Source organism: Somniosus microcephalus, chromosome 6 (assembly GCF_052327205.1).
Source record: "Somniosus microcephalus isolate GS21.2 chromosome 6, FLI_Smic_1.0, whole genome shotgun sequence".
Lineage (NCBI taxonomy): Eukaryota > Metazoa > Chordata > Chondrichthyes > Squaliformes > Somniosidae > Somniosus > Somniosus microcephalus.
Genome location: NC_140992.1, coordinates 126,976,858 through 127,048,946, shown reverse-complemented (window position 1 = coordinate 127,048,946; position 72,089 = coordinate 126,976,858).

Genomic DNA, 72,089 nt, shown 5'->3' with positions numbered 1-72,089 from the left:
GAGAGACTTCTGGAGAGATTCAACGCTGTGTGAAGGAGTTTTGAGTACTGAGCAGCACTTTGCAGGTTCATTTTGATTTGCCCTTCCTTGCTTCGCCAGCGCTCTGAGGTATCGCCTCGCTCCGCGGCCTTTGCGCCTTAAGACAGGTGTGAAGCGCCTGATTTAGCGCTCCAATCACCTCCAGGGGCGATAAAAGCCAAGTTTGCCGTCGGAGGCGATAATTAGCGCCAGGTGCTAAATTTTGCGCACGGCCGATAATGGCGCCCCAAACGGGGCGATACTGAATTTTTCCCCCCATCAAACAAAATTAGGGCTCATAGGATTGGGGGTAATATACTAGCATGGATTGAGGATTAGTTAATGGACAGAAAACAGAGAGTAGGAAACATAGAAACATAGAAACAAAGAAGAAAGGAGCAGGAGTAGGCCATTCGGCCCCTCGAGCCTGTTCCGCCATTTAATGAGATCATGGCTGGTCATCCAAATTCAGTACCCTGTCCCTGCTTTCTCCCCAATGGACGGGTCATTTTCCGATTGGCAGGGTGTAACTAGTGGGGTACCGCAAGGATCAGTGCTTGGGCCTCAGCTATTCACAATCTGTATCAATGATTTGGATGAGGGGACCAAAGGTAATATATCCAAGTTTGCTGATGATACAAAGCAAGGTTGGAATGTGAGTTGTAAGGAGGATGCAAAGAGGCTTCAAGGGGATATCGACAGGCTAAGTGAGTGGGCACGAACATGGCAAATTGAATATAATGTGGAGAAATATGAAGTTATCCACTTTGGTAGGAAAAATAGAAAAGCAGAGTATTTTTTAAATGTTGAGAGATTGGGAAATGTTGGTGTTCAGAGGGATCTGGGTGTCCTTGTACACAAATCACTGAAAGTTAACATACAGGTACTGCAAGCAATTAGGAAAGCAAATGGCATGTTGGCCATTAATACAAAAGGATTTGAGTATAAGAGTAAAGACGTCTTACTGCAATTATATAGGGCCATGCTGAGACCACACCTGGAGTATTGTGTACAGTTTTGGTCTCCTTACCTAAGGAAGGGTATACTTGCCACAGAGGGAGTGCAACAAAGGTTCACCAGACTAATTCCTGGGATGAGGGGATTGTCCTATGAGGAGAGATTGAGTAGACTAGGCCTATATTCTCTAGAGTTTAGAAGAATGAGGGGTGATCGCATTGAAACATACAAAAATCTTAGTGGGCTTAACAGGGTGGATGCAGGAAGGATGTTTCCCCTGGTTGGGGAGTCTAGAACCAGGGGTCACAGTCTCAGAATAAGGGGTCAGCCATTTAGGACTGAGATGAGGAAAAATTTCTTCACTCAGAGGGTGGTGAATCTTTGGAATTCTCTACCCCAGAGGGTTATGGAGGCTCAGTCATTGAGTATATTCAAGACAGAGATTGATAAATTTTTAGTTATTAAGGGAATCAAGGAATGTGGGGATAGTGCAGGAAAGTGGAGTTGAGGTAGAAGATCAGCCATGATCTTATTGAATGGCAGAGTAGGCTCGAGGGGCCAAATGGCCTACTCCTGCTCCTATTTCTTATGTTCTTATATATTCAACCAGGACAAAGCAGCCTGCTTGATTAGCACCCTATCCATCTTAAACATGCATTCCCTCCGCCAGTGGCGCACCATGGCTGCAGTGTGTACCATCTACAAGATGCACTGCAGCAACTCGCCAAGGCATTTTTGATAGCACCTCCCAAACCCACAACCTCTATCACCTAGAAGGACAAGGGCAGCAGGCACATGGGGACACCATCACCTCCAAGTTCACCTCCAAGTCACACATCATCCTGACTTGGAAATATATCACTGGGTCAAAATCCTGGAACTCCCGCACTAACAGTACTGTAAGGGGTTTTCCTTGAGAGATGTCTCTGAGGTTTCTCTCTCTAGAGGCCTCTCTCTCTTGCACAGTAAAACCTTGAGTGGTTTGACCCACTCGCCCCTTAGATTCTGTACTCTGGACTTTGGGGCAGGAACTACAATGTAGAGAAAACTCTTGTTGACCAAGTTTGAGTAAACAAAATGAAACTTTATTGCATAAGGAAAAATATCAAATCAAATGCAAGCAGATAAGAGAGTACATGGGAGGGAAAAACACAAACAAATCATAACGACACAGTACTAACTAAGGCAAATACAGGCATCTTATACTCTACAAAGATCATCATGAAATAAGGAGACACACGGAATATCGAGGGACAACAACTCATGTTAATTGTACCCTTAAATCCACCCCCTTATTAAACCTATCTAGATCTGATTGTGAAGGGCCAGAAACATGCTCACCAATCCCACTAGGAAGTGCAAGGTTTTGAAATCAAGTCTGTGTTTTGATCCCTTCAGGCACTCCGTCTCCTCGTGGATCATGGAACCCCTGCCAGCTGCGCCACACCTCTCTCCTGAGGTGGGGGTCGGGGCGGCTGGACACCGGCGGGCCTGGATGTCGGCGGGGTCGAGGATCGTCGGCTCGACCCCGGTCAGAGGAGTCTTGGGCTGGCTCCCATAGATTTCCTTGGTTCGTTATTGTCTCTTTTCGAGCCGGAGTGGCTGGAAGGATTCTTCTCTTGGGGTTTCTGTTTTTTTGTTTCTTCTCCCAAGTTGGGTCGATGGCCTCTCATTTCGGCAACGGCCCAGGGATGGTCGATGATCTCCCGATGTGTTTCCCTGGGGCGGGACGCCGGCTTTGAAACGGCCTTCTTGATGTTGGCTTGATTCTTCTTCCTCCTCCGATGGTGGAGAGGAGTTTGCTGATCTTCTCCCGAAGCGACTCCTCTTCACCCATTGCTGTCTCCGCAACTACAACTCCGGTGCCTCCTTCAGAGTTTCCCGAGTCTGCGTGAGTGTCTGTACAACTCCAACTCCTCCAGTTATACTTTTCCCCCAGAAGCTTCCACTTCCCGCCCAAAATCAGGTTAGCCTTTGTTTAACTTTTGGCGGGCTGGGAGCACAGCGGGGTAGTTATTATATTTTTTAATGTTTTCGATGGCCGGTAAAGGCCCATCTCTGGTCTGGAATGACCTTCATTGTTTTTAATGCCCTGCTGATCTCGTTATCTAGTCCTTGGTGCTGTTCTCATGAATATGAAATTGTCCCCTTTTGTCTGGGTCAACATTTAGATGGCCTCTGTCTCCAGGCCGATCTTGGCTGGATTTGCATCGAATCCATATGTATATGTGTGGGTCTGGTTTCGTTCTCTCAGAAATGGCTTCCAGAACTTGCTGTGGGTTGAATCCACAAAACTGTCTGAGGATTCGCAGGAACCATTTTAAAGTGTCCCAATAAGCCGGTCACATGGTCTGGTGGCCATTTTGTATGCCCCATTTTCTGGGCTTCTTTTAAAACAGTCTTTAAAATCATGGCCTCTTCTGCCATTTGACCCTTATTAATACAAAGTCCAGTTTTGCAAATCCTACAGTACTATGGTAGAACCTTCACCACAGGACTGCAGCGGTTCAAGAAGGTGGCTCACCACTACTTTCCCAAGGGCAATTAGGGATGGGCAATAAATGCTGGCCTTGCTAACGATGCCCACATCCCAGAAAGGAATTAAAAAAAAGTAACTTCTGTAGTGTATGTACCTTTAAGAGAGAACTACTTTTACAGCTCCTGTATACTGTCGTACCAGCAGTGACCACACCTGTATATAAGCCCTGAGCAGGGATCTGTACTGTTAGTTTTTAGACTACCCTCATCCAGTAAACACCTGTTGATTGTTGATCTGCAGTCTCTGTCTATTTATTGAAGAACACCATACCTTAAGATTCACGGATTTAACAGTGGCGACGAGGTCAATTTGAACCTACCTGCAACTCTGCATTTCCTCCCAGGGATTCGCTCCTGGAGGACAGTGGAAGAGAGTCGAGGCCAGAAGCACGGGCGTCGACCACGAGCATCCGCTCAGTCATCCGGCAGAGAGTGAGCATCGCAGGGGAGGCTGTTGAGAGCTGGGCTTGGTTCTCCAGCCACGACGATCCAGCAACAGGCTGGCAACAAGTACAGCGCAGACCCTTCCCGGACAGCGGCGGCTGGAGCTGACCGATGGCACAGAAAAGGCCGAGCAGCGTCGACGGGGTAAGAGAGAGGGTAAAGCGCACAGGGCACAGCCGGGGGTTGAAGACCAAGCGGCATTGACGGAAACAAAAAGAGAGAGAGGGTAAAGCACAGCCGGGGTTCAGGACCGAGCGGCGGCAACGAGAGAGGCGCACAGGAGAACGCGCAGAGCGCAGCCAGGGCTCAAGGGCTGAGCAGCATCCGCGGGGGAAGAAAGGAAGCGCGGGAGATGCCATTTGAGCCGCGGAGAAGAAGGGAGAGCGCAGGAGATGCCATTTTTGAAGCCGCAGCGGAGAAGAAGGGCGAGCGCGGGAAGAAAGGGAAAGGCGGGAGACGCCATTTTGAGCCAGCGGAGAAGAAGGAAGAGCGCGGGAGACGCCATTTTAGCCAGTCTAACCACACCCAGGGATGCCGAAGAGTGGCAGTGTCACAGCGTTTGACAATGAAGTCGAAGACTGGGCGACACATGTGGAACGCATTGAGGTGTACTGCAAGGCGAATGAAGTGCCAGATGCCAGGAAAGCACTGGTTTTGTTGAATTCCAAGGGTGCAAAAACGTATGGTTACTGCGAAACCTAATAACCCCAGAGAAGCCAGTGGATAAGGATTTCGAAAGCATAGTGGAAATCCTACAGGACCACTTAAATCCCACACCGCTGCTGATAGCAGAAAGATTTAAGTTTCACAAAAGGAACCAGCATAAAGACGAAAGTAATGCTGAGTATTTAACGGAACTGCACAAGCTATCGAAACACTGCCAGTTTGAAATGGGACTAGCAGATACGTTAAGGGACAAGTTTGTGTGTGGGCTTCAAAGTGAAGGAACCCAGAAACGGCTTCTATCAGAAAAGGATCTTACGCTGGACAAGGCTTTCAGCATGGCAGTATCACACGAAGCAGCCGCACGGGGTGCGGCAGAGATACAACGGAGACCGCAAGATTATGGCACCAATGAAATGTCATATGGAGCAGGGACGTGTTATCGCTGCGGCAGAACAACACACGACCAGAAGTATTGTTGGTTCAAGGACCAAGTGTGCAGACAGTGTGGAAAAGCAGGACACATAGCAAGAGTCTGCAGATCGGGAAAGAAAACCAGCAGCAAGAAATCTCCACAGGAGAAGTACAAAAAGGTACATAAGGTGACGGAGAGTAGTTCAGACGAACAGAAAAGTGATACAGACTCCGGAAGCAAGGAGCTGGGTTGTCTGAAACTACATAATGTAATCAAAATGGAGGATCACCAGACTACCTGGGTCATGCTCAAGATAGACGGAGTCCAAGTGAAAATGGAATTGGACACAGGATCAGCCCTAACAGTCATAAACCGAAGGGACTACAAGCGGCTATTCTCACATATACCCTTGAGAGATACAGAGATTGTCTTGAAGACGTACACGGGGCAAAAAGTCTACCCCAAAGGAAAAATAAGGGTGAACGTGATATACAACGGCCAGGAAACACCAAAAATGGACCTATATGTATTGCCAGATGGAGGACCACCACTACTAGGACGTGAATGGATCCGGAAGATACAGTAAGATTGGCATTCCATACAGGCACTGACGGTAGAGGTCAAAAAGGATGATGAAGTCACACCTGGATGACTGTCAAAAATGCTAACTGACGCACAAGAAGTGTTCCAGGAAGGACTCGGAACACTAAAAGGCATAACAGCGACGATTAAAATAGAGGAAAATGAAAGCCCAAAGTTTTTTAAGGCCAGACCGGTGCCTTATGCGATCCGCAGGCTGTCGAAGCAGAGCTGGAAGGTTTGGAACGTTCAGGAGTACTGTCCAAAGTGGACTGGAGCGAGTGGGTTACACCCATCGTTCCTGTAATGAAGAGGTCGTTGAGTAATACGCCTGGGGAACCAAAGAAAGTTCGCATCTGTGGGGACTTTAAGGTAACAGTGAACCCAGTCCTTCACACGGTACAATATCCGCTTCCGTGGATTGAAGATATTTTCACCTCGCTATCTGGAGGAAAACGCTTCACTAAGATTGATCTGGCCCAGGCATACCTGCAAATGGAGGTAGAAGAAGCCTCGAAACAATACCTCACGATCAACACTCACAAAGGTCTCTACCAATACAACCGGCTGGTGTTCGGGGTAGCATCAGCTCCGGCTATTTGGCAAAGGGCAATGGATCAAGTCCTGCAAGGGATTCCAGGGACCCAGTGTTATTTGGACGACATCCTGGTCACGGGCGAAAATGACAGTGATCACCTCGCCAACCTGGAGCAGGTGCTCACTAGATTGAAGGAATATGGGCTACGAGCTAATCGCCACAAATGCGAGTTTTTCCAGAAGCAGATCTCGTATTGTGGCCACGTTATTGATGAAGAGGGGTTACATAAGTCCCCTGAAAAGATTGAGGCAGTAGTCAATGCTCCAGCACCGGAAAATGTGTCACAACTGAGGTCGTTCCTCGGGCTGGTGAACTACTACCATAAGTTCTTACCAAATTTGTCTACAGTATTACACCCACTGAACACCCTACTGCAAACAGGGGTACCATGGAAGTGGAATGACGAATGTAAATGAGCTTTCCAGAAGTGCAAAGAATTGATCACATCAAAAGAGGTGTTGGCTCATTTCAACCCAGCACTACCAATTCGGCTGGCGTGTGATGCATCACCCTATGGTATTGGAGCGGTGCTGTCGCACAAATTCCCAGACGGGTTGGAGAGGCCAGTAGCCTTTGCGTCTCGGTCACTAACCTCAGCCGAGTGCAACTACTCCCAGATTGACAGGGAGGCCCTCAGCCTAGTATGGGGAGTGAAAAAGTTCAACCACTATCTGCACGGCCAGAAGTTCACCTTGCTGACTGACCACCAACCACTTGTCTCCATCTTTAATCCAAAGAAGGGCGTTCCGGTGATGACTGCGCAACGGCTACAAAGATGGTCCCTATTTCTAGGGGCGAACCAATATGAAATAGAGTATAAGGGCACGAAACAGCATGGAAACGCTGATGGGCTATCATGCCTGCCACTGCCTACTGCGGAGGAAGAACCAGCAGTGGACCCTGTCGAAATATTTTATTCGCCTATAATTGAACGCTTGCCAGTAACTAACGCGGATATAGAGAAGGAGAGCCGAAGTGACCCGACACTGTCTCGGGTATATGATTTGACGGTGAAGGGATGGCCAACACATGGCGACTCACTGTTGCCAGCATTCTCATCCAGAAGAGAACAGCTGTCAGTATGCCAGGGGACCTTGATGTGTGGATCCTGAGTGGTAATTCCACCCAAGCTAAGGGAGAGAGTGCTCAATGAGCTTCACGAAGGCCATCTGGGAGGGGTGAAAATGAAATGCCTCGCTCGGGCTTATCTGTGGTGGCTGGGAATCAATCAACAAATCGAGGACCTAACCAAGAGCTGCTCAAGATGCCAGAAGGTCCAAAATGCACCACCACATGCCCCTCTACACACATGGGAGTGGCCCTCCTCTCCATGGCAACGGGTGCATATTGATTTTGCTGGTCCATTCATGGACTCAATGTTCTTAATAGCAGTGGATGCGCACTCGAAATGGCCTCCAGCACTACGGAGAAAACGATTGCAGTCCTACGGACCATATTTGCCAGGAACGGCTTGCCAGAGCAAATTTGCTTTGATAACGGACCACAGTTTGTGTCCGAAGAGTTTCAGAAATTTATGAGAAGGAATGGGGTAAGGCATTACACATCCGCCCCGTATCACCCAGCCACAAATGGATTGGCTGAGAGGTTCGTACAAACCTTTAAAAAGGCAGTAAGGGCCATGTGCGATGACGACATTCCACTGCAGCATAAGGCGGACAATTTCCTGTTAGCCTACAGAAATGCGACACATGCAGTCACCAACCAGACCCCGGCCATGATGTTCTTTAACCGAAGGTTGAGATCTCGTCTGGATTTGCTCCGACCAAATGTATGAAGAGATGTTGAGAATAAGCAATTCCAGCACATCAATGAGAAGCCGACAAGGAGCTTCAATGTAGGACAACCAGTCTTGGCCCGCGACTACCGAACAGAGAAATGGCAACCTGGGACGATATGCACAGGACAGGGGCCACTAATTTACACAGTGGATGTTGGGGAGAACATTATGAGATGCCATGTTGACCAGATTCTAGCATCACAGGAACGAGTCAACCCCATGCCTAGCGTACCTGGTGATGAACCCAACATACCGGTAGCATCTACCCCAGAAACAGTAGCATCGGAAACTGATGAACTAACCGACGACAGGGGGCCAGAATCGCCTCCGCACCAAGAACAAGACACTCAGGAAAGGCGCTATCCAGAAAGGATCAGGAAGCCGCCCCAAAGACTGAATCTATAAATGGACTATTTCAGTTTATGTGCATGTTAAAAGTGTTAACTGTTATTTGAATGTTATGGTACTGTTAATCTAAAAGGGGAGGAATTGTAGTGTATGTACCTTTAAGAGAGAACTACTTTTACAGCTCCTGTATACTGTAGTACCGGCAGTGACCACACCTGTATATAAGCCCTGAGCAGGGATCTGTACTGTTAGTTTTTAGACTACCCTCATCCAGTAAACACCTGTTGATTGTTGATCTGCAGTCTCCGTCTATTTATTGAAGAACACCATACCTTAAGATTCACGGATTTAACAACTTCTAGCCTACGTTTGAACTTGTCAAATAAGTTTATTTTCTTATAACAAACTTAAAAATCACTACGCACTGCCACCATTAATCTGGATAGGTGGGGGAGGAAAATTTGACCCCCACCACATGCCCCCACTTCTGGAATTTTCCACCAGAAGTGACCGAGCAGGAGTAGACCATTCGGCCTCTCGAGCCTGCCCCGCCATTCAATAAGATCATGGCTGATCTGATCTTGGCCTCAACTCCACTTTCCCGCCCACTCCCCATAACCCTTGATTCCCCTGCAGCTTATATATATGTCTATCTCTGCCTTAAATATATTCAATGAGTCCACCTCCACAGCTGTTTGGGGTAGAGAATTCCAAAGATTCACAACCCTCTGAGAGAAGAAATTTGTCCTCATCTCTGTTTTAAATGGGTGACCCCCTTATCCTGAAACTATGCCCCCTAGTTCTAGATTCTCCCATGAGGGGAAACATCTTCCCTGCATCTATCCTGTCAAACCCCCTCAGAATCTTATATGTTTCAATAAGATCACCTCTCATTCTTCTAAACTTCAATGAGTATAGACCCAACCTGCTCAACCTTTCTTCAAAAGAAAACCCTTTAATCTCAGGAATTAACCTAGTGAACCTTCTCTGAACTTTGTCCAATGCAAGTATATCCCTCCTTAAATAAGGAAACCAAAACTTCACGCAATACTCCAGGTGTGGTCTCACCAGTGCCCTGTACAGTTGTAGCAAGACTTCCCTACTTTTATACTCCATCACCCTTGCAATAAAGGCCAACATTCCATTTGCCTTTCTAATTACTTGCTGTACCTGCATGCTAACTTTTTGTGTTTCATGTACGAGGACCCCCAGATCCCTCTGTACTGCAGCATTTTGAAGTCTCTCTCCATTTAAATAATAATTTGCTTTTTTATTTTTCCTACCACAGTGGATAACCTCACATTTTTCCACATTATACTCCATCTGCCAAATTTTTGCCCACTCACTTAACCTATCTATATCCCTTTGCAGATTCTTTGTACCCTCCTCACAATTTGCTTTCCCACCTATCTTATATCATCAGCAAATTTAGCTACAGTGCACATGGTCACTTCATCCAAGTCATTAATATAGATTGTAAATAGTTGAGGCCCCAGCACTGATCCCTGTGGCACCCCACTAGTTTGCCAACCTGGAAATGACCCATTTATCTCGACTCTTTGTTTCCTGTTAGTTAGCCAATCCTCTATCCATGCTAATATGTTACCCCCAACCACGTGAGCTCTTATCTTGTGCAGTAACCTTTTATGTGGCACCATGTCGAATGCCTTCTGGAAATCCAAATACACTACATCTGCTGGTTCCCCTTTATCCACCCTGCTCGTTACATCCTCAAAGAACTCTAGCAAATTTGTCAAACAGGATTTCCTTTTCATAAAACCATGTTGACTCTGCTTGATTGTATTATGATTTTCTAAATGTCCTGCTATTACTTCCTTAATAATGGATTCCAGCATTTTCCCAGTGACAGATATTAGGCTAACTGGTCTATAGTTGCCTGCTTTCTGCCTCCCTCCTTTCTTGAACAGGGGCGTTACATTTGCGGTTTTCCAATCCGCTCTCTCCAGAACCCAGGGAATTTTAGTAAATTACATCCAACGCATCTACTACCTCTGCTGCCACTTCCTTTAAGACCCTAGGATACAGGGCATCATGTCCAGGGGACTTGTTCACCTTTTGTCCCATTAGTTTGCCTAGCACTTTTTCTCTAGTGATACTCATTGTTTTAAGTTCCTCCCTCCCTATAGCCCCTTGATTATAATTAATATTGGAATGCTTTTAGTGTCTTCTACCATGAAGAAAGATACAAAATATTTGTTCAAAGTCTCTGCCATTTCCCTGTTTCTCATCATTAATTCCCCAGTTTCATCCTCTAAGGGACCAACATTTACTTTAGCTTCTCTCTTCCTTTTTATATATTATAATAGGATAATAAGAAAGAAAGTACTTGCATTAATATTGCGTCTTTCACAGACTCAGAATGTCTCAATGGACTTCATAGACAATAAAGTACTTTTGAAGCGTAGTTATTGTTATAATGTAGGAAAACAAGGAAGCTATTTTGCACACAGCAAGGTACCACAAACAGCAACATGATAATGACCAGATAATCTGTTGGCTGAGGGATAAACATTGGCGAGGACACCAGGAGAACTTTCCTGCTCTTCTTCCAAATAGTGCCGTGAGATCTTTTAAATTCACCTGAGAGGGCAGACGGGGCCTCAGTTTAACATCTCAACAACAGCAACAACTTGTATTTATATAGCACCTTTAACGTAGTAAAACGTCCCAAGGTGCTGCACAGGAGTATTTTAAGACAACAAATTTGACACCGATCCATATAAGGATAAATTAGGGCAGCTGACCTAAAGCTTGGTCAAAGAGGTAGGTTTTAAGGTGCGTCTTAAAGGAGGAAAGAAAGGTAGAGAGGCAGAGAGGTTCGGAGCTCAGGGCCTAGGCAACAGAAGGCATGGCCACCAATGGTTGAGCGATTATAATCAGGGATGCTCAAGAGGGTAAAATTAGAGGAGCGCAGATATCTCGGGGGGTTGTGGGGCTGAAGGAGATTACAGAGATAGGAAGGGGTGAGGCCATGGAGGGATTTGAAAACAAGGATGATAATTTTGAAATCGAGGTGCTGCTTAACTAGGAGCCAATGTAGGTCAGCGAGCACAGGGGTGATGGGTGAATGGGACTTGGAGCGAGTTAGGGCAGCCGAGTTTTGGATGACCTCAAGTTTACGTAGGATGGAATGTGGGAGGCCAGTCAGGAGTGCATTGGAATAGTCAAGGCTAGAGGTAACAAAGGTATGGATGAGGGTTTCAGCAGTGGATGAGCTGAGGCAGGAGCGGAGATGGGCGATGTTACGGAGGTGGTAGTAGGCAACCAAAAGATGCCACTCCCGACAGTGCTGCACTCCCTTGGTGCTGCACTGAAATGTCAGCCTGAATTATGCGCACAACTCTCTGGAGTGGGTCTTGACCTACAACCTTCTGACTCAACCTTCTGACTCTCGCTCAACCATTGGATTCAAAACTGGCTCGGAGGCAGGAAGCAGAGGGTAATGGTTTATGGGTGGTTTTGTGACTGGAGGGCTATTTCCACTGGGGATGTGCAGGGGTCAGTACTAGGTCCCTTGCCTTTTGTGGTATATGTCAATGATCTAGACTTGAATATAGGGGGTATTATTAAGAAGTTTGCAGATGATACTAAAATCAGCTGTGTGGTTGATACTGAAGAAGGAAGCTGTAGACTGCAGGAAGATGTCAATAAATTTGTCAGGTGGGCAGAACAGTGGAAAATCGAATTCAATCTGGAGAAGTGTGAGGTAATGCATTTGGGGAGGGCTAACAAGGAAAGGGAATACATATTAAATGGTAGGACACTGAGTAGTGTAGAGGAACAAAGGGACCTTGGAGTGCATGTCCACAGATCCCTGAAGGTCGCAGGCCAGTTAAGAAGGCATACGGAATGCTTGCCTTTATTAGACGTGGCATAGAATACAAGAGCAGGGGGATTATGCTTCAACTGTATAAAACACGAGTTAGGCCTCAGCTAGAGTATTGCATGCAGAGCCAGGGGTCACAGTCTAAGTGTTGTGTATGTACCTTTAAGAGAAGAACTGATTCTATACTACAGTACCGGCAGTGACCACCCCTGTATATAAAGCCATAGCAGGCTTCTGTATTTCAGCCTTGAGTTCCCCTCTGTTCAGTACCTCATTCACAGCATTGCTGGCTGTGCAGCAGCAAGCAGAAGGAGAAGGAGCAGCCAGACTAGGAGAGTGGAGAGTGGACTAAAGTGGTGGTCCCCTGACCAGGAAGAGGAGGAGAACGATGGACCACCACCACCACCAACTCCACCATCATCATAACATCAACTGAGGTGCCTGGAGAGAGAGGACAGAGGAGGAGAAGGAGAAAGGAGGCCAGCAACAACACCAACCAGGGGAGAGGCCTTTCCCATTACTGCCTCCCCAAATTGGCCTCCATTCCAGGAGAGAGGGGAGAGAAACAACCAACAACCACCAACTGTTTGGAAGGAGGGAAGAACAACATCATCTTTCAGGTGGGGGTTATTTGGTGCACTCTCCCAAAGACTTTGTATTTTAGGTGGGGGGAGAAAAGAAGAAAAAAGGACCGGATCATCAAGGGGTGTGTGTGTGTGTGTGTGTGGCTCTTGTAAAACACTAGGCCACACACACCACTAAAAAGCACCCCTTCCTATTGCTTGACCTGGGATAGCTGGAGCTGCCTAGGTGAACAGCCCAATTAATACATCATTAAGACCTGGTGTGGGACTGAGCTTGGGGCATCTCCAGCTTTCCCAGGTGAAGACATCTTCTCCCCCTGCTAGAAGACCACCTTCAAAGACTTTAATTTTTCATCGGAGAGTGCACCCCTGCCGACACCCACCCACCCACCATCCTGAGTGGTGTAGGATTCGCAAAATCCAGGAAAATACAGCCTACATTTTAAAACCCCTGAAATGGCCACATTTTTAAGAGCACAAGATGGAGTCGGCAGATCACATGACTCATTTCAGAAGGACATACCACTGCAATACCTTAAAGAAACCTGAGTCACCACCGATTGGAAAATTCCAGACTGACTGCAATTGATATGGTAATAAAGGTAGCAGCAGTAACGAAGTCAAAAACAAAGGACGTGCACTTGAAAAGGTCATGTTAATCGCCAGATAAACGTAAACCCATCACTGAAATCACAGAGCACAGACAAGACCCATTATCTGCATCAAACTCAGCGGGACACGGGACATAACCCATCAGTTTGGTTTCGGCCACGATTAAAGTCGTTAAACTAAAGTACCAGCTTTTGTCAAAGTAGCCAGCCCAAAACTTTGACAAAAGAAAACCCCTGATTTGGCGCCAAAGATAAGGGCAAGGAAACGGTATAACTGTTGGGGGAAAATCGACAGGCAGAAGGTACGATCGGAGGCAGAGAACAACGGTTAAGGTTAAGTTGAACGGTTCGAGTGGAGAGGTCTGATTAGGAGGTTCGATTACGGTTCGAGGAGCACGGAGGTTCTACAAGTTTGAGCAGGAGAGCAGGTTCAGGAGCCCGTCTCAGAAGGAAGATCAATCGGGAATCCCGGAAGCTACAGGAGCACCAAGGTCGAGGACAGTTTTAAAACCCTGGTGAGCATAGAGGCCCAACTCCACCTAGCTGACCTAGTAGAGGGATACTTTAGAGACGGGAGGGTTTTAATATTAAGGGCTTTGTAATCGGGAGTGTTATTTATCCTTCGTTGTACCGCGCGCTTTCCCCACCCCCGTTTTATTATACCGCAGCTAATGAATTGATGTATTTTAAGATAGTCAAAGTAATTCTTGTGTGTTAAATTTTAGTTCCCATTGGGAGGCGTGTTAATGATTTTGTCCGTGTTGTTCCTTTGTTCCCTGTGTTTTTATTCTCCTTATAAATAAAGAAACCATTAATTTTAAAACTTACCTTGTCTCACCTGATCCATTTGTCTTCCGAGTCACAAGTTGGGCCAACACATGAAGGTAGTCTGGCAATAAGTCCAGTGTCTAGAATCAGTGAGGGGGGAGCGCTTCGAAACCGCTCACGAGCAGTGTGAAATCAAGAATCGATCTCGCACACCACAAGCTCGTTAAAAAGACCCCTTACAGAATGGCGACCGCGGCAGGACACTGGCTACAGACCCCTTGTGTGTGATGCGCTATCAATTACTCATAAAAGACTGAGAGTTAAGAGAGTAACTAAAGGCTTTTATTAACAAAAGAATGAAGGTCTGCCTCGAGTGGTCGACCGGTCCAGAATACCAAGGGGCTGGGGAGCAGTCTCCTTTATACTAGGACTTGTGGGAGGAGTCAGCCGAGGCATGTCCAGGCATGTACACAGTGGAATACAAACAGTGGTTTACCACATTCACCCCTTGTTTAAAATTGAGTCCGGCGGGGTGAAGTGTATTAAAAGTTAGTGTATTGGAGTCTCTCCAGAGGTCTTGTCTGCAGCTGTGATCGGCGTGGCGACGGCAGGGGTAGTGGAGCTTCCGGTGTCAAGTCCCGCAAAGGCTGTGGCACAGGCGTGTCGTCCTCGTAGATGTCGAGCGGGTCGCTGGGCCCAGGCCTGCCGTCTGCTGGGGCTGGATATCGGATCGTGGGGGGCGGTGGTAGTGAGTAGTGGGTTACTGCGGCCCCCGAGGGTGCAAGGTCTCTTATGGAGACTGTGTCCTCCCGCCCGTCCGGGTATGCAATGTAAGCATACTGGGGGTTGGCGTGGAGGAGGTCGACCCTCTCGACCAGGGGGTCCATTTTATGGGTCCTCACGTGCCTTCTCAGTAGGACCGGCCCTGGGGACGTCAGCCATGGCGGTAGCAATGTCCCCGATGTGGACTTCCTTGGGAAGACAAACATTTTCTCATGAGGGGTGGCGTTAGTGGCAGGGCAGAGCAGTGACCGAATAGAGTGGAGCGCATCGGGGAGCACATCCTGCCAGCGGGAGGTTGGAAGGCCCCTAGACTTTAAGGCTAGCAGGGCGGCCTTCCAAACTGTCGCATTTTCTCTTTCCACCTGTCCGTTCCCCCGGGGGTTGTAACTGGTGGTCCTGCTTGTGGCAATACCCCTAGTTAGCAGGTACTGACGGAGTTTGTCGCTCATAAACGATGAGCCCCGGTCGCTATGGATATAGCTGGGGAAACCGAACAGGGTGAAGAGGTCGTTCAGACATTTAATGACCGTGGCACTGGTCATGTCCGGGCAGGGGATGGCGAACGGGAAACGGGAGTACTCATCAATAATATTGAGGAAGTACACATTGCGGTCGGAGGAGGGGAGAGGCCCTTTAAAATCAACGCTCAGGCGCTCGAAGGGGCGAGTGGCTTTTATCAGGTGGGCCCTGTCTGGTCTATAAAAGTGCGGTTTGCACTCAGCGCAGACTTGGCAGTTCCTGGTCATGGTCCTGACTTCCTCAATAGAGTAAGGCAGGTTGCGGGCCTTGATGAAGTGGAAGAACCTGGTGACCCCCGGGTGGCAGAGGTCATTGTGGAGGGCCCGCAGTCTATCGATTTGTGCGCTGGCGCAGGTGCCACGCGATAGCGCATCCGGGGGTTCATTGAGCTTCCCGGGCCGGTACAAGATCTCGTAATTTTAGGTGGAAAGTTCGATTCTCCACCTCAAGATCTTGTCATTTTTGATTTTGCCCCTCTGCTTGTTGTTAAACATGAAAGCAACTGAACGTTGGTCAGTGAGCAGGGTAAATCATTTTCCGGCCAGGTAGTGCCTCCAATGACGCACAGCCTCCACAATCGCCTGGGCCTCCTTCTCAACAGCGGAGTGTCTGGTCTCCGGGCCTTGGAGGGTTCGTGAAAAGAAGGCCACGGGTCTCCCCACCTGATTGAGGGTAGCGGCCAGGGCAAAGTCGGACGCGTCGCTTTCCACCTGGAAGGGGATGGATTCGTCCACTGCATGCATGGTGGCTTTGGCAATGTCTTCCTTGATACGGTGGAAGGCTAAGCGGGCCTCTGCCGTCAAGGGAAAAGAGGTGGACTTGATCAGCGGATGGGCCTTGTCCGCATAGTAGGGGATCCACTGGGCATAATAGGAGAAAAACCCTAGGCACCTCTTCAGGGCCTTGAGGCAGTGAGGCAGTGGGAGTTCCATAAGGGGACGCATCCGGTCGGGGTCGGGGCCGATGACTCCGTGTTCCACAACACAGCCAAGGATGGCGAGGCGGTTTGTGCGGAATATGCACTTCTCCTTGTTATATGTCAGGTTCAGGAGTTGGGCGGTGCGGAGGAATTTTTCGAGGTTTGCGTCATGGTCCTGCAAGTCACGGCCGCAGATGGTCACATTGTCCAGATATGGGAAAGTGGCCTGCAACGCATTTTGATCTACCATCCGGTCCATCTCCCTTTGGAAGACGGAGACCCCGTTGGTGACGCCAAAGGGAACCCTAAGGAAGTGGTAGAGGCGGCCGTTTGCCTCAAAGGCAGTATACTGGCGGTCCTCAGGGCGGATAGGGAGCTGGTGGTACGCTGATTTCAGGTCAATGGTCGAGAAGACGCGGTACTGCGCGATCTGGTTGACCATATCAGCTATGCGGGGGAGTGGGTAGGCGTCCAGCAGGGTGTAGCGATTTATTGTCTGGCTGTAGTCGATGACCAGGCGCTGCTTCTCGCCGGTTTTAACAACCACAACCTGGGCTCGCCAGGGGCTGGTGCTGCCCTCAATAATCCCTTCCTTCAGGAGCCGCTCCACTTCGGTTTTAATGAAAACCCTGTCCCCGGCACTGTATCGCCTGCTCTTTGTGGCGATGGGCTTACAGTCGGGGGTGAGGTTAGCAAACAGTGGGGGGGGGGGTGACTCTGAGTGTGGAGAGGTTGCACCTGGTGCGCAGCGGGCAATTTGGAAGCTGCTGGCTGCGGACTGTGAGTGGGGATAGGGGTCCACCGTACGCCATCGTAACACTTTTAAGGTGGCACTGAAAATCTAACCCCAGCAGGACGGCAGCGCAGAGGTCGGGCAGGACCAGAAGTTTAAAATGATCATACACGGTCCCGTCTACTACGAGTGTCACTACGCAGTAGCCGCCGATGTCCGCCGACTGGGACTCGGAGGCCATAGAAATCCGCTGGTGCGCAGGCAGGACTGGGAGAGAGCAACGCCGCACCGTGTCGGGGTGGATGAAGCTCTCCGTGCTCCCAGAGTCAAAAAGGCAGATTGTATCATGGCCATTTACCTTAATGTCCATTGTGGAACTGGCCAGCTGGTGCGGTCTTGCTTGGTCCAGTGTAACGGATGCCAGCGTAGGGGTCGGTGTGTCGCTGCGGGTATCAGATGAGGCGGTGTTGGGGGCCTGCTGCGTTCCGGCTGTCGTCCAAGATGGCGGCGTCCATGATCCCCATGTGGCTGGAGGCGTCCAAAATGGCTGCTGTACCGGTGGTTCGCACATGGCCGGGGAGGCCCAAGATGGCGGCCCGCATGGCCCACACGCGGCGCTGCTGGGGTTCGGGGTGGCTTTGGCCCTGCAGATGTTAGCGTAGTGTCCCTTCTTCCCGCAGCCCGAGCAGATCGCATTTTTCGCCGGGCAGCGCGCTCTGGGGTGCTTTGCCTGGCCACAGAAGTAGCATTTCTGGCCTTGGGGCACTGCTGTCTGGCCTTGGGGCACTGCTGCGGTAGTTGGGCCGTTGCTGGGGTGTGGCTGGGGTGGCACGGCGCTATGAGGCGGTCCTACCGTGTCCCAGGCTGTCATTCCCCGCGGCGTCCACGGTGCAGAGGAGTAGGCCTCCATGCCCCGGTAGGCTGCATCCAATGATAGTGCGAGTTCAGAGGCCTTGTTGAGGTCGAGGTCACTCTGCTCCAACAGTCGCTGTCGGGTGTAATTGGATCTGTGGCCCACTACAAAAGCGTCCCGGATAAGTTCCTCTGTGTACACGGCGGCCTTTACATCCTTACAACCACAGGCCCGGCCAAGCACAGACAGTGCCTGAAGGTATTCCACGGTCGATTCCCCAGGTTGTTGTTTACGACTCCCCAGAAGGTGCCTGGCGTACACTTTGTTCACTGGGCGCGTGTACTGGTCCTTGAGGAGCTTGATAGCGTCCGCGTACGAGGTCGCGTCTTGGATGACTGAGTACACTCGGTGGTTCACTTTGGAGGTCAGGACATCCAGTTTGTCCTCGTCCGATTTGATTGCTGCGGAGGCGGTCAGGAATTTTTCGAAACAGTTAAGCCAGTGAGTAAACTTGGTGGATGAGTCTGCCTCCCGATGATCTAAGTCCAGGCATGCTGGTGTGAGGATCTTCTCCATTATAATAATTTTGTTAATAAAATTGATGCGCTATCAATTACTCATAAAAGACTGAGAGTTAAGAGAGTAACTAAAGGCTTTTATTAACAAAAGAATGAAGGTCTGCCTCGAGTGGTCGACCGGTCCAGAATACCAAGGGGCTGGGGAGCAGTCACCTTTATACTAGGACTTGTGGGAGGAGTCAGCCGAGGCATGTCCAGGCATGTACACAGTGGAATACAAACAGTGGTTTACCACAGTGTGGTGGACAAAGACTCGGGTGAGACAGATGTGATGGGGGACAGGTTATCCTCCTACGTGTGTGGTAAAGTAAACGTTGCAAAAAAATGGGTATGCGACCTGTTAGGGGCCGAGCGTCCCCTAGAGGCAGCCGCCCAGTGGACGGCTAGTAAAGAGCGCTGCAAGGGCATTGAAAAAGCGGTATGGCTTATGTGTTATAAAAAGCAGGTTCTGATACTGGACCAAGCAGTGGCCAGTAAGGAAACTAAAATAAGGCATTTGTCCCGGGAGCTGCAGGAAAAGGTTGCAGTGGAAGGGAAGGTGCTGGTGGCCCTGGAGGCTGTAAGCCAGGAGAGGGCAGCGATGGTCCGGGACCATCGGGGGAAGGTAGAGCACATGGAAAGCCAGGCCGCTGAAGTGCAGCGTGAGCACCAGGCCAGGGTAGAAAGGCTGGAGGGCAAGATAGCTGAGCTGGAGGGGAGCACTAGGTTCAGGGCAGAACAAGTAGAATATCAGGCAAGAGAATCCAGGGAGAAAGAGAGGAGATTAAAGACGGAGATTAGCCGCCTCACGGGGGAACTGAAGGCACAGGAGGAAAAGGTAGGCGAAGTAAAAGCAGCCTATAAGCTGGCCTGCGCTCGGGGGTTTGAGGAGGCAGACCACGGCCCCTGTCGGCAGGAAATAGAAAGCCTGAATATGGCGTTGGCCAGGGCAAAGGGGATGATATGCCTCATTAGCCCCAAGGTCGGCCAGGCTGAGTTCAACGGCAACCCAAGCAGGGAAGTCCCGCAGGCAGCCCCCAGAGCTACACGGGTTAGGGAACCAGAGGTTTCACAGCTACCACCCATAGCCCCTAGTTTTCCAGAGGTCTGGGATAAGGAGGGGGTGGAGGATGAAGACTTCAAGGTAGACCAGGATAGCCTGAGAGAGAATCAGGGACTGGGACCGGTGTACCGCGTGACACAACGAAGGTACGGACCACCCGGTGAGGACGGGGAACCTGGGGACCTCCAGAACCAATTCCTGGTGCCACACAGTGCACAACAATTGCGCTCCATGGTGAGCTACATCCCCAAGCTCACCATGAAGGGGGACCCTTCTCTTCACTTTAGGGAGATAGAACAGGCGGCCTGTGTTAACGACTGCGACGAGGCAGAGCAGGCCAAGATGCTGTTGTTCTCCCTGGGTAGCGATCTCCTCCAGACGCTACCCGATGGGTGTAAGAGGGGTCAGGAAAATTATGAGGGGCTGAGGGACGAGATCCTGGAGGCCATGGGGATGAACGAGGGGAGTCCGTTCACCCGGCTGGAGAAAACAGTCCAGCTCCCCGGGGAATCCCCGCAGGCGTTCGCGGACAGGCTGTGGCCAGTCTACCGGGGTGCGTGCCCAGGAATGTCGGTGCGAGAGCACTTGAACAGGGACCAGTTAGTCCACTGGCTCAGGTGCCTGATGAATAACTCCCTGCCCCGCGTTCGAACGCAGGCAATGGCCTGGTTCGACCCCCGAAACCCTCAGACCACGGAGGGGACGGTGATCCGCCAACTCACCATCACCTTTAGAAACGGGAGGGATAGTGAGACACCCCAGCAAAAAGGGAAGGCTTGTGAGGTCAGGCCTGGTGACCAGCCCCGTAAAGAGTGGCGCCAGGAAGGGAGCCGTCCCAACCAAGGCAGACAAACGTGCTACGGTTGCGGGAAGGAGGGGCATTGGCGCAGGGACTGTAAGAATCCCTGGAAGGACACAAGGGGAAAGGTCCCCACAGCCCCAGCCCAAGCCCAGGCCATACCCCCGACCCCAGCCCCAGAGAGAGAGACGGAGTCAACTGTTCCTCCAGAGCTGCTGGAGGCGCTGCTGGCTTCGGTGAGATCGTTTGTCCTCACCAAGGGAAAAGTAGCAGCTACCACCGGTCCGGAGGGTCCCCCAACCCCTTCCCAAAGTGGCCAGCAATGACTGGAGCCTGCGCAGCCCGTCTACCTATGTGCGCTTCGGTACGATGGATGGAAGAGAAAAACTGCAGGGGGGCTGCAGCCGCAGGTCACACAGGCAGGACGAGCAGCCTGCGTGAGGGGAGGAGTTGTCCCGTCCACACGGGAGACTCCCCCATTGTTCTGGGACCCAGAAGGGGAGGAGCCGGAGGTCCTATGTCCTGTCCCTGGTCACAGGAGAGGGGAGGAGCCGGAGGTCCTAGGTCCTGTCCCTGGTCACAGGAGAGGGGAGGAGCCAGAGGTCCTAGGTCCTGTCCCTGGTCACAGGAGAGGGGAGGAGCCGGAAGTCCTAGGTCCTGTCCCTGGTCACAGGAGAGGGGAGGAGCCGGAGGTCCTAGGTCCTGTCCCTGGTCACGGGAGAGGGGGGGAGCCAGCAAGGTTAGGTCCCGCCCCGGTTTTTAGGAAGGAAGCAGAGTCGGAGGACGAAGGTCGCGCCCCCGACTGCGGTGAAGGGGAGGAGCCGGAGGTCTTAGGTCTTGCCCCTGAGTACAGCATCAGAGAGGTGGCGTCTGGGGGCGGTGACTCTCGACCTGGAGTCCCAGGTAGCGGAGAGGTGCCTGCCGCTGACCCAGAGCCTAGGGAGGCGGAGCCTGCGGGAGGAAGCCCACAGCCGGCAGTCGTGGGGAAGCCACGGGCTGCAGCCAGGGCCAAAGCTCCAGCCAAGTGTCCGACCCACAAGGAAGCCTCACATGTGGTGACCCTCAGGCGGTCAAATAGGAAACCGCAACCGAGGAAGGTTTGGTCGCCGGCTTCCACAAAAGGGACCCCCCGGAAGAAAGCTGCGGGAAGTTTAAACGGTCCACAGCCAGCAGCCACGGGCGGCCAGGGACCAGCAGCTGAGACCGATGTGGGAACGCAGCAGGGGGAGGTCTGCGACGGTCCCCACAGGTTATAAGCTGGCCGTTCGGAGACGGGCAGCAGATGTATATATATATATAGTTTTGGGGTAATAAGGTTAGTTTAATTGTAATTTTGGTAAATAAGTAAGTGGTCTTCTGAAAGTATGGTAGCACTTTGGAGCGATAGAATGTGGCAAGTTTTAGGTGAGCTAGGGTCGCGGGACCCACTCACCCCGCACCCAAGCCGAGGAGCCCAGGGAGCCCGGCTCGAAACCTTTTTTTTATCTCTCCGCCAGATAGTAACAAGATGATGCCAGTAGGAGGCATCATCCTCGCGGCCCTGGTGGGCCTCAACGTCGCCTGGAGGGGAGAGACGGAGGATCACCGTATCTTTGGCTGCTCCGGGGAAACTGCGCCACTGGCCCACGATGGGCAGGGACTGCGCGAAGCAGAGGAAGTCGCTGGGTACACCCACGAGGGCAACTGGCCCGGATGGCTGGGGTCGAACTCCACGAAATATTCGAGCGAGACCGGCTTCACCTACGGAGAGGTCTCTCTGTTGTGTCCTCGGATCAAGATCCAGGCCACGCGGATTAGTGTGAACATGGGGAAGCGTATTTGCCTAACCTGCAGGGGGAACGTCCCCCTGGATAGGTGGTGGTGGCTCAGGAAACTGAGCAGGGACATGGGGAACCCCAGAGTAAAGTGGGAAAGGTTAGGGAACAACACTCACCGGACTATCACAGGGACCCAGGGAGGGTTGATAGTGTGCTGGGATAAATGGTGGGAACCCGATCAGGGGATTTACGTGTGTATGTGGGGTTCGGAGAAAGTCTGCCCCACAGGTGTTTCCATCATTTTCCACAGCCAGTGGCAAGATAACGGGAGGGGGATAGACTGGGAATTGCACTTGGACGCATGCGCGGTCCCCTACCCCCCAATCGTGGTTAATGCCACTGAGCTAGTGACCCGCCCCCGACAGCCCCTGCCCACGACCCAGACACCACGGACGGTAGCAGAGGGATGCCCCACCACCACCAAGGGACCAGGGAATGAGTTAGTATTAGTTCCCACTGACCAAATGGCCTATCAGGGGGTCCATTACGAGGTGGCCTTGGTCATCCTCAACCTGACCGAGGTGCACCTGCCGGAATGGTGCCCCATAGATATGGCAAGGCTGTATCAGGCCCTGCTGAAAGAGACCCTGCAGAAGTTTTACGAGTTTGACTTTGCGGGGGTCAATAGAACCGAACTCTACACCGAGGGCCACAAGGAATGGGAGCAAGTGGGGAGACAAAGAAGGGGCGCCGTGAATGACTGGTTCACAGGGTTCAACACTGGGTCATCCATCATAAATAGTATGGACGACATCGAATTACAACGGCAGGTTAACGGGTTAAAGAGCCAGTTGAAGGGGATCCTCACAGACGAAAACCGGGTGGTGGGTTCGGAGCTCCATGAGGATCAGGCTATGACTCTCCATTTAAAGGAGATCATAGCAGAGCTGGAGAAGTAGGCTCAGATGGTCAACACTCTCATTAGGGAGGACAGGAACGCCTCAGATCAGGCTGCCCAGAATGAGGTGTGCGTACTGTACGGGGCATGGTTGCTGCGCGAGGGCCGCAGCAATCTGGAGGACTTAAAACAGGGTTTGGTCCCCTCCTGGATCAGCAACAAGCACCTCGCAGCCCTCCACCCCTTTGAGAATGCGTTGAGTCCGTGCCAGCTCCGGCTCACTTCTGAGGCCTACCCAGTCCCTGTGGACTGTGGTCGCTCCAACCACACCATCATGGGGGTCATCGTGCGGATCCCAGTAATGAGTAGGGCGGGCCGACCTGCGCCGGTGTATAGGGTGGTGAACATTGGAGTCATTCAGGGGGGAGCACACGTCCATTTCGCAGCGGTCCCACCCTACGTCATTAAGTGGGAGCATGCTATGACGGGTACTGACCTCTCGGGGTGCTGTAGCCGGGGAGCACACATAATCCTGTGTCCCCAGCACTTGAATGCCTATTCAATACCACAGTGCGGGTTCAGTTCTGCTGATGCTAACCCTATCAATTGCACCATGGAAGCCATGGCACAGGGCCATGTTCCCCCACAGGTGGCATACATAGGAGGTGGGACATATTGTGTCGCCACCGCAGCGTCCCACTACCGGCACGGACAGCACGGCTGGTGCGCGGTCAGTGAAAGCAGCTTCTGTTTCAAACCCAAGGCAGTATTTCAAGTGGCACAGCTGCGGATTATCCCGATCCCTGAGCCATCCACTGTTCACTTCACTGTCAAGGAGAACTTCATCGATCTCCAGAAGTACGTGGCCCACTTTGGTTTCATAATTCCCCCTCTCCCAGAACATCTAACCGAACTGCTGAAAGCAGTTACTGTCTCCCAAAAGCACTTCTATACTTTAGAGCAGAAGACCATCGACATAGGGGCAAAAATCCTAGATATAGTGGTTCCACCATGGTGGGACCTCTTTGATAATATAGAGATCCCATCATGGGTCAGACTGGCTTCCCACATTTTAGTGGAGTGCCAGATAGGGATCGTTCTGTACCTGGTCTGTGTCCAGTGCAGGAGGAAGGGACACGACACGGAGTTCCCTAGTCAGCAGACTTGGCGGGACCACTATGTCTGCATAAACGGGGACTCGCCCGTGTAACTACCTTATTTTCCCATCTGTTTTTTTGTGTATTATAATAAAGATTGTGTTGCGTCAGGTTATGACTCTAATGCGAGTCTGCACGTAATATAAATGTTTCTCCGGTGGGGGATATCTACTCAACTCCGTTTTCGGGATGAGGAAAGTGCGTGTGCAAGGTACACTCCATAGTCAGGTAAACTACGGGGAAGGTCAGCTGGGGAGGGAATGGATTTATGCTCACCGTAAAACATTCATGATACAAAAAGACGATTTGAGATGCCCATTGTATCATAGGGGGGACTGTAGGATTCGCAAAATCCAGGAAAATACAGCCGACATTTTAAAACCCCTGAAATGGCCACATTTTTAAGATCACAAGATGGAGTCGGCAGATCACATGACTCATTTAAGAAGGACATACCACTGCAATACCTTAAAGAAACCTGAGTCACCACCGATTGGAAAATTCCAGACTGACTGCAATTGATATGGTAATAAAGGTAGCAGCAGTAACGAAGTCAAAAACAAAGGACTTGCACTTGAAAAGGTCATGTTAATCGCCAGATAAACGTAAACCCATCACTGAAATCACAGAACACAGACAAGACCCATTATCTGCATCAAACTCAGCGGGACACGGGACATAACCCATCAGTTTGGTTTCGGCCACGATTAAAGTCGTTAAACTAAAGTACCAGCTTTTGTCAAAGTAGCCAGCCCAAAACTTTGACAAAAGAAAACCCCTGATTTGGCGCCAAAGATAAGGGCAAGGAAACGGTATAACTGTTGGGGGAAAATTGACGGGCAGAAGGTATGATCGGAGGGAGAGAACAACGAAAGGTTAAGGTTAAGTTGAACGGTTCGAGTGGAGAGGTCCGATTAGGAGGTTCGATTACGGTTCGAGGAGCACGGAGGTTCTACAAGTTCGAGCAGGAGAGCAGGCTCAGGAGCCCATCCCAGAAGGAAGATCAATCGGGAATCCCGGAAGCTACAGGAGCACCAAGGTCGAGGACAGTTTTAAAACCCTGGTGAGCATAGAGGCCCAACTCCACCTAGCTGACCTAGTAGAGGGATACTTTAGAGACGGGAGGGTTTTAATATTAAGGGCTTTGTAATCGGGAGTGTTATTTATCCTTCGTTGTACCGTGCGCTTTCCCCACCCCCATTTTATTATACCGCAGCTAATGAATTGATGTATTTTAAGATAGTCAAAGTAATTCTTGTGTGTTAAATTTTAGTTCCCATTGGGAGGCGTGTTAATGATTTTGTCCGTGTTGTTCCTTTGTTCCCTGTGTTTTTATTCTCCTTATAAATAAAGAAACCATTAATTTTAAAACTTACCTTGTCTCACCTGATCCATTTGTCTTCCGAGTCACAAGTTGGGCCAACACATCAAGGTAGTCTGGCAATAAGTCCAGTGTCTAGAATCAGTGAGGGGGTGCGCTTCGAAACCGCTCACGAGCAGTGTGAAATCAAGAATCGATCTCGCACACCACAAGCTCGTTAAAAAGGCCCCTTACAGTGGTGACCCTGCACTTGCGGCCTCCCTCCTTCCCACCCCCCCCTCTCTCTCTCTCTCTTTGTCTTTCTCTGCCTCTTTCTCTGAGGCACCTCATTTCATCTTTATTTATTAATTGCCTATTGAGCAGAGGGGAGAAGGCCCCTCTCCCAATTTCAATCAATAAGGGGAGAGGTGTGCCTTCAATTTAAACAGCTTCCTCTGCTCAATTGAGGACCAAAAAATACCTGAGGCCACAATTAACACCTTCAGGCCTGTGACTTGGGGTGAGTGTAGCCCTTTTTAGAAAACACCCCAGAATGGCGACTGCATCTTCGCCAGTGGCGGGGCCAGCCAGGACTTATGCGGGAGTGGCAGCCACAGCCACAGCTGCTCCCGCTGCTTCTGCTGCCCCGTCACCTTTCAGATTGATAGCAAAAAAGCTTGGGTTGAAGAGCTACACTCACCCCACTATGACCATTGAGGCCTGCGTTAAAGCCATGGCTGGGGTTGTCGGCCCCTCAGCCATCGTCGCGGCCTCAAAAATGTATGGGAAGGCTGTGTTCTTCCTGGGGTCGGAGCGGGCGGTGTCCCTGGCCGTCACCAAGGGGCTCACCATGGGCAGGACCTTCCTGCCGGTGGATCCTCTCGAGGCCACCGCGCAGAGGATCGTCATTTCTAACGTCTCGCCCTATGTTCCTCCTTCCCCATTTATGCCAACTTGGGGAGGGGAGGTCGGGGATCACACCCATCCCGCTCGGATTCCGGGAGGCCAGCCTTCGCCACGTCTTCTCCTTCCGGCGCCAGCTGTTTATCTAGCTGGCGCGGGAGGAGGACACCGACGGGGCATTCGTCGTCCTCCACGAGGGGACCGCCTATCGCGTCTTCTGGACATCGGACGGTGTGCGGTGCCACGCCTGCAAGGCGGTGGGGCCCATTCGGAAAAACTGCCCTGCCTCCAAGGCCGCCAGATCATCTAGTGCGGCCGAGGCTGGCGCCGCCGCCGCTTCTCCCCCCGGATCTGCCCGCGCGTCGGGAACCGCTGATGCGCGGTCGACGTCGGAGGCCGATGCCACCAAGGCCTCCGGCAGGGGGGAAGGAGCGCGTCCGGCCGGAAAGAAGGCGCGGAAAAAATCAAAACACCTTGGGGCGGGTCCCCCCGTGGAGGGCCAGCCGTTGTCCCTTAAGCCCCTTACACCCGCGCTCCTTGTGGAGTTAATCGGGGCATATGTGAGTGGGAGGGGCCTCGTGCCCGAGCCTGTGGCCGCAACCGCTGTAGCGGAAACACCAATGCCTGCGGCCGGGCTCGGGCCCGAGGAAGCCGACAAACCTGCTCCGCCGGAGGGAGCTGAGGAGGAGGCCTCTGCAGACATGGAGGTCTCCCTTGCTCCCTCCGTGCTAAAAAGAAGGCGCGACCCCCTGGAAGAGGAGGAGGACCGGGAGGAGGAAGGTCCCTCCGAGCAGGGGGAGTCGTCGCCCGCCGCGGGTACTCCCCCCCCCCCCGCTGTCATCACCACCGGCGATTGGCGGGGGTCGCCTGTCCCTCGGGAGGCTGAGGCAGATGTGTCCGTCCGGCACGTGCCTCCCGGGGATGGGGACGAGACCCTGCCCGTGGGGGTGGGCGCGGGACAACCCGCGGCAGACATTGATATTTTATCTGTACCGTTACCCCTCGCTGGGTTGGGCAGTCTGGGGTCTGGGTCGGGCGAGCTCGAGGAAAATGAGCTCACCCAATGCGACCCAGGGGCTGCTCGACCTGGTAGAGGTTTTAATTCAAAGCACCCCATCCGCTGGGTCGGATGTAGGTGGCGGGGAGGAGGATGGCTGCCTTGCTGCGTCTCTGGTGCCGGACGTAATGGAGGAGCTGGGAATTGTTCTCTCCCTGGTTTCTCCGGTTGTTCCAGTGTCTGGGGCGGAGGGGAGCTCTGAACCACCGCCGTCTTCTGGCCCAGCACCCCTAGAAGAGCCCAGGGAGGAATCCTCTGCCGTCAATCCTGGGGGTGGGATCCGGGCGGAGGCGGGGCTGGCTGGTGCGGCCGAGCCGTTCGCTGCGCACTGTGCGGCAGACGGGTCGGCCGCTGGTGACGACCCCCTGGAGGAGGATGGGGACTCGGTGATGGGCACGGAGGGCGATTCGGACTCCAGCGCCGACAAGGCGATGGATGACCTCGTGCCCCTTGCCGAGTCTCCCCTCATTCCCGTAAGGGAACTCCGAGATTTTATGGCCACGTGCCTGGGTCGGCGCAATAAGGTCCGGCTGGCCCTTGACAGGTGGTCGGAGCTGGCGCTGCTCATCGTGTCCGTCCGCGCCGCCGTTAAGATCATGTGCGCGGAAGAGGGCGTGAACCTGCTCGAGCTGCGTCGGCTCAGAACGTTTCTCACGGGGCTGCTGAGGAGGTGGCGGCTGACCAGCGGCTGCGCTTCCTCCCCCATTAGGTGTAGGTAGAGGTTGCACTGTGCTTCTGACATGAAGATAACCATAGCCAGCCTCAACATCAACGGCAGCAGGGAGGCGCGCCGCAGATTCAATAACTTCTCGGTCCTTTGGGACGGGAAGTATGCGGTGTGCTTCCTGCAAGAAACCCACACCGTTCTGGGAGACGAAGCCACGTGGCTCCTGGAGTGGCAAGGAGGGATCAGCATGAGTCACCTCTCCAACAATTCCAGCGGGGTGGCTATCTTGCTGGCCCCGCATTTTCAGCCGGAGATCTTGGGGGTCAAGGAGCACATGCCGGGCCGCTTGCTCCAGGTCACTGTTCACCTCGGGGGCGTGCTGTTCCATCTAGTGAACGTGTACGCCCCTCAGGCCGGTGCGCAGCAAGTGCGCTTCTTTGAAGAAGTGTCCGCTCTTCTGGGCTCCGTCGACGTGGGCGAGTGCGTCATCCTCAGGTCCCGAGGCGCATACATGAGGTCGCGGATCCAGCTCCTGCGGGACCTGGACCGCGGCTCCCCCTTCTCCTACTCGCTGGAAGAAAGACGGGGGGTCCGTAAGCAGCTCTTGGGGCTGCTGGCCGACGACGGATCTCTGGTCTCGGATCCGGAGGGAATCAGCGCAGAGACCCGCGCCTACTACGGGGCTCTGTCCTCTCCGGATCCGTCCAGCAAGGATGCGCGCAGAGTTTTGTGGGAGGACCAGCCGAAGGTCAGCCCGGAGGGCGCCGAAAAATTGGACGCTCCGCTAAGCCTGGCAGAGCTGACCGGCGCCCTCCGCCAGCTCTCTAGGGGAAAGTCCCCGGGGCTGGACGGGCTGACCGCGGAGTTCCACAGGGCGTTCTGGGACGTCTTGGGGGGTGACTATGTGCGGGTCCTGGAGGAAAGTTTGGCGACCGGGGAGATGCCCCTCTCTTGGCGCAGGGCAGTTATTGTCCTGCTGCCTAAGAAGGGCGATCTCCGCCTCCTTAAGAACTGGTGCCCGGCCTCCCTCCTCAGCATGGACTATAAAATCTTTGCCAGGGCCATGTCTGCTCGCCTTGGCACCGTGCTGGCCCACATGATCCACCCCGACCAGTCCTACACGGTCCCGGGCTGGACCATATGCGATAACATCCACCTGGTCCGGGACCTGGTCCACCACTCCCAGAGGGCTGGTCTGTTGGTCGCCTTCCTTTCCCTGGATCAGGAGAAGGCATTCGACAGGGTGGATCACGAGTATCTCTTCGGGACTCTGCGCGCATTCGGGTTCGGGACGCATTTCGTCACCCGGATCCGACTTCTGTACGCCGCCGCGGAGTGTCTGATTAAAGTTAACGGGTCCTTGACGGCGCCCCTTTGCTTCGGGAGGGGGGTGCGTCAGGGATGCCCCATGTCCGGTCAGTTATACGCCGTTTGCATGGAGCCATTCCTGCGCCTCTTGCGGAAGAGGTTGACGGGACTGGCTCTGCAAGGGCCGGGCGTGGAGGTGGTCCTCTCGGCTTACGCCGATGTCGTGCTCCTCACGGTCACGGATCCCGCTGACTTGCGGAGGATGCGGGAATGCCAGCAGATTTACTCGGACGCATCCTCCGCCAAGATCAACTGGGAGAAATGTTCCGGACTCCTGGTGGGTAAGTGGCAGGTGGACTCCCTGCCGGAGGAGTTCAGGCCTTTCGCCTGGAGCACCACGCACCTCCTCTATTTGGGAGTCTACCTTAGCCCTGCCGAGGACGCCTAGCCGGCGAACTGGCAAGAGCTGGAGGCCAAAGTCACCGCTTGCCTAGGACGCTGGACAGGACTGCTCTGAGTGTTGTCCTACAGGGGTCGAGCGCTGGTCATAAACCAGCTGGTGGCTGCCATGCTTTGGTACCGGTTGGTCACTTTGATCCCTCCCCCTGCGTTTGTCGCCAAGATGCAGAAGAAGCTCATCGACTTCTTCTGGGACAAAAGGAAGCACTGGGTCTCTGCCGCGGTTCTGTATCTCCCACTTAGGGAGGGCAGTCAGGCGCTGGTGTGCCTTCGCACCCAGGCTGCGGCTTTCCGTCTTCAGACGCTGCAGAGATATCTGAACATCGAGAATCCTCCGAGATGGTGTGCGCTGGCGACGTTTTTCTTCCGCCAGCTGCACGGCCTCAATTACGACACGCAGCTCCTGTTTGCGAAAGTGGGCAGCAGGCGTGCCGGCCTGCGGGAGCTGCCTGTCTTCTACCAGGAACTACTATGGGTTTGGAACTACGTCGCTTCCAGGCGGAGCTCTCCCCCATCAGGAGCGACGGCTCTCCTTCGGGAGCCGCTGCTCAGGAATCCGCACATCCACGACCGCGTTTTCAGGCGGCTGGTGGAGGGCAGGGCTGTGCCTGGCAAGGTGACCAGAGTCGGGGACCTGCTCGATGGCGGAGGAGCGGGCTGGATGGCGCCGGAGGAGCTGGCGTGGCGCCTGTCCTGGGCCAACGTCCGGCTCGCGGTCGAAGCCATCGAATCGGTGAAAGCGGCACTGGGCTCAACTCCACTAGGTGTATCGAGGCGGCTCAAGCATGTGGGGCGATCCCGTCCGAGCTTACGCCCGTTCGGACGGAATTCCTCATCGGCTCCCGGCCCCGAAACTCCCCTCGGGAACCGGCGCCTCACAACTTGAGCCGTCTCGAGGAAATACCCTCCGTGCCTTTTCATTCCGCGCGGAGGGGTTTCCTGTACGGGCTGCTCCTGCACACTCTCCACTTTGCCATCTTCGTCTACCATCTGGACACGCCTTGGCGTGGCGTCTTGCCGACTGGCGGTGGTGGAGGTCCCCAATGAAGGGCTCTCTACGCGGGAGTCCTCCCTTGTTCCATCGGGGACTTGGCCTGGAGGGTGTTGCACGGAGCGGTCCCGTGCAATAAGGTTTTAAGTAGGTTCACGGACTCCCAGGCCGCCTGCATTTTCTGCGGCCTGGAGGAGTCCGTGTTTCACGTTTATATGGAGTGTGAGAGGTTGCAGCCCCTCGTTCACTACTTGAAGGGGCTGCTCCTCGATTTTTGGTTGCACTTCAGTCCCATGCTCTTGATCTACGGTCACCCGGTGCGGAGGGGAGCGGACAGGTTGGAGGACCTCCTTGTGGGCCTGCTCCTGGGCCTGGCTGAAAGAGCCATCAATTGGTCCAGGCAGCGGGCGGTCGAGGGGGTCGTCCAGCCGGATTGCCTGCCTCTCTTCCGCAGCCATGTTCGTGCCCGGGTGGCCCTGGAGATGGAGCACGCAGTGTCCGCCGGCGTGCTTGAGTATTTCCGCAACCGGTGGGCGCCGCGGGGACTGGAGTGCATTATCAACCCGGAAAACCAAATTTTAATTTGATTTGTTAAGTTTTAGTTGAACTTTTGTTTATTTACAGTCCAATTGGTTTTTTTTTGGGTCCTAACAAAAAGAGTCCCCTCTGTTCAGTAAATACCTGTTTTATTTTTCTCCTGCAGTCCGAGTATTATTGATACCCGGACACTACATTGGCAATGGGCAGGTTCGAACTCACCTGCAGTGCTGCATCACCTCACGGGGATCTTTTCCCTGAAGAGAAGCTTCTTGGAGGTCGAAGTCAGAATGGCGGGCGTCGACCGCGGGCAACCGCCCAGGGATCCATCGGAGAGTTGCAGGGGAGGCTGTGGAGAGCTGGGCCTGGCTCCCCAGTCAAGGTGTTCCAGCAAGTCGTGCTGGTAGCAGGTAGAGCGCTGACCCTTCCGGACTGCGGCGGGCTCGGGCTCGATCGAGCGACTCTGCAAAGGGGCCGTGCAGCGTTGTCGGGAGGAAGAGAGAGAGAGAGAGTGGAGCGCACAGGGAGCAGTCGGTGCTCAGGAACCGGGCAGCATGGAGAGGATAGAACGAGGGGAAGGAAAAGTGAGACGCGCCGAAGCCGCGGGTCGCTGCCATTACCCTGTAGAATGCTAGGAGCAGCGTGGCAGCAAGGGGAAGAAGGAAAAGTGCAGGAGGCGCCATTTTATTCCATTGAGGAAGAAGGAAAAGCGCGGGAGGCACCATTTTATTCCACTGAGGAAGAAGAAAAAGCGCGGGAGGCGCCATTTTAAATCACTCAAGATGCCGAAGAGTGGCAGTGTCACTGCTTTCGACAACGAGGTAGAAGACTGGACCACGTATGTGGAAAGAATTGAAGTGTACTGCGAGGCAAATGAGGTGGCCGATGGAAAGAAGGCGTCGGTATTATTACATTTGATAGGCGCAAGGACGTATGGCCTATTGCGGAATTTAATTACCCCAGCTAAACCAATGGAGAAAAGTTTTGAAGAGATTGTTAATATCTTACAGGAACACCTAAACCCTACACCGCTGCTGATAGCAGAAAGATTCAAGTTCCATAAAGAAACCAGCACAAAGATGAGAGCAATGCTGACTATCTTACGGAACTACGCAAGTTATCAAAGCACTGTCAGTTCGGAGCAGGACTGGCAGACACCTTACGGGATAAGTTTGTCTGCGGGCTCCAGAGTGAAGGAACCCAGAAACGATTACTTTCGGAAAAGGACCTGACGCTAGAACAGGCTTTCAGCATGGCAGTATCCTATGAAGCAGCAGCACGGGGAGCTGCGGAAATACAACAGAAACCACAAGAATACAGCGCTAACGAAATGGTGTATGGAGCAGAAAAGTGCTATCGCTGCGGCAGAACAACCCATGACCAGAAGGACTGCTGGTTTAAGGACAAAGTATGCAGGCAATGTGGGAAAATGGGACACATAGCAAGAGTCTGCAGGTCAGGAAAGAAAACCAACACTACAAGAACTACTAAGGAAAAGTACAAGAAAGCAAAGAAATTGACAGACAGCAGTTTGGAACAACAGGAGAGTGCTAAGGACTCCGAGAGCAGGAGACTAAGTTGTCTAAAGTTACACAAAGTGATCGCAAAGAAGGATCAACGAACCATTTGGGTCACCCTCATGATAGCAGGGTCCCCAGTAAAGATGGAATTGGACACAGGATCAGCCCTAACTGTCATGAATCGAAGAGACTATGAGCGGCTATTCTCACACATACCCTTGAAGGACACGTCCATTGTATTGAAGACATACACGGGGCAATAAGTCTACCCCAGAGGAAAAATAAGGGTGCCAGTTGAATACAACGGCAAGGAAACACAGAAACTGTATCTATATATACTACCAGATGGAGGACCACCATTATTGGGACATGAATGGATCCGAAAAATACAATTGGATTGGCATTCCATTCAGGCGCTAACTGTGACTGATAAAAAGGATGATGACGTCACACCTGGACGACTGTCAAAAATTCTAACTAACGCGAAAGAGGTATTCCAACAAGGACTTGGGACTCTAAAAGAAGTAACAGCAACGATAAAAATCGAAGATAACGCAAACCCAAAATGTTTCAAGGCCATTATGTGATCCACCCTGCCGTTGAAGCAGAGCTGGAGAGTCTGGAGCGTTTGGGTGTGCTGTCCAAGGTGGACTGGAGCGAGTGGGCCACACCCATCGTTCCTGTAATGAAGAAATCATTGAGCAGCATGCCTGGGGAACTGAAGAAGGTTCGCATCTGTGGGGACTTCAAGGTAACTGTGAACCCAGTCCTGCACACAGTACAATATCCACTTCCACGGATAGAAGATATTTTCGCCTCACTATCTGGAGGGAAATGCTTTACAAAGATTGATCTGGCCCAAGCGTATCTACAAATGGAGGTGGAAGAAGCATCTAGGAAATACCTCACGATAAACACTCACAAAGGCCTTTACCAGTACAATCGACTGGTATTCGGGGTAGCATCAGCCCCGGCTATTTGGCAGAGGGCGATGGAACCAGTCCTGCAAGGGATCCCGGGGACCCAGTGTTATTTGAACGACATCCTGGTTACGGGCGAAAATGACAGTGAACACCTTGCCAACCTACAGCAGGTGCTCACGAGATTACAGGAATATGGGCTATGAGCCAACCGCCCCAAATGCGAGTTCTTCAGGAGACAAATCTCGTATTGTGGCCACATGATTGATGAGGAAGGGTTGCATAAGTCGCCGGATAAGATTGAGGCTGTAGTCAAGGCTCCAGCACCGGAAAATGTGTCGCAACTGAGGTCGTTCCTCGGGTTGGTGAACTACTACCATAAGATCTTGCCGAATTTATCTACAATTCAGCACCCACTGAACGCCCTACTGCAAACTGGAGTAACATGGAAATGGAGTGATGAGTGTAAGCGGACGGTTTGCACCTGGGCAGGGCTGGAACTAATGTCCTAGGGGGAGTGTTGCTAGTGCTGTGGGGGAGGGTTTAAACTAAAATGGCAGGGGGTTGGGAACCTGAGCAGGGAGACAGAGGAAAGGGAAACAAGGATAAAAGCAAAAGATAGGAAGGAGAAAAACAAAAGTGGCAGCCAGAGAAATCAACGGTTTAAATCAAACATGGCCACAGTAAATAATAATTCCAACAAGTCTAAGAGCATTAAAAAAACAAGCCTGAAGGCTTTGTGTCTTAATGCGAGGAGCATTTGTAATAAGGTGGATGAATTGGCTGCGCAAATAGAAGTAAACAAATACGATTTGGTTGGGATTACGAAAACGTGGCTCAAGGAAGGCCAGGACTGGGAACTCAACATCCAGGGGTATTCAATATTCAGGAAAGATAGGCAAAAAGGAAAGGGAGGTGGGGTAGCATTACTGGTTAAAGAAGGGATTAACACAATTGTAATGAAGGATATTAGCTCTGATGAGTTGGAATCTGTATGGGTAGAATTGAGAAATACTAAGGGGAAAAAAACGTTAGTGGGAGTGGTTTATAGACCTCCAAACAGTAAGGCGGAGGTTGGGGATGGCATTAAAAGAGAAATTAAAGAAGCGTGCAATAAGGGCATAGCAGTCATCATGGGTGACTTTAATCTACATATAGAATGGGCCAACCAAATGAGTAACAATACTGTGGAGGAGGAATTCCTGGAGTGTTAACGGAATGGTTTCCTGGACCAATATGTCGAGGAACCAACCAGAGATCAGGCCATCTTAGACTGGGTATTATGTAACGAGAAAGGATTAATTAGCAATCTTGTTGTAAGAGGCCCCTTGGGTCGGAGCGATCATAATATGATCGAATTCTTCATTAAGATGGAGAATGAAATAGTTGACTCAGAGACAAGGGTCCTCAATTTAAATAAAGGAAACTATGATGGTCTGAGGAGCGAGTTGGGTAGGATTGATTGGGGAATGGCACTCAAAGGGTTGACGGTGGATAGGCAATGGCAAACATTCAAAGACCGAATAGATGAGCTACAGAATTTGTTCATCCCAGTTTGGCATAAAAATAAAACAAAAATGGTGACCCAACCGTGGCTAACAAGGGAAATTAGGGATAGCATAAGGTCCAAGGAGAGGGCATATAAATTAGCCAGAAAAAGCAATAATCCTGAGGATTGGGAGCAGTTTAGGATTCAACAAAGGAGGACAAAGGGATTAATTAAGAAAGGGAAAATAGAATATGAGAGTAAGCTTGCAGAGAACATAAAAACTGACTGTAAAAGCTTTTATAGATATGTGAAGAGAAAAAGATTGGTGAAGTCAAGCGTAGGTCCCTTGCAGTCAGAATCGGGGGAATTTATAATGGGGAAAAAAGAAATGGCAGACCAACTAAATACATATTTTGGTTCTGTCTTCACAAAGGAGGACACAAATAACCTCCCAGAGATGCCGGGGAACATAGGGTCTGATGAAAGGGTGGAACTGAAAGAAATCAGTATTTGTAGGGAAATGGTGTTAGGAAAATTGATGGGACTGAAGGCCGATAAATCCCCAGGGCCTGATAATCTACATCCCAGGGTACTTAAAGAAGTGGCCCTAGAAATAATAGATGCATTGCTGGTCATCTTCCAGAACTCGATAGACTCTGGAACGGTACCCATGGATTGGCGGGTAGCTAATGTTACCCCACTATTCAAAAAAGGTGGTAGAGAAAAGGCAGGGAATTATAGACTGGTAAGCTTGACATCGGTAGGGGGGAAAATGCTAGAGTCCATTATAAAAGATGTAATAGCAGAGCACTTGGAAAGCAGTGACTGGATCGGACAAAGTCAACATGGATTTAAAAAAGGTAAATCATGCTTGACTAATCTACTGGAATTTTTTGAGGATGTAACTGGTAAAATAGATAAGGGAGAACCAGTGGATGTGGTGTATTTGGACTTTCAGAAGGCTTTCGATAAGGTCCCGCATAAGAGATTAGCCTGCAAAATTAAGGCACATGGGATTGGGGGCAAGGTATTGACTTGGATAGAGAACTGGTTGGCGGACAGAAAGGGAAGAGTTGGAATAAACGGGTCGTTTTCCGAGTGGCAGGCAGTGACTAGTGGGGTACCGCAAGGATCGGTCCTAGGACCCCAGCTGTTCACAACATATATTAATGATCTGGACGAGGGAATTGGATGTAATATCTCCAAATTTGCAGACGACACAAAGCTGGGGAGGAGGGTATGCTGTGAGGAGGATATCGTGAAACTTCAGCACGATTTGGACAGGTTGGATGATTGGGCAGAAACATGGCAAATGCACTATAATGTGGATAAATGTGAGGTTATCCACTTTGGTGGCAAAAACAGGAAGGTAGATTATTATTTGTATGGTTATAGGTTGGGGGAAGGGGAAGTGCAAAGAGACCTGGGTGTTGTTGTACACCAGTCGCTGAAGGTAAGCATGCAGGTGCAGCAGGCGGTTAAGAAGGCAAATGGTATGTTGGCCTTCGTAGCAAGAGGGTTTGCGTACAAGAACAAGGATGTCTTGCTACAGTTGTACAGGGCCTTGGTGAGACCACACCTTGAGTATTGTGTGCAGTTTTGGTCGCCTTACCTGAGGAAGGACATTCTTGCCATGGAAGGAGTGCAGCGAAGATTCACCAGGCTGATACCTGGGATGGCAGGAATGACGTATGAGGAGAGATTGTGTTGATTGGGCTTATACTCACTGGAGTTAGAAGATTGAGAGGGGATCTCATCGAAACCTATAAAATTCTGTCAGGCCTGGACAGACTAGATGCAGGAAGGATGTTTCTGATGGCTGGGGAGTCCAGAACCAGGGGTCATAGTCTAAGGATAAGGGGTAAGCCATTTAGGACTGAAATGAGGAGGAATTTCTTCATGCAGAGAGTGTTGAACCTGTGAAATTCTCTGCCACGGAGGGTGGAGGCCAGTTCATTAAGTATATTCAAGAAAGAGTTGGATATATTTCTTAAGTCTAAAGGGATCAAGGGATATGGGGAGAAGGCAGGGACCGGGTACTGAATTTGGATGATCAGCCATGATCTCATTGAATGGCGGAGCAGGCTCGAAGGGCCGAATGGCCTACTACTGCTCCTATCTTCTATGTATCTATTTCAGAAATGTAAATGCCTAATCACTTCAAAAGAAGTATTTGTTAGATCCGTGTGTTACTGGAGCCACGGAATGCAGGAGTTGATTTAACAAGTGTTTACTGAACAAAGTCTGGAGGTGAACTAACTACACAAGACGCTACACAGGCTTATATACCCGAGTGGTCACTACTGATACTACAGTATACAGGGGCTTCAAAAATATAGTTACTCTTAAAGGTACATACACTACAATTCCTCCCCTTTTAGATAAATAGTACATAACATTTTAAGTAATAATTAAATAAAATTTTTACAAGAACAATAATCTACACATTTGCTGAAGTTAATCAATTACAAATTCAGTCTCACTGGAGGCTTCCTGACTCGGTCCGGATAACGCCTCGGTGGTGTAGTAGGTTTCGGTGGTGTAGTAGGTTCTTTTGGCAAGGTCGATTCGGCTTGAATGCCAGTGTCGGGTTCATCTGGTTCCAGTATCATCGGATCGGAGGTAGATACTATGGTTATCTCTGCTTTATCACTAGGCGTATAGAGTTGTGGTGTAGGTTGTCCTTTTTCGGATGACTCTATGATCTGGTCAGCATGGCGCCTTATTATGCTTTCTCCAATGTCCACGGTATACATCAGCAGTCCTAGTCGTGTGCAAATAGTTCCAGGCTGCCATTTCTCGGTACGGTAGTCCCGGGCCAAAACTGGTTGACCTATCTGGAAGATTCGAGTTGGCCTTTCATTCATGCTTTGAAATTGCCGGTTCTCTACGTCCCTTCTGACGTTTGGCTTGACCAAATCCAGCCGGCATCTTAGTCTTCTATTGAAAAACATCATGGCGGGGGTTTGGTTTGTAACCACATGTGTTGCATTCCTGTACGCAAACAAGAAGCTATCTTCCTTATGTTGTAGATTTATGTCTTCATTACCCATGGCCTTTATGGCCTTCTTGAAGGCCTGGACAAACCTTTCAGCTAATCCATTGGTGGCGGGATGGTATGGGGCGGACGTGTAGTGCTTAACCCCATTGTTTTTTAAGAACTTCCTGAATTCTTCGGATACAAATTGCGGTCCATTATCAGAACAGATCTGTTCAGGCAGCCCATTCCTGGCAAATATGGTCCTTAATACTGTGATGGTTTTTTCCGTGGTGGTGGAGGACATCTTTATTACCTCCGGCCACTTGGAGTGTGCATCCACCGCGATTAAGAACATTGAGTCCATAAATGGACCAGCAAAGTCGATATGTACCCTTTGCCATGGAGATGAGGGCCACTCCCATGGATGTAGAGGGGCTTGTGGTGGGGCGTTTTGGACCTTCTGGCATCCTAGACATCTCTTGGTCATTTCTTCGATGTCTCCATCGATACCTGGCCACCACACAAACGCTCTGGCTAAGTTCTTCATTTTCAGTCCACCCAGATGCCCCTTGTGAAGCTCCTTTAGCACTTTATCCATGACTTTGGGTGGAATCACCACTCTGGATGCACACATCAAGGTTCCTCGGCACACTGCCAGCTGTTCTCTTCTTTGCGAGAATGCTGGCAACAGTGGTTCGCCATGTGCTGGCCATCCCTTCACCGTTAAATTGTAGACTCGTGAGAGAGTCGGGTCATTTCTCGTTTCCTTTTCAATGGTAGAATTTGTCACCGGTAGACATTCCACTATGGTCGAGTGGAACATCTCCACCGGGTCCACTGTAGGTGCCTCTTCTACCATTGGCAATGGTAGGCGCGATAACCCGTCAGCATTCCCATGCTGTTTTGTTCCTTTGTATTCTATGTCATATTGGTGTGCCCCTAGGAAAAGGGACCACCTCTGTAGCCTTTGCGCTGTCATAATGGGAACGCCCTTTTTAGGGTTGAATGTGGAGACGAGGGGTTGATGGTCAGCCAACAAGGTAAATTTTTGTCCGTGTAGGTAATGGTTGAATTTCTTCACCCCCCCCCCCCACCAGGCTGAGTGCCTCCCTGTCGATCTGGGCATAGTTACGCTCAGCTGAGTTCAATGAGCATGACGCAAAAGCTATCGGCCGCTCCGAGCCATCAGGGAATCTATGCGATAATACCGCTCCCACGCCGTAAGGGGATGCATCGCACGCCAGTCTGATTGGCAGTGATGGGTTGTAATGAGCCAACACTTCCCTGGACGTGATCAAGCCTTTGCATTTATGGAAGGCACGTTTACAGTCTTCGCTCCATTTCCAAACTACTCCCGTTTGTAGCAGTGCGTTAAGAGGGTGCAGAACCGTCGACAAGTTTGGTAAAAATTTATGATAGTAATTTATTAATCCCAGGAGCGACCTTAATTGTGAGACATTTTCAGGCGCTGGGGCCTTTACAACCGCTTCAATTTTTTCAGGTGACTTATGCAACCCTTCTTCGTTAATGACTTGGCCACAATATGATATTTGTTTCGGAAAAATTCGCACTTGGGGCCATAGGCCCCGTTCTCTCAGCCTCGTGAGCACCTGCTCCAAGTTGGCAAGGTGCTCATTGTCGTTTTCTCCTGTTACAAGGATGTCGTCTAGGTAGCATTGAGTCCCCGGAATCCCTTGCAGGACTTGCTCCACAGCTCTTTGCCAGATAGCCGGAGCTGATGCCACTCCGAAAACCAGTCGATTGTACTGGTACAGGCCTTTGTGTGTGTTTATCGTGAGATACTTTTTAGAGGCCTCCTCAACCTCCATCTGTAGATATACCTGTGCCAAGTCAATTTTGGTGAAACGTTTCCCTCCGGATAGTGAGGCGAAAATATCTTCTATCCTCGGAAGAGGATACTGTACCATGTGAAGAACCGGGTTTACAGTCACCTTGAATTCCCCACAGATGCGAATTTTTCTCTGTTCTTCAGATTTATCATTATTCAACGTTTTCTTCATGACCGGGATGATGGGTGTTGCCCACTCACTCCAATCTACTTGGATAACACGCCTGCTTTTTCCAAATTCTCCAGCTCTGCCTTGACAGCTGGACGAATTGCGTATGGCACCGGCCTTGCCTTATAAAACTTGGGAATTGCCGCATCTTCCACTTTTATTGAAGCGGTGGCACCTTTCAGGGTTCCTAGTTCCTGTTGAAACACTTCTTTGGCGTTTGCCAAGATTTCTTTTAATCGTCCAGGTATGACGTCATCATCATTTTTTATTTTACTGGTCACCGTCAGTGCCTGAATGGAGTGCCAGTCTAAACGTATCTTTCTGATCCATTCACGTCCCAACAACGGTGGACCACCATCTTGCAGAACGTATAAATACAACTTCTGTATTTCCTTGCCGTTGTATACAACAGGCACCCTTATTTTCCCTCTGGGGTATACTTTCTGCCCCGTATATGTCTTCAAGATAATGGATGTGTCTTTCAAAGGTATATGCGGAAATAGCCGCTCGTAATCCCGTCGACTCAGGACGGTCAGAGCTGACCCTGTATCTAGCTCCATTTTGACTGGGGACCCCGCTATCGTGAGGGTAACCCAAATGGTCTGGTAATCTTCTTTGGCAATTACATTACGTAATTTGAGACAGCTTAGTCTCTTGTTTCCGGAGTCGCTATTGATCTTCTGGTCTTCGGAGCTACTGTCTGTCATCATTTGTACCTTTCTGTACTTTTCTTTATTGACCTTTTTACTGTCAGCGGATTTTTTTCCAGATCTGCATAAATGTGCAATGTGTACCATCTTTCCGCATTGCCTGCATGCTTTGTCCTTGAACCAGCGGTCCTTCTGGTCATGGGTGGATCTGCCGCAGCGATAACATCTCTCGAAACCCCGTGTCATTTCATGGGTGCCGAAGTCCTGTGGCTTTTGCTGTATCTCTGCAGCTCCTCTTGCTGCTGCTTCGTATGATACAGCCACACTAAAAGCCTTGTCCAGCGTCAAATCTTTCTCAGAAAGTAGTCTTATCTGTGTTCCTTCACTTGGGAGACCGCAGACGAATTTGTCTCGTAGAGAATCTGCCAGTCCTGCCCCGAATTGGCAGTGCTTTGACAGCTATCGTAATTCGGTGAGGTAATCAGCGTTACTTTCATTCTTGTGCTGATTCCTCCTGAAGAATTTGAATCGTTCCGCTATCAGCAGCGGTGTTGGGTTTAAGTGCTCCTGTAAGGTATCAACATTCTCCTTAAAATTCTTGTCCATCGGTTTGGCTGAAGTGATTAAGTTTTGTAACAGCCCGTATGTCCTTGCGCCCATCAGATTTAGAAGTACCGATGCCTTTTTATCATCCGCTACTTCATTCGCCTTGCAATATACCTCCACTGTTTCCACATATGTGGTCCAATCCACTATATCACTATCGAAAGCAATGATATTGCCAGTCTTCGGCATCTTGAAAATCTAAAATGGCGCTTTTCCTCTGTCCCCGATGGATCAAAATGGCGCCTCCCATGCTTTTCTTTCTTCCCCGCCGAGTTAAGATGGTGCCTCCCGCGCTTTCCCGCCACTGCCGCTGCTGCCAACGCTGTTCTCCGTGGTTCCCGTTGCGGCCTGCAGCTTTTCGCGGTATTTCTATTTTTTTAATTTTTTTATTTATATATATCTCTTCAATAGTTTCTCCGTTACTTGGAGAACCATTCCTGTCGTGGAGCGGACCCTCTGGGACTTTCCCCTCCCTCTGCTCGGTCCGAACGCCAACCTGCTTTGCAGCACCGGCCGCGCCCTGAGTGCTCCACCCTCTCTCTCTCTTTGCTTCTGCTTCCCGACTCGCTGCCCAGCCCCATTGCAGTGCCACCCGATCGAGCTCTAGCCCGCCGCAGCCCAGGAAGAGTCAGTGCACTACCTGCCACCAGCCCGTTTAGCTGGTGAAACCACAGATTTTTTTGTTTTTTTTCTTGCTTCTGGCTTCGACCTTCGGCTGAGGAATCGATCCCCTTGAGGTGCTGCCGAATTGCAGGTAAGTTCGTTTCTAACTCGTCGCCACTGTTAGATCCGTGTGTTAATGGAGACACGGAATGCAGGAGTTGATTTAACAAGTGTTTACTGAACAAAGTCTGGAGGTGAACTAACTACACAAGTCGCTACACAGGCTTATATACCCGAGTGGTCACTACTGGTACTACAGTATACAGGGGCTTCAAAAACATAGTTCCTCTTAAAGGTACATACACTACAGTATTGGCCCACTACAATCCAACACTACCGATTCGGTTAGCATGTGATGCGTCTCCCTACGGCATCGGAGCGGCGCTGTCACACAAATTCCCTGACGGTTCAGAGAGGCCAATAGCCTTTGCGTCGCGCTCGTTAACCTCAGCCGAGCGTAACTACGCCCAGATTGACAGGGAGGACCTCAGCCTGGTGTGGGGGGTGAAGAAGTTCAATCAATATCTGCACGGGCAGAAATTCAACCTACTGACTGATCATCAGCCCCTGGTCTCCATTTTTAACCCAAAGAAGGGCGTTCCGGTGATGACGGCGCAACGGCTGCAAAGATGGTCACTTTTTCTAGGGGCACATCAGTACAACATAAGAGTACAAGGGTATGAAACAGCATGGAAATGCTGATGGGCTGTCGCGCCTACCGTTGCCTACGGTAGAGGAAGCACCTGCAGTGGACCCTGTTGAGATATTCCATGCGACCATAGTCGAATGTCTACCTGTTAAAATACTCAAGTATAGAGAAGGAAACCCGAAATGACCCGACACTCTCTCGGGTCTATGATTTGACGGTGAAGGGATGGCCAGCACATGGCTACTCACTGTTGCCAGCATTCTCGCCAAGGAGAGAACAGCTGTCAGTGTGCCGGGTGACCTTGATGTGTGGATCCCGAGTGGTAATTCCACCCAAGTTGAGAGATAGAGTGCTCAATGAGCTTCATGAGGGTCATCTGGGAGGGGTAAAAATGAAGAGCCTAGCCAGGGCGTTTGTGTGGTGGCCGAGAATCGATAAAGAAATCGAGGATATGACCAAGGGATGCACAGGATGCCAGAAGGTCCAAAACGCTCCGCCACAGGCCCCTCTACATCCATGGGAGTGGCCCTCATCTCCATGGCAACGGGTACACATTGATTTTGCTGGTCCATTTATGGACTCAATGTTCCTAATCGCAGTGGACGCCCATTCGAATTGGCCAGAGGTCATCAAAATGTCCTCCACCACCACGGAGAAAACTATTGCAGTCCTACGGACCATCTTCGCCAGGAATGGCTTGCCAGAACAGATTTGCTCCGACAATGGGCCACAGTTTGTGTCAGAGGATTTCCGGAGGTTTCTGAGGAATAATGGGGTGAAGAATTACACATCTGCCCCATATCATCCAGCTACAAATGGATTGGCTGAGGGGTTTGTTCAGACCTTTAAAAAGGCCATAAAGGCAATGCATAATGACGACATACCACTACAACACAAGGTGGATAATTTCTTGTTTGCTTACCGGAATGCGACACATGCAGTCACCAACCAAGCTCCAGCCATAATGTTCTTCAACCGAAGGCTAAGATGTCGCCTGGATTTGCTCAAACCAAACATAAGACGAGATGTTGAGGATAAGCAATTCCAGCACATAAATGAGAAGCCAACCAGGAGCTTCAAGATAGGGCAACCAGTCTTGGCCCACGACTACCGAACAGAAAAATGGCAGCCAGGAACGATATGCACACAGCAGGGACCACTAATGTACACAGTGGAGGTTGGAGAGAGCATCGTGAGACACCATGCTGACCAGATTCTACAGTCACAGGAACAAGCCAAACCCGTACCACAAGCAGGTGCACCTGGTAATCAACCCGAAGTACAGATTGCGTCTACCTCAGAAGCAGTGGTATTGGAAGCTGACGAACCAACCAATGACAATGAGCCAGAATCAACTCTGCCGCAAGAACAGGATACTCGAGAAAGGCGCTATCCAGTCAGGATCAGGAAGCCTCCTCAAAGACTGAACTTATAAATGATTATTTCAGTTGATGTATATAGTACAGAGAAAATTGTAATTGTAATTAGTTATTATTTAGTTGTTAAATGAATGTTATGTACTGTTTATCTAAAAGGGGAGGAATTGTTGTGTATGTACCTTTAAGAGAAGAACTGATTCTATACTGCATAACCGGCAGTGACCACCCCTGTATATAAAGCCATAGCAGGCTTCTGTATTTCAGTCTTGAGTTCCCCTCTGTTCAGTAAATACCTGTTTTATTGTTCTCCTGCAGTCCGAGTATTATTGATACCCGGACACTACACTAAGGATAAGAGGTAAGCCATTTAGGACTGAGATGAGGAGGAATTTCTTCACCCAGAGAGTGGTGAACCTGTGGAATTCTCTACCACAGAAGACAGTTGAGGCCAATTCATTAAACATATTCAAGAAGGAGTTAGATATATTTCTTAAGGCTAAAGGGATCAAGGGATATGCGGAGAAAGCAGGGACAGGGTACTGAATTTGGATGATCAGCCATGATCGCATTGAATGGCGGAGCAGGCTCAAGGGGCCGAATGGCCTACTCCTGCTCCTATCTTCTATGTTTCTATGTTTTTATACGCAGTTCTGGTCACCGCATTACAGGAAAGATGTGATTGCACGAGAGAGGGTACAGAGGAGATTTACAAGGATGTTGCCGGGAGTAGAGAATCTTAGCTATGAGGAAAGACTGGATAGGCTGGGTTTGTTTTCCTTGGAACAGAGGAGGCTGAGGGGAGACCTTATTGAGGTGTATAAAATTATGAGGGGCATAGATAAAGTGGATAGAAAGGACTTATTTCCCTTAGCAGAGGGGTCAAAAACCAGGGGGCACAGATTTCAAGTAATTGGTGGAAGGTTTAGAGGGGATATGAGGGGAAATTTCTTCACCCAGAGGGTTGTGGGGGTCTGGAACTCACTGCCTGAAAAGGTGGTAGAGGCAGAAACCCTCATCACATTTAAAAAGTGCTTGGATATGCACTTGGGATGCTGTAACCTGCAGGGCTACGGACCAAGAGCTGGGAAGTGGGATTAGGCTGGATAGCTCTTTATTGGCCGGCGCGGACACAGTGGGCCGAAATGTCCTCCTTCCATACTGTAACTTTCTATGATTCTATGATAGGCTAGAGTGCTACCACTGAGCCAAGGCTGACACCTAAGTGCTGCTCCTCTGTCTAAGGCCTGTTTAACTGATGACTTCACTGCAGAGGCTATTACTGTGATGACATGCTCAATGGTGTAGCGTAGACAGCTGTTGCTCCATCAGATCGCTCAAACGGCAGCTGACAATGCACATCTGGGTGGTGGACTCTCGCTCTTCTCTCACTATTATGTGCAAGGAAGCAAGTGACTGCATAACACAGTGCCGCTACAGCAATACTGGCCGTGCTGTTGGATCGACCAGGCCTGTCGCTGTCCTTCCTCACTTGTTCCCTCCAAAAAAGCATTGCTAGCAGAGGAAATCTGTTGTTAGGATGAGTGGGGGACAAAATAGCAAGACCTGCAGCATAAGACGGAAAGTTCAATAGCAAAAAAAAAGAAAAATGGAAGAAAAATTATTTTAACTCCCTTTTAAAATTGCCGATAAAAACAGAAAATGCTGGAAACACTCAGCAGGTGAGGCAGCATCTGTGGAGAGAGAAACAGAGTTAATGTTTCAGGTCGATGACCCTTCGTCAGAACTGGAAAGAGTTAGAGATGTACAGAGGCAGCACAGTGGCATAGTGGTTAGCACCGTTGGCTCATAGCACCAGGGACCTGGGTTCGAATCCGGCCTCGGGTGACTGTCTGTGTGGAGTTTGCACATTCTCCCCGTGTTTGCGTGGGTTTCCTCCGGGTGCTCCGGTTTCCTCCCACAGTCCAAAGATGTGCGGGTTAGGAGGATTGGCTACGATAAATTGACCCTTAGTGTTAGGGGGATTAAATACATGGGGTTACAGGGATAGGGTGGGATATGTGTTGGTGTAGGGGTTACGGGGATCGGGTGGGATATGTGTTGGTGCAGGCTCGATGGGCCGAAATGGCCTCTATCTGCACTGTGGGGTTTCTGTGATCTGTGAGAGGTGGGGAAAAGTGGGAGGGGAAGAAAGAACAAAAGGGAAGGTCTGTGACAGGGTGAAAGGTAGGAGAGATTAAATGAAAAAAGGGATGATGGTGCAAAGCAAAAGGGGATGGTAATGTGACAAGCAAAGAAACAAAAGATAGGTCTAGAGGAGGTGTAAATGGGAATAGTAGAATCAAAACCCCATGATTAGAGACAGTATATACCTGATCCCCAGGGACAGTATATCCCTGATCCCCAGTGACCAGTAAGAGTATATTCCTGATTCCCAGTGACAGTATATTCCTGCTCCCCAGTGATTAGAGACAGTATATCCCTGATCCCCAGCGACCAGGGACAGTATATCAATGATCCCCAGTGACCAGTGACAGTACATCCCTGATCCCCAGTGACCAGTGACAATATATCCCTGATCCCCAGTGACCAGTGACAGGATATCCCTGATCCCCAGTGACCACTGACAGTATATTCCTGATTCCCAGTGACTAGTGAAAGTATATCCCTGATCCCCAGTGACAGTATGTCCCTGATCCCCAGTGATTAGTGACAGTATATCCCTGATCCCCAGTGATTAGTGACAGTATATCCCTGATCCCCAGTGACAGTATATCCCTGATCCCCAGTGATTTGTGACAGTATATCCCTGATCCCAGTGACCAGTGAGAGTATAACCCTAATCCGCACTTACCAGTGACTGTATATCCCTGATCCCCAGTGACACTATATCCCTGATCCCCAGTGACTAGTGACAGGATATCCCTGATCCCCAGTGACTAGTGACAGTATATTCCTGATCCCCAGTGATTATTGACAGTATATCCCTGATCCCCAGTGATTAGTGACAGGATATCCCTGATCCGTAGTGACCATTGACAGTATATCCCTGATCTCCAGTGACTAGTGTCTGTATATCCCTGATCCCCAGTGACCAGTGACAGTATATCCCTGATCCCCAGTGAACACTGACAGTATATCCCTGATCCCCAGTGACTAGTGGCAGTATATCCCTGATCCCCAGTGTTTAGTGAAGGTATATCCCTGATTCCCAGTTTCCAGTTACAGTATATCCCTGATCCCCAGTGACCAGTAACAGTATATCCCTGAACCCCAGTGACCAGTGACAGTATATCCCTGATCCACAGTGACCAGTGACAGTATATCCCTGATCACCAGTGACCAGTGACAGTATATCCCTGATTCCCAGTGACTAGAGTCTGTATATCCCTGATCCCCAGTGACCAGTGACAGTTTATCCCTGATCCCCAGTGACCATTGACAGTATATCCATGATCCCCAGTGACCAGTGACAGTATAACCCTGATCCCCAGTGATTAGTGACAGTATATCCCTGATCCCCAGTGACCTGTGACAGTATATCCCTGATCCCCAGTGACCAGTGACAGTATATCCCAGATCCCCAGTGACTAGTGACAGTATACCCCTGATCCCCAGTGATTATTGACAGTATATCCCTGATCCCCAGTGACCAGTGACAGTATATCCCTGATCCCCAGTGACCAGTGACAGTATATCCCTGATCCCCAGTGACCAGTGACAATATTTCCCTGATCACCAGTGACCACTCACAGTATATTCCTGATTCCGAGTGACAGTATGTCCCTGATCCCCAGTGATTAGTGATAGTATATCCCTGATCCCCAGTGATTAGTGACAGTATATCCCTGAATTCCAGTGACAGTATATCCCTGAGCCCAATGATTATTGACAGAATATCCCTGATCCCCAGTGATTAGTGACAGTATATCCCTGATCCCCAATGATTAGTGACAGTATATCCCTGATCCCCAGTTACTAGTGACAGTATATTCCTGATCCCCAGTGACCAGTGACAGTATATCCCTGATCCCGAGTGACCCGTGACAGTGTATCCCTGATCCCCAGTGACCAGTGACAGTATATCCCAGATCCCCAGTGACTAGTGACAGTATACCCCTGATCCCCAGTGATTATTGACAGTATATCCCTGATCCACAGTGACCAGTGACAGTATTTCCCTGAACACCAGTGACCACTGACAGTATATTCCTGATTCCCAGTGACAGTATGTCCCTGATCCCCAGTGACTAGTGATAGTATATCGCTGATCCCCAGTGATTAGTGACAGTATATCACTGAACCCCAGTGACAGTATATCCCTGATTCCCAGTGATTATTGACAGAATATCCCTGATCCCCGGTGATTAGTGACAGTATATCCCTGATCCCCAGTGATTAGTGACAGTATATCCCTGATCCCCAGTTACTAGTGACAGAATATTCCTGATCCCCAGTGATTAGTGACAGTATATCCCTGATCCCCAGTGATTAGTGACAGTATATCCCTGATCCCCAGTTACTCATGACAATATATTCCTGATCCCCAGTGATAAGTGACAGTATATCCCAGATCCCCAGTGACTAGTGACAGTATATCCCTGATCACCAGTGACTATTGACAGGAAATTCCTGATCCCCAGTGACTTGTGATGGTATATCCCTGATCCCCAGTGTTAGTGACAGTATATCCCTGATCCCCAATGACCAGTGACAGTATATTCCTTATCCCCAGTGATTAGTGACAGTATATCCGAGATCCCCAGTGACCAGTGACAGTATATCCCTGAACCTCAGTGACCAGTGACAGTATATACCTGATCCCCAGTGACCAGTGACAGTAGACCCCTGATCCCCAGTGACAGTATATCCCTGATCCCCAGTGACCAGTGACAGTATATCCCCGATCCCCAGTGACCAGTGACAGTATATCCCTGATCCCCAGTGACAGTATATCCCTGATCCCCAGTGACAAGTGACAGTATATCTGTGATCCCCAGTGACAAGTGACAGTATATCCCTGATCCCCAGTGACAGTATATCCCTGATCCCCAGTGACAGTATATCCCTGATCCCCAGTGACTAGTGACAGTATATCCCTGATCCCCAGTGATCAGTGACAGTATATCCCTGAACCCCAATGACCAGTGACAGTATATCCCAGATCCACAGTGACCAGTGACACTATATCCCTGATCCCCAGTGACCAGTGACAGTATATCCCTGATCCCCAGTGACCATTGACAGTATATCCCTGATCCCCAGTGATTAGTGACAGTATATTCCTGATCCCCAGTGACCAGTGACAGTATATCCCTGATCACCAGTGACCCGTGACAGTATATCCCTGATCCCCAGTGACCAGTGACAGTATATCCCAGATCCCCAGGGACTAGTGACAGTATACCTCTGATCCCCAGTGCTTATTGACAGTATATCCCTGATCCCCAGTGACCAGTGACAGTATATCCCTGATCCCCAGTGACCAGTGACAGTATATCCCAGATCTCCAGGGACTAGTGACAGTATACCTCTGATCCCCAGTGCTTATTGACAGTATATCCCTGATCCCCAGTGACCAGTGACAGTATATCCCTGATCCCCAGTGACCAGTGACAGTATATCCCAGATCCCCAGGGACTAGTGACAGTATACCTCTGATCCCCAGTGTTTATTGACAGTATAACCCTGATCCCCAGTGACCAGTGACAGTATATCCCTGATCCCCAGTGACCAGTGACAGTATACCCCTGATGCCCAGTCACCAGTGACAGTATATCCCTGATCCCCAGTGACCACTGACAGTATATTCCTGATTCCCAGTGACTAGTGAAAGTATATCCCTGATCCCCAGTGACAGTATGTCCTTGATCCCCAGTGATTAGTGACAGTATATCCCTGATCCCCAGTGATCCCCAGTGACAGTATATCGTGGATCCCCAGTGATTTGTGACTGTATATCCCTGATCCACAGTGACCAGTGAGAGTATAACCCTGATCCGCACTTACCAGTGACTGTATATCCCTGACCCCCAGTGACACTATATCCCTGATCTGCTGGAGTCATACTGCCAGACTTGGGCCCTGACAATAAATCCCCAAAAAACCAAAGTCCTTGTGTTCCAGCAAAGATCCAGACATCAGGGACCCAAAATAAATTTCACACTTGGAACAACCAAAATTGAACAAACCACTAACTACACATACTTGGGCTTAAAAATCAGTTCTACGGGAAATTTCAAACTGGATGTGAATGAACTGAAAGAGAAAGCAAGAAGGGCTTTCTTTGCCATTAAAAAATCAATCCAAATAGAAATCCCAATTAGCATTTGGCTCAATAATTTCAAATCAGTAATTGAACCAATTGCACTCTATGGCAGTGAGGTGTGGGGACCGCTAACACAACAAGAATTTGCAAAATGGGACAAACACCCAATTGAGATCCTACATGCAGAATTCTTTTAAAGTATCCTCCGGACTCAAAGGAAAACCATAAACAATGCATGCAGGGCAGAACTAGGCCAATATCCATTAATAATCACTATCCAAAAAAGAGCCACCAAATTTTGGAAACACCGAGAAATGAGCAACCCCCAATGCTATCATTACGAAGCCCTGAAATGCCAAGAGAGGACCATAAAGAAGAATACCCTCAGTCAACTCGTCCTGGGACTCAGTGAAGTAACTACTCACACTACTAACAATAACCAGCCCCAGGACAGTGACAGCGTAACACAAAGAATTCGACCCAACACAATCGTCTCTAAGCAAAAGGAAAAATATCTGTCATATTGGGCAGAAACAACAAAAACCCAAAGCAAACTCAATTGCTACTTGGCCCTAAACAGACAATACAACATGGCTGATTACCTGACCATGGTATAGGATAGTAAACTGAGAAAAACTTTGACAATGTACAGACTTAGAGAACATAACCTGGCGATCGAAAAAGGTAGACACAGGCAGACCCGGCTACCAAGAGAGGACAGGACATGCTCTCACTGCAGTCAGGGAGTGGTGGAGACAGAGATGCACTTCCTCACAGCTTGTAGAAAATATCAGGGCATAAGGGAGAATTTCTACCCAAAATTCACAAAAATATGCCCGGAAATCAGAAATTTGAATGACGACCAAAAACTCCCATACCTACTAGGGGAAGAGAGAAATTGTGTAACACTAGTGGCACACTATGTTACAGCTTGCCATAAACAGAGGGACAACCACTAAATATAAGAAAAGAGTATATATAAATTATATGAAAGTATATTTATACACTCAGGGACATATCTGTTTATACACTGTATGGACAGATCTGTATTATTGTGAACAAACATGAATGTTTTTCGATGCTTTGGCAACATAAGATGTAACTTATCATGCCAATAAAGCGATTTGAATTGAATTGAATTGAATTGACTAGTGACAGTATATCCCTGATCCCCAGTGACTAGTGACAGTATATTCCTGATCCCAGTGATTATTGACAGTATATCCCTGATCCCCAGTGACCAGTGACAGTATATCCCTGATCCCCAGTGACTAGTGACAGTATACCCCTGAACCCAAGTGATTATTGACAGTATATCCCTGATCCCCAGTGACCAGTGACAGTATTTCCCTGATCACCAGTGACCACTGAGAGTATATTCCTGATTCCCAGTGACAGGATGTCCCTGATCCCCAGTGATTAGTGATAGTATATCCCTGATCCCCAGTGATTAGTGACAGTATATCCCTGAACCCCAGTGACAGTATATCCATGATCCCCAGTGATTATTGACAGAATATCCCTGATCCCCAGTGATTAGTGACAGTATATTCCTGATCCCCAGTGATTAGTGACAGTATATCCCTGATCCCCAGTGATTAGTGACAGTAAATCCCAGATCCCCAGTTACTAGTGACAGTATATTCCTGATCCCCAGTGATAAGTGACAGTATATACCTGATCCCCAGTGACCAGTGACAGTAGACCACTGATCCCCAGTGACAGTACATTCCTGATACCCAGTGACAAGTGACAGTATATCTCCGATCCCCAGTGACAAGTGACAGTATATCCCTGATCCCCAGTGACAGTATATCCCTGATACCCAGTCACCAGTGACAGTACAACCCTGATCCCCAGTGACAAGTGACAGTATATCCCTGATCCCCAGTGAACAGTGACAGTATATCCCTGATCCCCAGTGACTAGTGACAGTATATCCCTGATCCCCAGTGATGAGTGACAGTATATCCCTGATCCCCAGTGTTTAGTGACAGTATATCCCTGATTCCCAGTTTCCAGTGACAGTATATCCCTGATGCCCAGTGATCAGTGACAGTATATCCCAGATCCTCAGGGACTAGTGACAGTATACCCATGATCCCCAGTGATTATTGACAGTATATCCCTGATCCCCAGTGACCAGTGACAGTATATCCCTGATCCCCAGTTACGAGTGAAAGTATATTCCTGAACCCCAGTGATAAGTGACAGTATATCCCAGGTCCCCAGTGACCAGTGACAGTATATACCTGATCCCCAGTGACCAGTGACAGTAGACCACTGATCCTCAGTGACAGTATATCCCTGATCCCCAGTGAAAAGTGACAGTATATCCCTGATCCCCAGTGACTAGTGACAGTATATCCCTGATCCCCAGTGACTAGTGACAGTATATCCCTGATCCCCAGTGTTTAGTGACGGTATATCCCTGATCCCCAGTGACCAGTGACAGTATACCCCTGATCCCCAGTGATTATTGACAGTATATCCCTGATCCCCAGTGACCAGTGACAGTATATCCCTGATCCCCAGTGACCAGTGACAGTATACCCCTGATGTCCAGTGACCAGTGACATTATATCCCTGATCCCCAGTGACCACTGACAGTATATTCCTGATTCCCAGCGACAAGTGAAAGTATATCGCTGGTCCCCAGTGACAGTATGTCCCTGATCCTCAGTGATTAGTGACAGTATATCCCTGATCCCCAGTGACAGTATATCCCTGATCCCCAGTGATTTGTGACTGTATATCCCTGATCCAAAGTGACCAGTGAGATTATAACCCTGATCCGAACTTACCAGTGACAGTATATCCCTGATCACCAGTGACACTATATCCCTGATCCTCAGTGACTAGTGACAGTATATCCTTGATCCCCAGTGACTAGTGACAGTATATTCCTGATCCCCAGTGACCAGTGGCAGTATATCCCTGATCCCCAGTGACTAGTGACAGTATACCCCTGAACCCCAGTGATTATTGACAGTATATCCCTGATCCCCAGTGACCACTGACAGTATTTCCCTGATCACCAGTGACCACTGACAGTATATTCCTGATTCCCAGTGACAGTATGTCCCTGATCCCCAGTGATTAGTGATAGTATATCCCTGATCCCCAGTGATTAGTGACAGTATATCCCTGAACCCCAGTGACAGTATATCCCTGATCCCCAGTGATTATTGACAGAATATCCCTGATCCCCAGTGATTAGTGACAGTATATCCCTGATCCCCAGTGATTAGTGACAGTATATCCCTGATCCCCAGTTACTAGTGACAGTATATTCCTGATCCCCAGTGATTAGTGACAGTATATCCCTGATCTCCAGTGATTAGTGACAGGATATCCCTGATCCCCAGTTACGAGTGACAGTATATTCCTGATCCCCAGTGACCAGTGACAGTATATACCAGATCCCCAGGGACTAGTGGCAGTATACCCCTGTTCCCCAGTGATTATTGACAGTATATCCCTGATCCCCAGTGACCAGTGACAGTATATCCCTGATCCCCAGTGACCAGTGACAGTATACCCCTGATGTCCAGTGACCAGTGACATTATATCCCTGATCCCCAGTGACCACTGACAGTATATTCCTGATTCCCAGTGACTAGTGAAAGTATATCCCTGATCCCCAGTGACAGTATGTCCCTGATCCTCAGTGATTAGTGACAGTATATCCCTGATCCCCAGTGACAGTATATCCCTGATCCCCAGTGATTTGTGACTGTATATCCCTGATCCAAAGTGACCAGTGAGAGTATAACCCTGATCCGCACTTACCAGTGACTGTATATCCCTGATCACCAGTGACACTAGATCCCTGATCCCCAGTGACTAGTGACAGTATATCCTTGATCCCCAGTGACTAGTGACAGTATATTCCTGATCCCCAGTGATTATTGACAGTGTAACCCTGATCCCCAGTGACCAGTGGCAGTATATCCCTGATCCCCAGTGAGTAGTGACAGTATACCCCTGAACCCCAGTGATTATTGAAAGTATATCCCTGATCCCCAGTGACCACTGACAGTATTTCCCTGATCACCAGTGTCCACTGACAGTATATTCCAGATTCCCAGTGACAGTATGTTCCAGATCCCCAGTGATTAGTGATAGTATATCCCTGATCCCCACTGATTAGTGACAGTATATCCCTGAACCCCAGTGACAGTACATCCCTGATCCCCAGTGATTATTGACAGAATATCCCTGATCCCCAGTGATTAGTGACAGTATATCCCTGATCCCCAGTGATTAGTGACAGTATATCCCTGATCCCCAGTTACTAGTGACAGTATATTTCTGATCCCCAGTGATTAGTGACAGTATATCCCTGATCTCCAGTGATTAGTGACAGTATATCCCTGATCCCCAGTTACTAGTGACAGTATATTCCTGATCCCCAGTGATAAGTGACAGTATATCCCAGATCCACAGTGACTAGTGACAGTCCACCCCTGATCCCCAGTGATTATTGACAGTATATCCCTGATCCCCAGTGATTAGTGACATTATATCCCTGATCACCAGTGACTATTGACAGTATATTCCTGATCCCCAGTGACTAGTGACGGTATATCCCTGATCCGCAGTGACCAGTGACAGTAGACCCCTGATCCCCAGTGACAGTATATTCCTGATTCCCAGTGACCAGTGACAGTATATCCCCGATCCCCAGTGACCAGTGACAGCATATCCCTGATCCCCAGTGACAGTATATCCCTGATCCCCAGTGACAAGTAACAGTATATCTCTGATCCCCAGTGACAAGTGACAGTATATCCCTGATCCCCAGTGACAGTATATCCCTGATACCCAGTGACTAGTGGCAGTATATCCCTGATCCCCATTGACTAGTGACAGTATATCCCTGATCCCCAGTGTGAGTGACAGTATGTCCCTGAACCCCAGTGTTTAGTGACGGTATATCACTGATTCCCAGTTTCCAGTGACAGGATATCCCTGATGCCCAGTGATCAGTGACAGTATATCCCTGAACCCCAGTGACCAGTGACAGTATATCCCTGATCCACAGTGACCAGTGACAGTATATCCCTGATCCTTAGTGACCAGTGACAGTATATCCCTGATTTCCAGTGACCAGTGACAGTATATCCCTGATCCACAGTGACTGGCGACAGTATATCCCTGATCCCCAGTGACCAGTGACAGTATATCCCTGATCCCCAGTGACCAGTGACAGTATATCCCTGATCTCCAGTGATTAGTGACACTATATCCATGATCCCCAGTGATGAGTGACAGTATATTCCTGATACCCAGTGACCAGTGACAGTATATCCCTGATCCCCAGTGACCCGTGACAGTATATCCCTGATCCCCAGCTACCAGTGACAGTATATCCCAGATCCCCAGTGACTAGTGAAAGTATACCTCTGATCTCCAGTGATTATTGACAGTATATTCTTGAGCCCAAGTGACCACTGACAGTATATCCCTGACCCCCAGTGACCAGTGACAGTATTTCCCTGATCACCAGTGACCAATGACATTATATTCCTGAATCCCAGTGACTACTGAAATTATATCCCTGATCCCCAGTGACAGTATGTCCCTGATCCCCAGTGATTAGTGATGGTATATCCCTGATCCCCAGTGTTAGTGACAGCATATCCCTGATCCCCAATGACCAGTGACAGTATGTCCCTGATCCCCAGTGATAAGTGACAGTATATCCCAGATCCCAAGTGACCAGTGACAGTATATCCCTGCACCTCAGTGACCAGTGACAGTATATACCTGATCCCCAGTGTCCAGTGACAGTAGACCCCTGATCCCCAGTTACAGTATATCCCTCATCCCCAGTGACCAGTGACACTATATCCCCGATCCCCAGTGACCAGTGACAGTATATCGCTGATCCCCAGTGACAGTATATCCCTGATCCCCAGTGACAAGTGACAGTATATCTCTGATCCCCAGTGACAAGTGACAGTATATCCCTGATCCCCAGTGACCAGTGACAGTATATCCCTGATCCCCAGTGACCAGAGACAGTATTTCCCTGATCACCAGTGACCACTGACATTATATTCCTGATTCCCAGTGACAAGTGAAAGTTATCCCTGATCCCCAGTGACATTATGTCCCTGATATCCATTGATTAGTGATAGTACATCCCTGAACCCCAGTGATTAGTGACAGTATATCCCTGATCGCCAGTGACAGTATATCTCTGATCCCCAGTGATTTGTGTCTATGTATCCCTGATCCCCAGTGACCAGTGAGAGTATAACCCTGATCTGCAGTTACCAGCGACTGTATATCCCTGATCCCCAGTGACACTATATCCATAATCCCCAGTGATTAGTGACACTATATCCCTGATCCCCAGTGATTAGTGACAGTGTATTCCTGATCCCTAGTGACCAGTGACAGTATATCCCTGATCCCCAGTGACCCGTGAGAGTATATCCCTGATCCCCAGTGACCAGTGACAGTATATCAGAGATCACCAGGGACTAGTGACAGTATTCCCCTGATCCCCAGTGATTATTGACAGTATATCCCTGTTCCCAGTGACCAGTGACAGTATATCCCTGAATCCCAGTGACCAGTGACAGAATATCCCTGATCCCCAGTGACCAGAGACATTATTTCCCTGATCACCAGTGACCACTGACAATATATTCCTGATTCCCAGTGACTAGTGAAAGTATATCCCTGATCCCCAGTGACAGTATGCCCCTGATCCCCAGTGATTAGTGACAGTATATCCCTGATCCCCAGTGATTAGTGACAGTATATCCCTGATCCCTAGAGACAGTATATTCCTGATCCCCAGTGATTAGTGACAGTATATCCCAGATCCCCAGTGACAGTATATCCCTGATCCCCAGTGACACTATATCCCTGATCCCCAGTGATAATTGACCGTACATCCCTGATCCCCAGTGACCAATGACAGTATGTCCATGATCCCCAGTGACCAGTGACAGTATATCCCTGATCCCCAGTGATTAGTGACAGTATATCCCTGATCCACAGTGACCAGTGACAGTCTGTCCCTGATCCCCAGTGACCAGTGACAATATATCCCAGATCCCCAGGGACTAGTGACAGTATACCCCTGATCCCCAGTGATTATTGACAGTATATCCCTGATGCACAGTGACCAGTGATAGTATATCCCTGATCCTCAGTGACCAGTGACAGAATATCCCTGATCCCCAGTGACAAGAGACAATATTTCCCTGATCACCAGTGACCACTGACAGTATATTCCTGATTCCCAGTGACTAGTGAAAGTATATCCCTGATCCCCAGTTACAGTGTGTCCCTGATCCCCAGTGATTAGTGACGGAATATCCCTGATCCCTAGTGACCAGAGACTGTATATCTCTGATCCCCAGTGACTAGTGTCTGTATATCCCTGATCCCCAGTGACTAGTGTCTGTATATCCCTGATCCCCAGTGACCAGTGACAGTATATCCCTGATGCCCAGTCACTAGTGACAATATATCCCTGATCCCCAGTGATTAGTGACAGTATATCCCTGAATCCCAGTGACAGTATATCCCTGATCCCCAGTGATTATTGACAGAATATCCCTGATCCACAGTGATTACTGACAGTATATTCCTGATACCCAGTGAGTAGTGACAATATATCCCTGATCCCCAGTGACAAGTGACAGTATATCCCTGATCCCCAGTGACCAGTGACAGTATTTCCCTGATCAGCAGTGACCACTGACAGTTTATTCCTGATTCCCAGTGACAGTATGTCCCTGATCCCCAGTGATTAGTGATAGTATATCCCTGATCCCCAGTGATTAGTGACAGTATTTCCCTGAACCCCAGTGACAGTATATCCAGGATCCCCAGTGATTATTGACAGAATATCCCTGATCCCCAGTTACTAGTGACAGTATATTCCTGATCCCCAGTGATTAGTGACAGTATATCCCTGATCCCCAATGATTAGTGACAGTATATCCCTGATCCCCAGTGATTACTGACAGTATATCCCTGATCACCAGTGACTACTGACAGTATATTCCTGATCCCCAGTGACTAGTGATGGTATATCCCTGATCCCCAGTGTTAGTGACAGTATTTCCCAGATCCCCAGTGACCAGTGACAGTATATCCCTGAACCTCAGTGACCAGTGACGGTATATACCTGATCCCCAGTGACCAGTGAGAGTAGACCACTGATCCCCAGTGACAGTACATCCCTGATCCCCAGTGACCAGTGACAGTACATCCCCGATCCCCAGTGACCAGTGACAGTATATCCCTGATCACCAGTGACAGTATATCCTTGAACCCCAGTGACAAGTGACAGTATATCTCTGATCCCCAGTGACTAATGACAGTATATCCCTGATCACCAGTGATGAGTGACTGTATATCCCTGAACCCCAGTGATAGTGACAGTACATCCCTGATCCCCAGTGACTAGTGACAGTATAATCCTGATCCCTAGTGATGAGTGACAGTATATCCCTGATCCCCAGTGTTTAGTGATGGTATATCACTGATTCCCAGTTTCCAGTGACAGTATATCCCTGGTGCCCAGTGATCAGTGACAATATATCCCATAAACCAGTGACCAGTGACAATATATTCCTGATCAACAGTGACCAGTGCCAGTATATCCCTGATCCCTAGTGACCAGTGACAGTATATACCTGATTCCCAGTGACCAGTGACAGTATATCCGTGACCCACAATGACTGGTGACAGTATATCCCTGATCCCCAGTGACCAGTGACAGTATATCCCTGATCCCCAGTGACCAGTGACAGTATATCCCTGATCCCCAGTAATTAGTGACACGAAATCCCTGATCCCCAGTGATTAGTCACAGTATATTCCTGATCCCCAGTGACCAGTGACAGTATACACCTGATCCCCAGTGACCTGTGACAGTATATCCCTGATCCCCAGTGACCAGTGAAATTATATCCCAGATCCCCAGTGTATAGTGAAAGTATACCCCTGATCCCCAGTGATTACTGACAGTATATCCTTGAGCCCCAGTGACCACTGACAGTATATCCCTGATCCCCAGTGACCAGTGACAGTATATCCCTAATCCCCAGTGACCAGAGACAGTATTTCCCTGATCACTAGTGACCACTGACAGTATATTCCTGATTCCCAGTGACGAGTGAAAGTATATCCCTGATCCCCAGTGACATTATGTCCCTGATCCCCAGTGATTAGTGACAGTATATCCCTGAACCCCACTGATTAGTGACAGTATATCCCTGATCCCCAGTGACAGTATATCCCTGATCCCCAGTGATTAGTGACTGTATATCCCTGATCCCCAGTGACCAGTGAGAGTATAACCCTGATCTGCAGTTACCAGTGACTGTATATTCCTGATCCCCAGTGACACTATATCCATGATCCCCATGTGATTAGTGACACTATATCCCTGATCCCCAGTAATTAGTGACAGTATATTCCTGATACCTAGTGACCAGTGACAGTATATCCCTGATCCCCAGTGACCCGTGACAGCATATCCCTGATCCCCAGTGACCAGTGACAGTATATCCCAGATCCCCAGGCATTGTGACAGTATGCCCCTGATCCCCAGTGATTATTGACAGTATATCCCTGATCCCCACTGACCAGTGACAGTATATCCCTGAATCCCAGTGACCAGTGACAGAATATCCCTGAACCCCAGTGACCAGAGACAGTATTTCCCTGAGCACCAGTGACCACTGACAGTATATTCCTGATTCCCAGTGACTAGTGAAAGTATATCCCTGATCCCCAGTGACAGTATGTCCCTGATCCCCAGTGTTTGTGACAGTATATCCCTGAACCACAGTGATTAGTGACAGTATATCCCTGAACCCCAGTGACAGTATATCCCTGACCCCCAGTGATTTGTGACTGTATATCCCTGATCCCCAGTGACCAGTGAGAGTTTAACCCTGATCCGCACTTACCAGTGACTGTATATCCCTGATCCCCAGTGACACTATATCCCTGATCCCCACTGATAATTGACAGTATATCCCTGAACCCCAGGGACTAGTGACAGTATTTTCCTGAACCCCAGTGACCAATGACAGTATATCCATGATCCCCAGTGACCAGTGACAGTATATCCCTGAATCCCAGTGATTAGTGACATTATATCCCTGATCCCCAGTGACCAGTGACAGTATGTCCCTGATCCCCAGTGATTAGTGACAGGATATCCCTGATCCCTAGTGACCAGTGACAGTATAACACTGATCCCCAGTGACGAGTGTCTGTATATCCCTGATACCCAGTGACCAGTGACAGTATATCACTGATCCGCAGTGAACAGTGACAGTATATCCCTGATGCCCAGTGACTAGTGACAGTATATCCCTGATCCCCAGTGTTTAGTGAAGGTATATCCCTGATTCCCAGTTTCCAGTTACAGTATATCCCTGATCTCCAGTGATTTGTGACTGTATATCCCTGATCCCCAGTGACCAGTGAGAGTATAACCCTGATCCACACTTACCAGTGACTGTATATCCCGGATCCCCAGTGACACTATATCCCTGATCCCCAGTGATAATTGACAGTATATCCCTGATCCCCAGTGATTAGTGACAGTATATCCCTGATCCCCAGTGACCAGTGACAGTATGTCCCTGATCCCCAGTGATTCGCGACAGGATATCCCTGATCCCTAGTGACCAGTGACAGTATATCACTGATCCCCAGTGACTAGTGTTTGTATATCCCTGATCCCCAGTGACCAGTGACAGTATATCCCTGATCCCCAGTGAACAGTGATAGTATATCCCTGATGCCCAGTGACTAGTGACAGTATATCCCTGATCCCCAGTGTTTAGCGAAGGTATATTCCTGATTCCCAGTTTCCAGTTACATTATATCCCTGATCCCCAGTGATCAGTGACAGTATATCCCTGAACCCCAGTGACCAGTGACAGTATATCCCTGATCCAAAGTGACCAGTGACAGTATATCCCTGATCCCCAGTGACCAGTGACAGTATATCCCTGATTCCCAGTGACCAGTGTCAGTATATCCCTGATCCACAGTGACTGGTGACAGTATAACCCTGATCCCCAGTGACCAGTGACAGTATATCCATGATCCCCAGTGACCAGTGACAGTATATCCCTGATCCCCAGTGATTAGTGACAATATATCCCTGATCCCCAGTGGTTAGTGACAGTATATCCCTGATCCCCAGTGACCCGTGACAGTATATCCCTGATCCCCAGTGACCAGTGACAGTGTATCCCAGATCCCCAGTGACTAGTGACAGTATACCCCTGATCGCCAGTGATTATTGACAGCATATCCCTGATCCCCAGTGACCAGTGACATTATATCCCTGATCCCCAGTGACTAGTGACAGTACATCCCTGATCCCGAGAGATTAGTGACAGTATATCCCTGATCCCCAGTCACTAGTTACAGTATATCCCAGGCCCCCAGTGACTAGTGACAGTGTATCCCTGATCCCCAATGACCAATGACAGTATATTCCTGATCATCAGTGATTAGTGACAGTATAGCCCTGATCCCCAGTAACAGTATATCCCTGATCCCCAGTGACCAGTGACAGTATAGCCCTGATCCCCAGTGATTAGTGACAGTATACCCCTGATCCCTAGTGACCAGTGACAGTATATCCCTGATCCCCAGTGACAGTATATCCCTGATCCCCAATGACTAGCGACAGTATAGCCCTGATCCCCAGTGACCAGTGACAGCATAACCCTCTTCCCCAGTGTCTAGTGACAGTATATCCCCGATCCCCAGTGATTTGTGGCTGTATATCCCTGATCCCCAGTGACCAGTGAGAGAATATTACTGATCCACAGTGACCAGTGACTGTATATCCTTGATTCCCAGTGACAGTATATCCCTGATCCCCAGTGACTAGTGACGGTATATCCCTGATCCCCAGTGACTAGTGACAGTATATTCTTGATCCCCAGTGATTATGTCAATACATCCCTGATCCCCAGTGACTAGTAACAGCATATTCCTGATCCCCAATGATTATTGACAGTATATCCCTGATCGCCAGTGACTAGTGACAGTATATCCCTGATCCCGAGTGATTAGTGACAGTATATCCATGATCCCCAGTGATTAGTGACAGTATATACCTGATCCCCAGTCAATAGTGACAGTATATCCCTGATCCCCAGTGACTGGTGACAGTATATCCCTGATCCCTAGTTTCCAGTGACAGTATATGCCTGATCCCCAGTGACCAGTGACAGTATATCCCTGATCCCAAGTTTCCAGTGACAGTATATTCCTGATCCCCAGTGACCAGTGACAATATATTCCTGATCCCGAGTGACCAGTGACAGTATATTCTTGATCCCCTGTGACCAGTGACAGTATATCCCTGATCCCCAGTGACCAGTGACAGTATATCCCTGATCCCCAGTGACCAGTGACAGTATGTCCCTGATCCCCAGTGACCAGTGATAGTATATCCCAGATCCCCAGTGACTAGTGATAGTATACCCCTGATCCCCAGTGATTAATGACGGAATATCCCTGATCGCCATTGATTATTGACGGTATATCCCTGAGCCCCAGTGATTAGTGACAGTATATCCCTGATCCCCAGTGATGAGTGACAGTATATCTCTGATCCCTAGTTTCCAGTCACAGTATATCCATGATCCCCAGTAACTATGACAGTATATCCCTGATCCCGAAAGATTCGTTACAATATGTCGCTGATCCCCCGTGACCAGTGACAGTATATCCCTGAACCCCAGTGATTAGTGCAAGTATATCCCTGATGCCCAGTGATTAGTGACAGTGTATCCCTGAAAACCAGTGACTAGTGACAGTATTTTCCTGATCCCCAGAGACTAGTGACAGTATATCCCTGATCCCCAGTGTTAGTGACTATATATCCCTGATCCCCAATGAACATTGACAGTACATCCCTGATCCCGAGAGATTAGTGACAGTATATCCCAGATCCTCAGTGACCAGTGACAGTATATCCCTGATCCTCAGTGACTAATGACAGTATATACCTGATCCCCAGTGACCAGTGACAGGACATCCCTGATCCCCAGTGACAGTACATCCCTGATCCCCAGTGATTAATGACAGTATATCTCTGATCCCCAGTGACAGTATATCCCTGATCCCCAGTGATTTGTGACTGTATATCCCTGATCCCCAGTGACCAGTGAGAGTAAAACCCAGATCTGCAGTTACCAGTGACTGTATGTCCCTGATCCCCAGTGACACTATATCCATGATCCCCAGTGATTAGTGACAATATATCCCTGATCCCCAGTGATTAGTGACAGTATATTCCTGATCCCTAGTGACCAGTGACAGTATATCCCTGATCCCCAGTGACCCGTGACACCATATCCCTGATCCCCAGTGACCAGTGACAGTATATCCCAGATCACCAGGGATTAGTGACAGTATACCCCTGATCCCCAGTGATTATTGACAGTATATCCCTGATCCCCAGTGACCAGTGACAGTATATCCCTGAACCCCAGTGACCAGTGACAGAATATCCCTGATCCCCAGTGACCAGAGACAGTATTTCCCTGATCACCAGTGACCACTGACAGTATATTCCTGATTCCCAGTGACGAGTGAAAGTATATCACTGATCCCCAGTGACAGTTTGTCCCTGATCCCCAGTGATTTGTAACTGTAAATCTCTGATCCCCAGTGACCAGTGAGAGTATAACCCTGATCCGCAGTTACCAGTGACTGTATATGCCTGATCCCCAGTGACACTATATCCCTGATCCCCAGTGACAATTGACAGTATATCCCTGAACCCCAGTGACTAGTGACAGTATATCCCTGAACCCCAGTGACCAATGACAGTATATCCATGATCCCCAGTGACCAGTGACAGTATATCCCTGATCCCCAGTGATTAGGGACAGTATATCCCTGATCCCCAGTGACCAGTGACAGTATGTCCCTGATCCCCAGTGATTAGTGACAGGATATCCCTGATCCCTAGTGACCAGTGACAGTATAACACTGATCCCCAGTGTTTAGTGAAGGTATATACCTGATTCCCAGTTTCCAGTTACAGTATATCCCTGATCCCCAGTGATCAGTGACAGTATATCCCTGAAACCCAGTGACCAGTTACAGTATATCCTTGATCCACAGTGACCAGTGGCAGTATATTCCTGATCCCCAGTGGCAGTATATCCCTGATCCCCAGTGATTTGTGACTGTATACCCCTGATCACCAGTGACCAGTGAGAGTATAACCCTGATCTGCAGTTACCAGTGACCAAATATCCCTGATCCCCAGTGACAATATATCCATGATCCCCAGTGATTAGTGACACTAAATCCCGGATCCCCGGTGATTAATGACAGTATATTCCTGATCCCTAGTGACCAGTCACAGTATATCCCAGATACCCATGGACTAGTGACAGTATACCCCTGATCCCCAGTGATTATTGACAGTATATCCCTGATCCCCAGTGATCAGTGACAGTATATCTCTGAATCCCAGTGACCAGTGACAGAATATCCCTGATCCCCAGTGACCAGAGACAGTATATCCCTGATCACCAGTGACCACTGACAGTATATTCCTGATTCCCAGTGACTAGTGAAAGTATATCCCTGATCCCCAGTGACAGTATGTCCCTGATCCCCAGTGATTAGTGACAGTATATCCCTGATCCCCAGTGCTTAGTGACAGTATATCCCTGATCCCCAGTGACAGTTTATCCCTGATCCCCAGTGATTTGTGTCTGTATATCCCTGATCCCCAGTGACCAGTGAGAATATAACCCTGATCCGCACTTACCAGCGACTGTATATCCCTGATCCCCAGTGAAACTATATCCCTGATCCCCAGTGATAATTGACAGTATAACCCTGATCCCCAGTGACTAGTGACAATATATCCCTGAACCCCAGTGACCAATGACAGTATATCCATGATCCCCAGTGACCAGTGACAGTATATCCCTGATCCCCAGTGAATAGTGACAGTATATCCCTGATCCCCAGTGACCAGTGACAGTATGTCCCTGATCCCCAGTGATTAGTGACAGGATATCCCTGATCCCTAGTGACCAGTGACAGTATATCCCTGATCCCCAGTGACCAGTGACAGTATGTCCCTGATCCCCAGTGATTAGTGTCTGTATATCCCTGATCCCCAATGACCAGTGACAGTATATCCCTGATCCCAAGTGAACAGTGACAGTATATCCCTGATGCCCAGTGACTAGTGACAGTATATCCCTGAACACCAGTGACCAGTGACAATATATCGCTGATCCACAGTGACCAGTGACAGTATATCCCTGACCCACAGAGACTGGTGACAGTATATCCCTGATCCCCAGTGACCAGTGACAGTATATCCATGATCCACAGTGACCAGTGACAGTATATCCCTGATCCCCAGTGATTAGTGACACTATATCCCTGATCCCCAGTGATTAGTGACAGTATATCCCTGATCCCCAGTGACCCGTGACAGTATATCCCTGATCCCCATTGACCAGTGACAGTATATCCCAGATCCCCAGTGACTAGTGACAGTAAACCCCTGATCCCCAATGATTATTGAAAGTATGTCCCTGATCCCCAGTGACCAGTGACAATATATCTCTGATCCCCAGTGACTAGTGACAGTACATCCCTGATCCCGAGAGATTAGTGACAGTATATCCCTGATCCCCAGTCACTAGTGACAGTATATCCCTGATCCCCAGTGATTAGTGACAGAATATCCCTGATCCCCATTGATTAGTGACAGTAAATTCATGATCCCCAGTGAATTGTGACAGTGTATTCCTGATCCCCAGTGACCAGTGACAGTATATCCCTGATCCCCAGTGACAGTATATCCCTGATCCCCAGTGAGTAGTGACAGTTTCTCCCTGATCCCTAGTCTCCAGTGACAGTATATCACTGATCCCCAGTGACAGTATGTCCCTGATCCCCAGTGACCAGTGACAGTATTTCCCTGATCCCCAGTGATTTGTGACTGTATATCCCAGGTCCCCAGTGACTAGTGACAGTGTATCCCTGATCCCCAGTGACCAGTGACAGTATAGCCCTGATCCGTAGTGATTAGCGACAGTATATCCCTGATCACTAGTGACCAGTGACAGTATATCCCTGATCCCCAGTGACAGTATATCCCTGATCCCCAATGACTAGCAACAGTATATCGATGATCCCCAGTGACCAGTGACAGTATAACCCTCTTCCCCAGAGTCTAGTGACAGTATATCCCTGATCCCCAGTGATTTGTGACTGTATATCCCTGATCCCCAGTGACCAGTGAGAGAATATCATTGATGCACAGTGACCAGTGAATGTCTCTCCTTGATCCCCAGTGACAGTATATCCCTGATACCCAGTGACTAGTGACGGTATATCCCTGAACCCCAGTGAGTAGTGACAGTATATTCTAGATCCCCAGTGATTATGTCAATACATCCCTGATCCCCAGTGACTAGTGACAGGATATTCCTGATCCCCAGTGATTATTGACAGTATATCCCTGATCGCCAGTGACTAGTGACAGTATATCCCTGATCCTGAGTGATTAGTGACAGTATATCCATGATCCCCAGTGATTAGTGACAGTATATGCCTGCTCCCCAGTGAATAGTGACAGTAAATCCCTGATCCCCAGTGACTGGTGACGGTATATCCCTGATCCCTAGTTTCCAGTGACAGTATATCCCTGATCCCTAGTTTCCAGTAACAGTATATTCCTGATCCCCAGTGACCAGTGACAATATATTCCTGATCCCCAGTGACCAGTGACAGTATATTCTTGATCCCCTGTGACCAGTGACAGTATATCCCTGATCCCCAGTGAATACTGACAGTGTATTCCTGATCCCCAGTGACCAGTGACAGTATATCCCTGACCCCCAGTGACAGTATATCCCTGATCCCCAGTGAGTATTGACAGTATATCCCTGATCCCTAGTGACCAGTGACATTATATCCCTGATCCCCAGTGACAGTATATCCCTGATCCCCAATGACTAGCGACAGTATATCCCTGATCCCCAGTGACCAGTGACAGTATAACACTCTTCCCCAGTGCTTAGTGACAGTATATCCCTGACCCCCAGTGATTTGTGACTGTATATCCCTGATCCCCAGTGACCAGTGAGAGAATATCACTGATCCACAGTGACCAGTGACTGGATATCCTTGATCCCCAGTGACAGTATATCCCTGATCCCCAGTGACTAGTGATGGTATATCCTTGATCCCCAGTGACTAGTGACAGTACATTCTAGATCCCCAGTGATTATTTCAATACATCCCTGATCCCCAGTGACTAGTGACAGGATATTCGTGATCCCCAGTGATTATTGACAGTATATCCCTGATCCCCAGTGACTGGTGACAGTATATCCCTGATCCCTAGTTTCCAGTGACAGTATATCCCTGATCCCCAGTGACTGGTGACAGTATATACCTGATCCCCAGTGAATAGTGACAGTATATCCCTGATCCCCAGTGACTGGTGACAGTATATCCCTGATCCCTAGTTTCCAGTGACAGTATATCCCTGATCCCCAGTGACCAGTGACAGTATATCCCTGATCCCTAGTTTCCAGTTACAGTATATTCCTGATCCCCAGTGACCAGTGACAATATATTCCTGATCCCCAGTGACCAGTGACAGTATATTCTTGATCCCGTGTGACCAGTGACAGTATATCCCTGATCCCCAGTGATTAGTGACACTATATCCCTGACCCCAGTGGTTAGTGACAGTATATTCCTGATCCCCAGTGTCCAGTGACAGTATATCCCTGATCCCCAGTGACCAGTGATGGTATATCCCTGATTCCCAGTGACCAGTGACAGTATATCCCAGATCCCCAGTGACTATTGATAGTATACCCATGATCCCCAGTGATTAGTGACGGAATATCCCTGATCCCCATTGATTAGTGACGGTATATCCCTGATCCCCAGTGATTAGTGACAGTATATCCCTGATCCCCGGTGATTAGTGACAGTATATCTCTGATCCCTAGTTTCCAGTCACAGTATATCCCTGATCCCCAGTGACTATGAAAATATATCCCTGATCCCGAGAGATTAGTTACAGTATATCCCTGATCCCCAGTGACCAGTGACAGTATATCCCTGATCCCCAGTGATTAGTGCAAGTATATCCCTGATGCCCAGTGATTAGTGACAGTGTATCCCTGATCACCAGTGACTAGTGACAGTATTTTCCTGATCCCCAGAGACAAGTGACAGTATATCCCTGATCCCCAGTGTTAGTGACAATATATCCCTGATCCTCAGTGACTAGTGACAGTATATACCTGATCCCCAGTGACCAGTGACAGTACATCCCTGATCCCCAGTGACAGTACATCCCTGATCCCCAGTGACCAGTGACAGTATATCCCCGATCCCCAGTGATTAGTGACAGTATATCCCTGAACCCCAGTGATTAATGACAGTATATCCCTGATCCCCAGAGACAGTATATCCCTGATCCCCAGTGATTTGTGACTGTATATCCCTGATCCCCAGTGACCAGTGAGAGTATAACCCTGATCTGCAGTTACCAGTGACAGTATATCCCTGATCCTCAGTGACACTATATCCATGATCCCCAGTGATTAGTGACAATATATCCCTGATCCCCAGTGAGTAGTGACAGTATATTCCTGATCCCCAGAGACTAGTGACAGTATATCCCTGATCCCCAGAGACAGTATATCCCTGATCCCCAGTGATTTGTGACTGTATATCCCTGATCACCAGTGACCAGTGAGAGTATAACCCTGATCTGCAGTTACCAGTGACCAAATATCCCTGATCCCCAGTGACAATATATCCATGATCCCCAGTGATTAGTGACACTAAATCCCGGATCCCCGGTGATTAATGACAGTATATTCCTGATCCCTAGTGACCAGTCACAGTATATCCCAGATACCCATGGACTAGTGACAGTATACCCCTGATCCCCAGTGATTATTGACAGTATATCCCTGATCCCCAGTGATCAGTGACAGTATATCTCTGAATCCCAGTGACCAGTGACAGAATATCCCTGATCCCCAGTGACCAGAGACAGTATATCCCTGATCACCAGTGACCACTGACAGTATATTCCTGATTCCCAGTGACTAGTGAAAGTATATCCCTGATCCCCAGTGACAGTATGTCCCTGATCCCCAGTGATTAGTGACAGTATATCCCTGATCCCCAGTGCTTAGTGACAGTATATCCCTGATCCCCAGTGACAGTTTATCCCTGATCCCCAGTGATTTGTGTCTGTATATCCCTGATCCCCAGTGACCAGTGAGAATATAACCCTGATCCGCACTTACCAGCGACTGTATATCCCTGATCCCCAGTGAAACTATATCCCTGATCCCCAGTGATAATTGACAGTATAACCCTGATCCCCAGTGACTAGTGACAATATATCCCTGAACCCCAGTGACCAATGACAGTATATCCATGATCCCCAGTGACCAGTGACAGTATATCCCTGATCCCCAGTGAATAGTGACAGTATATCCCTGATCCCCAGTGACCAGTGACAGTATGTCCCTGATCCCCAGTGATTAGTGACAGGATATCCCTGATCCCTAGTGACCAGTGACAGTATATCCCTGATCCCCAGTGACCAGTGACAGTATGTCCCTGATCCCCAGTGATTAGTGTCTGTATATCCCTGATCCCCAATGACCAGTGACAGTATATCCCTGATCCCAAGTGAACAGTGACAGTATATCCCTGATGCCCAGTGACTAGTGACAGTATATCCCTGAACACCAGTGACCAGTGACAATATATCGCTGATCCACAGTGACCAGTGACAGTATATCCCTGACCCACAGAGACTGGTGACAGTATATCCCTGATCCCCAGTGACCAGTGACAGTATATCCATGATCCACAGTGACCAGTGACAGTATATCCCTGATCCCCAGTGATTAGTGACACTATATCCCTGATCCCCAGTGATTAGTGACAGTATATCCCTGATCCCCAGTGACCCGTGACAGTATATCCCTGATCCCCATTGACCAGTGACAGTATATCCCAGATCCCCAGTGACTAGTGACAGTAAACCCCTGATCCCCAATGATTATTGAAAGTATGTCCCTGATCCCCAGTGACCAGTGACAATATATCTCTGATCCCCAGTGACTAGTGACAGTACATCCCTGATCCCGAGAGATTAGTGACAGTATATCCCTGATCCCCAGTCACTAGTGACAGTATATCCCTGATCCCCAGTGATTAGTGACAGAATATCCCTGATCCCCATTGATTAGTGACAGTAAATTCATGATCCCCAGTGAATTGTGACAGTGTATTCCTGATCCCCAGTGACCAGTGACAGTATATCCCTGATCCCCAGTGACAGTATATCCCTGATCCCCAGTGAGTAGTGACAGTTTCTCCCTGATCCCTAGTCTCCAGTGACAGTATATCACTGATCCCCAGTGACAGTATGTCCCTGATCCCCAGTGACCAGTGACAGTATTTCCCTGATCCCCAGTGATTTGTGACTGTATATCCCAGGTCCCCAGTGACTAGTGACAGTGTATCCCTGATCCCCAGTGACCAGTGACAGTATAGCCCTGATCCGTAGTGATTAGCGACAGTATATCCCTGATCACTAGTGACCAGTGACAGTATATCCCTGATCCCCAGTGACAGTATATCCCTGATCCCCAATGACTAGCAACAGTATATCGATGATCCCCAGTGACCAGTGACAGTATAACCCTCTTCCCCAGAGTCTAGTGACAGTATATCCCTGATCCCCAGTGATTTGTGACTGTATATCCCTGATCCCCAGTGACCAGTGAGAGAATATCATTGATGCACAGTGACCAGTGAATGTCTCTCCTTGATCCCCAGTGACAGTATATCCCTGATACCCAGTGACTAGTGACGGTATATCCCTGAACCCCAGTGAGTAGTGACAGTATATTCTAGATCCCCAGTGATTATGTCAATACATCCCTGATCCCCAGTGACTAGTGACAGGATATTCCTGATCCCCAGTGATTATTGACAGTATATCCCTGATCGCCAGTGACTAGTGACAGTATATCCCTGATCCTGAGTGATTAGTGACAGTATATCCATGATCCCCAGTGATTAGTGACAGTATATGCCTGCTCCCCAGTGAATAGTGACAGTAAATCCCTGATCCCCAGTGACTGGTGACGGTATATCCCTGATCCCTAGTTTCCAGTGACAGTATATCCCTGATCCCTAGTTTCCAGTAACAGTATATTCCTGATCCCCAGTGACCAGTGACAATATATTCCTGATCCCCAGTGACCAGTGACAGTATATTCTTGATCCCCTGTGACCAGTGACAGTATATCCCTGATCCCCAGTGAATACTGACAGTGTATTCCTGATCCCCAGTGACCAGTGACAGTATATCCCTGACCCCCAGTGACAGTATATCCCTGATCCCCAGTGAGTATTGACAGTATATCCCTGATCCCTAGTGACCAGTGACATTATATCCCTGATCCCCAGTGACAGTATATCCCTGATCCCCAATGA